The 67,500-nt window shown below is 39.1% G+C and overlaps 2 protein-coding genes across 5 annotated transcripts in view; both read right to left on the minus strand.

The window, feature by feature from the left end:
- Positions 1 to 19,056, minus strand: part of slc25a21 (solute carrier family 25 member 21) — a 70,174-nt gene extending 51,118 nt beyond the window's left edge. For 3 of the 4 annotated variants that reach the window (XM_060879957.1, XM_060879959.1, XM_060879958.1), the window contains exon 1: positions 18,841 to 19,047. In XM_060879957.1, the coding sequence (XP_060735940.1) occupies positions 18,841 to 18,904 (64 nt within the window). In that variant the 5' untranslated portion in view covers positions 18,905 to 19,047. Of the gene's footprint in view, positions 1 to 18,840 lie in introns of all 4 variants that reach the window. The other variant, XM_060879960.1, reaches the window with a different exon arrangement.
- A 6,197-nt stretch (positions 19,057 to 25,253) lies between these two features.
- plekhh1 (pleckstrin homology domain containing, family H (with MyTH4 domain) member 1) lies at positions 25,254 to 54,919 on the minus strand. Its single transcript, XM_060879961.1, has 30 exons — positions 54,704 to 54,919; positions 48,277 to 48,444; positions 44,283 to 44,345; positions 44,016 to 44,165; positions 43,813 to 43,896; positions 43,525 to 43,606; positions 43,255 to 43,425; positions 42,281 to 43,035; positions 42,097 to 42,175; positions 40,039 to 40,130; positions 39,773 to 39,920; positions 39,199 to 39,335; positions 38,874 to 38,984; positions 37,339 to 37,425; positions 36,751 to 36,909; positions 34,213 to 34,293; positions 33,952 to 34,131; positions 33,463 to 33,574; positions 33,085 to 33,197; positions 31,180 to 31,356; positions 30,843 to 30,940; positions 30,556 to 30,733; positions 29,998 to 30,153; positions 29,433 to 29,530; positions 29,194 to 29,335; positions 28,970 to 29,109; positions 28,309 to 28,438; positions 28,119 to 28,202; positions 27,471 to 27,617; positions 25,254 to 26,921 (listed from the first exon to the last, which is right to left on the minus strand). Exons 2-30 carry the CDS (start codon positions 48,427 to 48,429, stop codon positions 26,745 to 26,747), a joined length of 4,284 nt encoding a protein of 1,427 aa, XP_060735944.1. The 5' UTR covers positions 48,430 to 48,444; positions 54,704 to 54,919; the 3' UTR covers positions 25,254 to 26,744.
- Positions 54,920 to 67,500: the final 12,581 nt, after the last annotated feature.

Genomic DNA, 67,500 nt, shown 5'->3' on the forward strand with positions numbered 1-67,500 from the left:
CTGTGTAATTCTTTATTTTTTACTGCAGGCTGGGGTGAACAAAGTGCATGTTCTGTTATTCTTCCATCCTCCTCTCCCTACATAAACTGTGCAGATTTAGAGCAGCGTTTCATCACTTCCACAGGGACCTGCATTAGGACCGCTTCAGGTCTACAGACACTTCTGACTCACAAGCACTGAGGATAGACTGCTCCACCTTAATCAACTCCATCACATCAGGTCCCAGTGCACAGTTGCTTTCAATTGAGTAATTTTTTTTTTAACAAGAAAAACAAGAAGTCATTATTGGATAAATGGACATTTTAAGATGTGTTTTATATGTGCTTGGAAAAGCTGGAACCAACAAATAATAAGGATAAAATATGCAGTACAAAAATACATGTTGTCTGATTTACATAAGTCATCGGGAACATTAAAATAAAACTACTATATGATAGTATATTGTAGTATACTACCATTGTAGTATACTATTGTATTATATATAGGATGATAAATATATATACATTTTTTTATATAATCATCTGATTATACAAATATTACAACAGTGTTCCTGTGTGCCTGTTCTTCTGAATGGCATCCAATATCTGAGTTAGCGTATTGAACAAAAAAGTAAAAACTAAAAATGAAACCTATAACATATTATGCCTGTATACATATAGTGATACAAGATATAAGCACCAGCGAATGGCAGCTTTTATGAATTACAGAAACTTGTGTTGAATGCACAGTGAGCATGCTGAGTGATCTACGATTTTACTTATTTTGTGGTCTTGCAAATGACAAGGCATTTCCAAGTAGTGTGTCATGACTATGTCAAAAAACAATGATTAATCACAATTAATAGCCAGAATCGCAAGACAAATAAAGACAGTCTCAATAATAAGTTTGGTCATAAATATGTAACAGTAGTAAGCACTTTCATTGGCCGTGGCACTGGCATGATTTAAATTATATTTGCAAGTTTTAAAAAGGCAGCCCAAAGTTAGGCAGCCATTCCCAATAAATTTCAGTGAAAAATAAAGGATGGAGTCACTTTTGAAGTAGCCGTGTAGCAATCGTGGTCTGTGCGCCTCGCTCACCAGGGGGGTCCATCAGCAGTATGTTTTATCAGTATCTCCCATTTGCTCTGTAACAACTTACAATGAGTTTCATATGTCTCAAAGAGCACTTGCATGTAAGTACAAAGACACAGACAGAAACAACTACAGTCTCCGATTACTTTCTCATTTCACTTCTAATCAGTTTTATCCTGGACTTCCAGGATAAGAAAAATCCAATCGCATGACTTGTGATCTTTAGTTAGTTCAGAGTTGGCTATTATAATTGACTTCTATTTTACTGACATGTTGATCCATTTTCACGTTGGTTAACAGATTCCTACAGTGTTTACCCACAATGCTATTGGACAAACTCCTGGTAGAGAGTGAGTGGGATTGATACCTTGATGTTTCTCTAACAAATGTGAGTGTAATGCAGCATTAATTTAGTCTGTATGACTGTCCAGCTGTCTCATCTTCTTATTTATATGCTCTGCTTAAACAGATACTACCATCAGTGGCATCAATTTGGTGCTTGGTATATCATAGACTGCCAACGAGTAAAGCCAGGTCACTGACAATACTGCATCATAACTGTATTGAAATCTGGGATGAATGCCATTACTGAACCCTTTTCGGGCGCTAACAACAAAACCTGACTGTTATCCTGTATGATGACAATGCAGCATCAATCAACATATGAGCACCAAAATCCCAAACCAATATTTCTATATAAACACATTTAACGTGTTTCAGGGTGGAACTTTCCTTTAAACTGTACTGTAGACATGGACAGCAGCATGACCAATGCATATGTGGGTCAAATGTATAAAAAGCAGGAGCCAAAAGGTATAATTAGGGAATGTCTAAAACAAGGATTCCCCTTTAAAAAATAAACACTGTAGGCCAGTGGGAATGCAAATGTGTTAGCACTGAGTGAGGCACAGATTAGCCGTACTGCTCTAGTGCATGTGGATGATGACTCACTCATTGCTGCTCACATTGGCACAGAAGGGGCTCCATATCTGGCTCTCCATGTGCTCTGCTCTCACTCTTAAAACAAGGCCGGTCCAAAGAGCAAACATCAGCTGGGAGACCACCAGGGTAACTCGCTCGCCATGTATTTGTTTAAACTTTCACGGCTTGGCTCAGCTAATCCGGGGCCATCTCTCACCCTTTGCTTTTTGCCTAGTTTGCACCCACAGGCAACAGGCAGCGGAAGTGTCTTCCTCCAGCTGACCCTGGTGGTGATGCTGCCCTCTGGCCTTCAGTCATGGCAGGGGTCTTGACCCTTCCAACTCTTCCCACCAGGCCTGACTGGCTCTGGGCCATTTGCACAGGCCTCATCCAGAGAGGACGTAAGTCATCTGCATTTGCCCCTACTAACAGAACGAGGCTCCAGTACTGCAGGCCGAGACGGTTGGGAAAAGAATGAGCCGGAGAGATGGATGAGCTCTCAGGGTGGCCGATGCATCTGGAGGCCGAATGCTGAGGCACTGATGAGCGTGGTCCAAAGAAGCTATAGGCAGTCTGTTGTTTTATCTTCCCCTGCGACTCCCCCGCTGGCCATTAATGTCGGGTCATAAACGGACGGCGCTCAAAACATATTTGGTTCGTGATGTCATGAGCATGTTTTATAGTGCTTGCAGTCAAAACACAACCCAGCATCCACATGTGTGAGGTAAGATTCCCCCTCTCTCACTTCCCTCACACCTATGCTCACTCTCTCCTTCTTTCCTGCCGCTCACAAGCCAGAGAGCTGCTGCTGGGAAGAATAAGCATGAGATGAGGCAGGCTGTCTGTGCTCAGGATGGAAAACTGGAACATGCTTTATGATCTGTGCTCTCTATCTTCCAGTAAAATTCACACCAGAGCTTTTTCCAGTATAGAAGCATCACCAGCTGCCCAGCCAATGATAACAGGCTGACGTGCGTGGAGGAGCAATCCAAACACATCAGGAGAAGCTCTCCATGGTGGAAATGCCTGCAGGCCACTTTTTCTACATCATCTCTCTTTCCACAGCCTTCTGAAGCCCAAACACACAAGCACACACACATACAGGGATCCCCATTTAGCCTCACTGCTAATGACTTGCAGCACTAATTGAACCATGCAAGATTCCATCTCCTCCCTTTCAGGACACAGGATGAAAGCACCTCATTATTTGGTGAGTTCCTCCTGTGGATGAAGGTTTGGATGATTAGACAGTTGTCAATGGGGAAGCAACAGGCAAGAAGAGGAAGTTAAAACTTCAACCGACTGTTTTGAAAAGGGTACTTCTTAAAAAAAGAAATCTATAATAAATACAAACAAATTCTGCCTTTGGTAGTTATTAAACATAAAAGACAATGATGATAAAAAAAATGAAATAAACAAAATCAAAAAGATGAGTCTATGCCTGACACTGAACTGGTCCAGTAAACAGATGTAGTATCTGATGCAAGAAGGACAAGCAATTCAGGGATAACATGCAATATTTTAAGCCTGAATAAAGAAAACAGAAACAACAACAGAACTACACAAGCTATATGGAATTCAGGACATCCTCGCAACCTGAGACAATAGGGCCATCTGCAATGTTCCCATGCCACAGTAAATCACAGCACTGCAAGCGATGATAGGACCCAGAGTCGCCCACAACGATGCGGAGTGGAAAAATGCACATGTGTATTCTCTCTTCGCCTTGAAATTCAAGGTAACGAGTGATTTGCACAGCTAAATCAAAAGCAAGTGTACGTGAAGCGAATTTTGACTTTGTGAGAACAACATAAAGGCCCTTGAACATGCTTCACATTAAAGATATGAAAGCGCACTTTAATCCGTTTGCCTTTCCTCTCACAAAAGCAGGTCTCACAGAGACAGATTCTGTTAGTCATAAAAACATGCGTTTGACTAATGTACCAAATGTGTACCACATTATTGTCATTATTGTTATGATTTATTTTAGTCTGTGTGGGACAGGGTTGTATATACACGCTGATTCTGCTAAAGAGGAATAAACTGCACTGGCTTTCCATCCACTGCTTTAGGTATGCTTATCTTCGATTTGAGGCTTATCATTCTTGCTGATCTCTCTCTCTCTCTCACACACACACACACACACACACACACACACACACACACACACACACACACACACAGAGAGGACCACAGCAGTGCTGATGTGTGGGAGGTAGTGTATCGCATGGCCCTGTACAGCGACGTCTATGTCAAAGTAAAACTGATTCTGACAGAGCGATGGTAGTGGAGAGGTGGGCCCTCCACATCCTCCCTTCCCCTCCCTGCCTCCGTTGCTTTAGGAGATCCTATCATTCCTCCCGCAGACTAGATTTCTTGGGTGACTTCAAAGCTTGTTCACTAAGTGTTTAGAAGAATGCGATGGAAACAGGAAAATAATGTTCTGATTTCTGTAAACTTTATAACATCTGCTTTTGCTTAGTGTTGGTGCAGCACAGAGCGGCGCCTCGACTCTGCTCTTTTTTCCCCCCACGGTTTAAAAATCACCTCACACAATGAATCCAGAATGGCAAAGTGAAAAACAGCAATATACTCTCCTCAGTGTACAATCACGAAAAAAAAAAAGAAAACAGATGGTTTATTGGTGAGGGACAATTAAGCTAACATATACTCCAACTAACTCTAAGAATATGATACATGTGAGCCGGCTAACTGGTCAGTCAAACTGTTCACTTTGTCAAACATAATTTAACTAAATATATAAAGAATAGAGTGTCTGTGGTTACTGTCTTTGTGAAGAGAGAGCCCAAGCCGAAACAACGTTATCATAAATGCGCCGTATGACAGACAAAAGTACCTCTGGTGTGCACAAAATTCCCTGTGCAATTTGTTGGGTCTGTCTCTTTATGCTTAAAAGGTACCATGACAAGTCTTCTCCACACACACACACACACACACACACACACACACAAATCTGTGCCCAAGGGCTTCTTCTCCTTTCCCTAACTCAATCATACTCAGGTTTCACTCTCGCCCATCCAAGCACAACTCACTTCCTCCTCCAAACTACCCCCAGCTTTAAACCGCAACCTTCTCAGAGCAACTCCCTCCACAATGCACAACACCCTCAGAGATGTCTAAATATAACAGCTGCATACATCTAACCCTTTGAGTGTAATAGATAAAGAAGTATTTCTCTGGTGACAAAGAAGACACCACCTATAGTTAGAGAGAATCCAGAATCAGGAAATTGAAGAGCTTTGAGAAACCGTGGAGTGAATTTTACTTTCCATCACACTGCTAAACTAAGTGAAAAGAAACAACATTACTCAATTGCAGATGAGGCTGTTCTGCACGAGACTGGGCAACCAGTCAGAGAGCTGGGCAATCAACAGAAATTTAGAACAATGTCAGTGAACCCAGCTGACGCCAAATACCAGCTGAAGCAACCTCCCTCTGCTCTGATCTGCTCTCTGTCATCGCCTATTCATCTTCTCAGAGCTGTCACAGTGCATTGCATTGTTTGCACATGCCATTGTTATATGCGATGGGTACGTATTTAAGGCTAATAACTAACAGCTGGCTTGTTTCGACTCAAACACGCAGGGCACGTCATAAACAGTGTTGTGCTGCATCTTTCTGTGAGTGAGCAGGTCAGGGTCAAGTGTGTGGGCTGGTTGGGTTCAGTGCAATGTGCTAGGCTCTGTATTTTTGAACACTGCACAGAGATGCTAGGAGCATGTGTTGGGTCAAAGTAATGCCGGATCCTCAAGTGCTCCGTGATCTTACAGTAAGGGGAGAGCCTTTGTGAATGGAGGTCATTAAGCTGGACAGAAGGAGTGCGTGTGCATGGTGTGGATGATTGGGGTAAGGGTCCAGGTCTGGCGGCCTACAGGCTACAGGTCGAGGCATTTGACAAAGTCATTTCCTCACTTTCCTGCAGCAGGAAAAACAGCAGACCAGAGAAAATAAACGAGGGGGAAATGAGCGAAAACAAATTAAGGTGAGCGACACTGATAGAATGGACGCCACCAGCTACATGTCGAGAAATGAAAGAAGAAATGTGGAACGAAATATATGAAAATTTGTTCAAATCGGCTCACCTTTAACTTGCAGAAAGGCATGTAAGTGAAGCAAGAGTACAACTAAGAGATGTGCTGTGACAACTGAAAGGACCTAGTGTATGGCTACAGACACACATGGCCCTGATTTCCAGTTAATCAGTTGTATGTGTAGCAGTAAACATGACATTTAGGTAACACCTCTCCCCTCCTGCTTGTAGTTTGCTCTGATCATGAGAATGTGGGTTTTAATAATTTTCTAATTCTCCAAAACTGCGTGCTTACCCGGTAAACATTCAGCGGCTGTTTGTCTCAAAAGAGCTCCCAAAAAAGAAAAAGGATTCACACGTCAATCCAGATCTGCCTCCAAACATCGCTCTATCTACTTCCTTAGAGTCTCACTTCCTGTTCCTGTTGCCTACTATAATGATAAACGAACTCGAGCGCCGTTCAATTACACCAAGAGTGCAAAGAAACAGGAACAATGGGAGCCGGCCAGCACAGTGTGGCATGGGCCTTCTGCATTCTTAGTGACAATTTAGCCTAATTAGCATCAACTTCTGCTCCATCCATCATACTCCTCAAGAAACATAAACAAACTGTCAGCTCTAGCGTAACAAACCGATCACCCAGCTACTTAACACAAATTATTCTTACATGAAATGCCGCTTCTCAGGCAAGCTTCCCCCTCTAGGCCATTTGGGAGAACGGATGGCTATTAAAATTGAAGACATATGTTCCAGTCAAGTTCAACTCCCCAGTCTGCTGTGGCTGAAGCGGTGACAGTTTAGGCAGGCTGAGAGACAGTCAGCGTGGAGCAGACTAGTTGCAGCAGAAGGGGAAGTAACAAACACACACGGCTGTGGTAATAATGTAACGACAGGTGAGACAAGCCGATCAGATGATGCTGGCTTTCGTATCTTGAAGGCTGGGCTGCGAACATTGATTTGAAACTGGACTGCAAGCTTCATAACTCTCAGGCTTGAGCAAAAAAAAAAATGCCATGTTGTTTCATAATGAGACTTTTTTTTTTTCAGACTTATTAGAAATTTGGAATATATTTTTTTCATCAAGATATTTACCTGATCATTAGTATGTTGTGGGGGTTGAGGTCTGTAACTGTTTTTAACTGAGAATTATTTTATTTGCCTTGTCTCAAATTTTTCCCCTGATTTTTGAGAAACAATAATACTTTACTCATGCCGCTCCAGTTAAAATGTTAATATTTTCAATTATCCAAGTGTTTTGTTAAGTGAATATTATAATTCCCACAATTTCATGTTTATTCCATCACTAATCCATGGGTAAAATTTTCAAATGGACCCAGAAGAATGATTATTTGCTTGTTTGTTATTTAGATATAGTGCTCATGCTACACTATTATTGATTAGATCATTTAAATGACAGGGAAAATAACACAGACACAGACAATATATATCAGGTTTTCCTCAGAATCCTTTAGTCTAAATTTGACATACAGTTTAGACGTTTTCTGAAATGAAATGAAAAATGAAAAAAATAAAAAATGTTGAAACACGCCTGCTTGATATAAATTCAAGTTTTATTTTGTGGTTTCGTTCAATTTTAATTCAACATTTTCTTTGTTCTTAATCTTAGAAGTCATTCTGCTCTATTAGGGACCTCGTGGTTAGAAAAGTGGCAGCAAGCCATTTAATGTCTTATACGCATCGTCGCCGGTGTTGAAGCTTTAACGCTTCAGTGTGTACAATGTGTAAGCAGTTGAAAAGTTACTGTATAAGCTGTATAATCAAATTCGTTTATATTAGATTTATATTGGTTAATTCAGAGCATTTTTTAAAAAGTAAATTTTTTGTTAATAATTATTTTTTTAAAATCATATTTTTAAAGAAAAAAAGACTTTTTTTGTAAAAAGAAAACAAACACACACATACAGTACACATCTTTTCTTAACCCACATCAAAACTGTTTATGGTGGGGAAAAAAAAAATCCTGATCATCATTGCAACACAAAGCAAGCTCCATGTCATGTCACGAGTGCTTGAATACCTACAGTATGCGTAAAAATCAGCAAACATTGCAAATGTCCCACCTCATTGAGCACTCTTCAATTTTCCCTTTCTTTTTTATGTTATGTAGCATTTGAAATACTTGACTAATTGACTAGGAAGTTTGGCAGGAAGCATTTGTTGTTTTAGAGGGCTGATGGTAAACCTCACTCATCTCAGCCAAAAACAGACTATGCAAACATTGCAAGACGTTAGAAATGTTCGGAAACCTACATTTTAAAAAAGTTGCAGTGGAGCCACACAAAATGACAAATGATACTTTTTTTTTTCTCTCCCACCCAAAGTGATTTCTTCTACATTAAAAACACTAAACATCATGTGGATGAAATATAGGGCCTCAAAACAAATCCAGGTTGCTCTGCTAACAACCGTATTGAGGAAATGTGAGCTTTCTTGCCAAGGTGAGAGTGGAGAATTATTCTAATCAAGGTAATTCTCTCACAAGAGCAGCATGATGTCATTTGCTGTTTGCTCATTAGCTATTCCTGCTTTATAGCCAGCACTCATTTTCATTCAGTTGTGAAGGTAAATATAAGCCTTGTTCATTTTTATTTATTTTTTTTTTTTTTTGACTTAGAGAAATTACACGCAGATTAGTATGATGTGAAATAACGAGGAAAGGGAAAATAATCTGTTCTTCTAGCATGACTAATAAATGGATTGACTCTGTCGTTTAGGCAGCTCATGCTTCAGACGGAATGACGCTTGATTTACCCACACGCAAAATGCTCATTTCACTCTCACTTCTCCTCTCACAGCTCCATTTCTCATGCCGGCTTTCTTCACTTTTCAAAGCCTCGTCTTTCAGCTGAGCTCCCATGATGATTGATAGCACTTATGAGATATTTAGCTTTCGAGAGCTTCTGGCTTATGCAGTTTAGACCTGCTCTGGCGTTGATGCTTCAGCCGTCCACATGTCATCGCTGTGACCTGAGTGAAAACTTGCTTCTCCATCACACCACTATTTAACTCATCTCCTCTGACAGCCTTTATCTCATCCTCCATTTCCTCTCTCCGTCACCCTCATCGTCTCTATCACTTGCGTTCTCACTTACTCACTGTAAAGCTGTGGGAACTGTGGCTTCGTCCTCTTATCTGATCACAAACTGAAGATCTATTAAAAGCCATAATAAAATCAGTCCATGTTCAGTGGAAGCTGCACAGCAGACATTCAGACATGCGCCTCTGACAGCTTTAAACATGTGAAATATGTAGCATGTAAACCTGCAGATCCACTCCGTTCCCTTACGTATTATTCATTATAAATCAACCCCAAAAAAAATGCTACTGCACACATTCAACTGAGAAAGACAGACACTGAGGATAGTACGAACTAACAGAATGATTTTCTACCAATCTTGGAAAAGTTTGATGATGATGATGATGATTGGTGTACAGGACAGAAAAGACTCTTGTGCAGGGCAGTACGTGAATTTGAGGGTCAGGTGCTGATCATCTGGTGGCGTTCTCAGAGACAAAAGACAACAAATCCTAGTTCAATTCGCCACAAACTGTTTCCTGCAAGCAACCTGGCCACTGCGCACCAGCACCAGGATGTTTGGCTTAGAAAAGACTTGGCTGCTCCTGCAGCCTTATTTTTGGCTGCTCTTCTCTCTATTTAGCTATTAAAGGCATTTAGGATTAATCATTTTACGGCACAATTTTTTCTTCATCTTCTTCTGCTTCAAATTATTATTATTATTATTATTATTATAATTATTATTATTATTATTATTAATAATAATAATAATAATAATAATAATAATAATAATAATAATAATAATAATAATAATCAGTTGTTATACAGCTATTACAATTATCTGCTTATATAAAAATATTACTTATTTCTAATGAGAGTGGGTGGGCTAAGAAAAGAAAATCCAAACAAAACATTTCCTCAAGCAATCAAAACACAAACAGACCCAAGAAAACTGCAGCGACCTGCATATAATCACAGTAAGACATTTCCTCTACAGCAAGCCTCGCCATCTACCCAAGGCCATTTATAAACATGAAGGGGGACAAACAAGGAAAGCACGGGCAGTGTCAGACTGCATTGGTCTGGATATGAGCTGATAAATTGGTGGCTGCTGAAAATTGCCCCTTGGGCACCATCCGTTCAGCCGAGTACAGCGGAGAAGGCCATTTTCAAAAGCACCCCAGAGCTCCAGCACGCATGAAAGAGGCTTCCACCAGGTGATGGGCTCGCACAGAGGAACAAGTGGTTACAGACAAAGAGATATGTCTTTGATCTCATCTTTTCTGCTTTAACCCAGATGTTCAATGCACACACACACACACACACACACACACACGTATGTGCACACACATATGCACACACTTTTATCTTTGGATTTGAAGAAATAATTATTAATGCAACTAATTTTTCCTATGTCTATATCTATATCCAATCCTGTAATAACTGTAAATAACCAAAAAGGAAGCATTTGGCGGATTAAAACAAACAAACAAACAAACAAATAAATAAATTTCTCTAATGGATCTGCCAAAATGATCCCAAATAAACCCTAAGTACCAGATGACACCCTCAACCATGCACAAATACCATGCAACCAAATCCAGGAACCAACCTGAACTACAGTTAATCTAACTCTTTCCCTCCCTTTGGCCATGTAGTAAATGTGAATCGAGTCCTATATAAATTTATACAGTTGAGTCAGTGAAACATTGAAAAGAAACAGTGGTTTGTTTTTTCCATTTGTAGACATTTGTCTCAATCTCCATTCCTCTGGTTCTGCTCTGTAGAGAGCATTTTCTGCCAGAGAGCATTTATCGAGAAAGCATCTGTCATATCTCATCGCAGGCCTGCACCACGGAGCGCAGTCTGTGTCAGCGAACTGATAACTTAACCTTTCCCTGATCTGCACTTCAAAACAGAAACAGAGTCCCAAGACTCTCGCCATGTGTGGTCTTGCTCTGCGCTCCACTACTCTCCCCAAGTGAACGCTTCGTTCTGCAAAATCCACTGAAGGATTGAGACACCTGCCATTTTTCTCCTTTGTCTGTCAGAAATATTTCTCTCTTTTTTTTGTAAGAGAGCAGTCTTGCAGCTAATCGTCAGTGTGCTATATCACAGTGTAGTCAAGACACCCCACTGCCACGTCTGCTGTTTTTTCCTGGCATTTCTGTGAAACTAATCGCTAGTCCAATCACACAGCTCGGAAATCAAATCTCTAAAACAACGGAGTCAAAACGACATTTTCCACAGCTATGTCCAATCTGGGGACTGCCTATGTTTTGTACTTCTTTTAATACTATCTTTCTAAAAGTCTTTCAATTAAATGATGAAATCGATAAGCTGTGTTCACAGAAAAAGAAATTCGGCACGCAAACATTCAGTCTCTCGGAATTGATTAACCAAGGACAAATTACAACAGCAAGGAACCATTAGGATTTTCAGTGCTTTATCATCATAAAATGATCATACAAATGCAATTAACTTAATAGTTTCCTGATAGATTGTAGCATCTCTATTCTCTCGTATTATTTTGAGTGGGCCTATCATTTACTGCTAGATAAATATTCACCACAGGAAGTTTTTCTAATTTTTTCCGCTCTGGGGCAATCACTGCAAACCTCCCCATCTCCACTCCACCATCCTCCACCACCCCCCTCACTTTTAATGTCATCCCCATGTGAAAGATTTGTAAAGTTTGTAAAGGAAGAGCAGAGTGAAACAGTACCACAGCTCTTTACTGCCCCCTAGACACAAAGTACAGCTACGGGGGGGGGACATCAGACTACAGAAAAATGTCACAAGGTTGAAATCAAAATGCAGGAATAAATCAAAATTTTAAAATGTCTAAAAGTTTATGATCTAAACAGAATCTCTAAATCTGATTGTGTGTCCTCTCCTAAGAAGTGAATTTCTACCTAGGAAGTTCCTATTTTATATTCAATAAATAATCAAAATAGGAACAAAAAATATAAAATAATACAAAACAATTATCATTAGAAACTTTTTTCTTTTTTATTTAAAGAACTCCAATCCAAATATATCCATAACATTGTTCAGATCTACAATAGTCCCTAAATCCTAATCAGTGTACAAGCTCCAAATGATCCTAATGGTTAAAAATTGCTTTGTAGTGTTGATCATGCATGAAATCGATTGAAACTGTTTCCTGCAGTACCACTTCAACCCATTGTTTTCATGCTGAAGTCATTCTACAGATTTTTATCTCACAGAGCTCTCACTTTCTCTTTCTCTCTCTCCTGGAAGTATAATGTGTCAGACAGCCAATGCAGATTTGTGAACAAGACGGCATGAAAGCCGGTCTATTATTCCCCTCCTGTAGTGTGTTAGGATCCACCCAGTGCCAATGGTTAGCATGAGCAAATAGGAATCCTAGACTTAAAGACTGTGCACTTTTCCATGACCCAATGTAATTTTTATAGCTTTATTCCACTGTATAATTTCCCATATTTCAAACATAATAAAGGGAATCGCTACGTTTCCTCCTCCGTCCTTCTCTCACTTGATCCCGATTTTGACATTTGTGTCTGCCTCGCTTTTTTTGGATGACTCCTTACTTTCGAAAGGATAATAAAAATGTAAACAAATTTAGACCCAATCTGTCTTCTCAGCGTTCACTGTGAATGTACCACATTTAAGGAAGCTGAATTTTGCTAAATTCAGATCAGAAACGTGGGAAAATAATGGTTCCTAAAGGATAAAATCAAATACGCTCTCAGCACTAGCACTTGTGCCCTATGTCTAGTCAGAGCAACATGAGCGTAAAGTGCTGCTTTTCTCTGCTAAGAAAAAGAAGGACGATCGTCCCTGAGTTTGTACACACGTTTGTGTGTCCTCAGAAACACACTTACACACACACTTGTAAATCAACGGTTCTTTCTTCACAAGCCCTTCTTTGACAGTACTTATTATGTTTATTTATAATGTGAACGTTTCTTCTAAAAAGTCAACAGGTTTGTAATTTTCTACAGTCTTGATTCTCAAATTAGATTCCGTTAACCTTCCCTCGGTCCTGTGCATGATGTTTATATTAGAGCAATGCTTCTTCTCTCCCTCATTAAGAGCTGCTCCATTCTGGTTTCTCAAAAGAAAATAGAAGCCTACGAAAATGGCAATGCGGTATTATAAGGGCAGATTCACCCACAGCTTCTGGACAGTGTATGGAGGAATATAAAACAGCAGTAAATCTGTCTCACTCGGAGGCAAAGGCGATTTTCAATTTATGTCAAAGGGCACCATAGCGAAGGCTACTGCGATTAATATATATATATATATATATATATATATATATACACATACATACATACACACACACATCACAGTGCAAATGCCTAAATCTGGTTATATCCAACGTACTACTCGTAAAATCATTTTATTTTCAGACCTGGCTCTAGGATGGAAAATCAACTTCATGTGGTCCATTTTACATCTGTATAGTCTTGTGATAATTCTGTACAATCAAAAGGTTCTCCAGCCAAAAGGTCCTTCTGCGCTTAATTATGACATTTGGAAACAGCCAACAGGACACCCAAGCCTTACAAAAAGTGAACGCTTGCACGCAAACACACAGACTCACGCACGCGCGAGCACACACACACACACACACACACACACACACACACGCTGCAAGCAATACAGTTTCATTTTCTTACAGGGTTATTCAGATGATGGCCCTTGACTACTTAGACGAAGCGCTCAATTAGGCATAGCTTGTTCAGCTGATCTTCTAGCCAGTTATGTTATTGCTGCCATGTGCTGCATTACTGCATGTATACCTAAGCTTGGGGCTACCATGGAATAGCATCCTGTTTGAAATGACTTTTTTTTTAATTGCAATGATCCATGATTCCTTGAAGCTGATTTTGTGAGACCTGTGTAATTTTTTGTCATTTTATCTTTGGGGAAGAACAGGATGGGATTTGTGTTCTGGGAATGGTATAAAATTTCAGGAACAACAGTAGTATAAAATATAAATAAATATTAAACAAACAAATAAATAAATAAATAAATACTAGAAGATAAAAAACCATAAAAGCCATTCAGTATGATTGGGTAGTTAGTGATAAAACAATGAATGTTTCTGATGCAAGCTTTCATCCTATTATTTCCTTCGAAATCACAAATAGAGTCATTTTAATAATTGCTGCCTTTAGACGAGAGTGCATAATGGTTCACAGATAGCCTCCCATGTTGAACAATCATAATTAAGCTGCTGATTCTGCTATTACAATAACACTGCAATTATTTTTATCGCTTACAGCAATATAACATGCTTTATATGTGTGTGTGAATTCGTACGCAAATTACAGCAAGAAACGTCTCCCACATGCCGTCCCTCTCAGTCCCCAGTACAGCAAGTGCTATAAATCAAGTCATTAAGATAACGCCAGTAGTTGCTGCTCAACTCATACATAACACAAGCAGAGGAAAAAACTCCATCAGCTCAGAACAGAGGCCCATCTCTGACCCGGAGCTGATTTCCCCAAAAGCAGCACACACTCGAAGTAGTTAAACAGTAGTTCCACCTAATCGGCCACCAAAGAGCAGGGTCCTAGAAGTCTTACAGGGTACTCTGGGATTTATCATCAATCCTTTGTGCAGAATATGAAAGGGAAATCTACCAGAAAACACAACAGTCACTTCACGTAGTGCTTACAATGAATCAAACGGGGCATATCTGATCAGATCCATTCCCTCCTTCTGCGATAGTACCTATAGAAAATCTGTGTATGTGTGTGTTTTCTTTTAGAGGCTGAGCGCTTACTTCATGTTTTCCCATTGTAATTCATGCCTGGCTGCAGTCAACTGATTTCTTGTGACATTATGATCCTGCACATTTCCTCATGCATAATTAGTGTTAGTGCTCAATAAATCTCCTCTGTTTGTTTTTGTAATGTTTGCTGTGGTTTACTGGAGAACTTACTCAAACTCAGAATATGGGCTTTTAATTCACAAGAGAAGAAAAAAAATAATTCCAAATAATTCCATTGCAAATATTTCCAATTCCGATAATAGACAAATTCATGCAAAATATAAAAACAGATTTTTCCATCACCCGTATTTAAATCTTCAGTAGACATTTTATAAGAAAGGATCATTTTTAGTAAAAAACATAACGCAATAATTTAAGCAGCTTATCTTTTACAGTACATAAACCAGAAGCTTAAAGTAAAACTAAAGTAAGCCAAAGTACATTCATACAGGACAATCCCAAACTGACACAGAAGGGGTAGATTTAGAGCAGATACAGTGAAGTAACGTTCCAAAATCAACATTACATCAAACATGAGATCATCTAAACATCTGTCTACAGCATGTCCACAGGGACCTCAATCAAAGCCCTGCCGAAATATGTACAAGTGTTTCTGGAAATAAATATTAGGCCTAATTGAACTCTGATTATGGCAGCCAATTGTGCCTCTGAGAGGAAACGCTCATTTGTATCAGATATCTAAAGTCAGTGAATAACCTTGCCCAAGTTTCTATTTCACTTTGCATCTATTTATTTGATCTTCCTTCTGTTGTTACTTTTCTTCTTCCTTAATCTGAATATACTGATTTATTTGATCCTTGTTCCCTAAAGCTCATTACACAGTTTAAGACCATTAAAATTAGTAAGCTCTGAGTGCATTTTAAGTGAGGGCCTGACAGTTGGCTTGCACAGAAGTGGACTGAGTTCAATCATACTTAAGCTGTCTGTCTTTTTCCGACACACTCCATTTGCAGTCGGCGGATACGTTTACAAAGAAGCTAATCATAACTTAAACATTTCTGTACAAATCTTACCAAATTACACAGAGCAACATGGAAGTAGAGAGGAAATGACTACCAAAACACTTAAGGTAAAATCTGACAGGTTTTTTTTCCTGACAATTTGGCAATAACTGAGATAAATGACTCAATAGAAATAAATGATTCATTTTTATTAAGACCAAAAAAAAAAAAAGGAAATTGCAAAAGAAAATAATTAATAAGATTTGCATAGTACATAAAATGGATTAGCACTTTTTAAACTATATGAATTATTACACTGGTGATGCAGATTTTTTTTTTTTAAACCTATTAATGTGTGAATAAAAATTCATTAATAAATTAAGTAAAAATGGATAAATGTCATGGTTTGTATTATTAGTATAAAATGTGGAATATAAAATAAAAATACTGTACACATAATAAAACATATTAATAATATTGGTTTTATGTTTAAGCCAAGAAGAAATCTAAGAGATGATGAAGAGAGATGCGGATTAACGTTAAATACTAAAATAGCATTAGCCTGAAAAAGCACTGAAAAAGTTATTTCAATATTACTTCCATCTACATGTTTTACATGGTCTATGCATTTATTGCCCAAATGAAAGTGAAGCTTTCAGGCTGAAAAAAAAATAAAATTAGGTAAAAAGATAAAAAGATACAATGCTTCCCCCTGGTGGTGTATGATTGAAACTTACAAACATAATAAATATTATTAAAGTAAGAACAGAAATGTTGGTGAATCTATTTTAAGTTCCCATCCTTTAAATAACACAAATATTGAATCGGTCATTTAAACAAATGAATTAAATGTGAGCAAATGGATACATCTATGTAAATGTCCAATTGAGACAACATTATCCAACCAGTAACCCCAAGAGCGCGCACACACACACACACACACACACACACACACACACACACACACACACACACACACACACACCTAAACCCTGTGTTGAGAGACACAGCTTAAAACTGCTGTCTCCTCAGTCCTATAAATGGAAAGCTGGACACAGAAGAACACACAGAGGTTACTCTACACGATGAGAACTGACCGCACCAGGCAGCCTATTAAACCCTGCCAACTGACCGCAGAAACAGAGTCCAGACCCAGATGACCAGTAAATATGACTACAGTTGCAGAGTTCACAGAGGACACCAGGACACCAAGGTAGGAACAGCCTTTCTTACTTACATGATGCTGTAGCAATAATAAATCTATTTCCTTTGTGCGCATTTCTACTCTTTACAAAACATGTGATCATAGGCAGCATTACAAAAATCTACATAGATATCATTCAGTGTTACTGTTAGGAGAAGTCATACCAATCCATTTAATCTCGGTTTAATGATAAAGTCATGAGATTCATCAATCAAGATGTATTTGGAAACAAAGTTAGATAAATCTATTAAAGTTACTCTGCCAGACTGTCTATTGAGAAAAGCTCAAGAATGAATACATCAGTATAATGTATTGCATATATAATTAAAAATAATCGCTATTAAATATTAATCAATTTTAAAACTGAACAAACCATGAGTTTAAGTATGCAGTCATGGGCAACCCAGGGGTATTCATTTTAAGATATCTGCCCATAAAAGCCCATCAGGATATAGGATTACTATCAAGGAGACCACCATCAAATTCCCCGTGTGTATGAGGTGTTATGTATACACTTAAAAGCTTGTTGAGATAGGAATGATGTGTAAGTAGTACTGTGCTGAGCAAATGAATTGAGTGATGTTATCACTGAATTAAAATATTCTCTGAGTACAATACATAGCAAATACCTGGAGCATTACAATTAATGTGCAATTTACATGAGTTTTTCAGTAAAGAAGCTACCAAAACATTATGGATGTAACTGAATATTAAGACATTATTCAGGTTGAATAGATAATGTGTCTTGAAACCAGAACTAGGTTGAAACTGGAGGTGTGCATCAGTACTTAAGTCCAAAAGGAAGTTAAAAAAAAAAAATCACATGAGCAACATATTTTAACTTTTTCAAGTAGGCATGACAGAGCTATCAGATATAAAACTCCAATCATTGCCACACTTATTATATAAAGGTGAGGTGGTCTGTTTCTCTATACAGTATTTGGGGGAAGAAAATATCACTGGCAGGTACAAACAAAAACACGTGCGTGAATGGGATTAAAAACAGTCCATAACACATCATTAGCGGAGGCCAATTATAAACTTAAGTGATGAAGTTGTGGATCTGTCAGAGCTGGAATTCACAGCCCCTGCTGGCAATCTAACCCTGTGTAGACATGCCATGGGGCTTTTTTAGTTCATTTTAATTTAAAAGAAATTAAACTTAAAATGAAACACTTTAGTTTTTAACTCAGATATATATAGAAACAGATATTCAAAGCACTAAACAGACACAAATTCAGATAGTGGTTTTTCACCACTACAAAGTCCAGGAACAGCTAGTAAACTGGTAAGTGCTGTTAGAATGAAACATTTACAGCAATGTGGTAATCCTAAATAATTCTTTTTTTTAGTTTTGGCAAGTTACCAGCTGGCACTGGTGATGAACCAGTTCAACCAGCTTTTCTTTTTTTTCACATCAGGATTCCAAACCAAAAAAAAGTAGCCCACTAGAATTGTGTAGGATGGAATAACATGCTTGGAGTTGATCTAAAGTTAAAAACACGTATCCTATGCTACACTCCTTCCCAGTGGGTTTCCCTAAGGAACAGACTAAAAGCGGAACTAGTAGTACTGGGCGCGTGTTCTCCAAAGATTTCTCCAACACCTTCCGGTTAGGGAATATGATCCATTTAAAAGTTGTAGACGCTTCATTCTTTAATTTAGCCCTTTATATACACACAGATTATAAGTGCAATGATTGAGCTATCGTTGCGAACAGACGAATACTCGTTATGAACAATATAAATGTGTGTGTTTACGGTACAGTAACGGTAAAGTGCTAGCTATGTTAGCCTGGCTAAAGTACAGGTAGAGAACCTACCTGCTGATCCGCCTGCAATGATCTGATGAGACGCCTCATGTACAAAACTCCTATTCACAGTCATCGCTTGTCTGTGGTTAATAAAAAGTGGGATTCAGAAATTGTTACTGTTTATAATCCCAGCAAATATGTCTATTAGGACGTAGCCCTATCTAGGAGACTCGTCCCAGCTGGTGGAACTTGAACCTGAATATAAAGTGATTGAATATTAACTGGTTACACAATAAACAGGAGGTGCTTTTACTGTGTACGACCCGCTCTGATATGCTATTCAAATGAATGAACACACAGCCGATTGGGCTGAAGCTGTAGACCTCAAGTCCAGATTGGGTCTCGTCTCATTTAGCTGCACTAGAGCTGGACTTTTAGTGCCCTTTGGGATCAGGGTCTAGATATAACAAACCATTACGTCATTACCGGTAGCCAAAGAGTTAAGATATTAAGTTTCATTAAGCGAGGGGTAAATAAGTGCTGTAAATAGACTGTATTCTATTTATTTTCTGTATCCTAACGCTTTTACTATAACCTACAGTTAATAAAAACGTATTTATAAACACCGTATTTGTGAAATAAGCCTACAGTTCGCAGCCCTAGTGTTACAGCAGCAAGACAAAAGAACAAGAGACCGTATAGAAAGTTGAACTTGACAACTGCAAAACTGAATACAAAACAATATATTCTCAGACTATAGCTATGTGCAAAATCACAAAAGTGGTTATAACAATGTGCAAAAATGAGCAACATTCTTAAAGCTAATCCTCAAAGAAGTACAGAAAATTCACCATGACATCTCAAATGGACAAGATACACGTGGGGTCGTACAGACTGGTGACTGCAGAGAGGATGTGTTCAAGTGTCCTCTCTGTATTGAGGCAGGAGTAACCTGCTGCCACCCTGCAACGAAACTGCAACTGGAAACATATGGCACAAAAAAAAAACATTAAAAAAGATAGCATGTTACAACCAAGAGGATCCAAAAGCTACTACTTAAGTACAGTTGGCTGCATATTCACAGATTCGAGTTTCCCAAGTCAATAACTCCTGAACTAAAGGGTGTTACTACACAAATATAAAAAAAAATCAATAACTTCACTGTAATACACTGCACTGTCACCAAACTCAGATCACACATCACTGATGTCCTGATAGTTATACTACAACACCTTTTTGAAGTTATTGAATATAATTTCCATAATAGTCAAGTTATTGATTTTTTTTCATTATGAAAAATCATAAAAATTAAACAAAAAGACATTTCACCCAAATAAGTGTTGTAGCTCATTTTTGCAATTGCTAAACCAAAGGTAAGTGGGGTTCAGTGCCTTGCTCAAGGGCATCTCAGTCGTGGCCGGCCCGAGACTCAAACCCACAACCTTAAGGTTAGGAGTCAGACTCTCTAACCATTAGGCCACGACTTCCCCTGATTGATTTTATTGATGTAGTACTAAATTTTTCCCTTCTTATTGATTCAACCCACTTAAACTACTCATACTATTATACAGCAATTCATCTTAAAGTATAACAAATAAAAAACTACAGTAGTATCAAAAGTGAAAAAATAAATATAGACTTTTGATAATAGTCTGGGAATTTCAGGGATTTTATATTTTATTCAAGAAAGTTTATTTGCATTTCTTTTATATATTTTAGTTAAATATAAACTTAAAGCTCACCTCAGTAATATTATAAAATATCATCAAATGTAAATGTCAGTCATTGAACATTTTAACTCTTATACAGCTGATAAACACGCACACGCACACGCACACGCGCACACACACACACACACACACACACACACACAGGAAGGAAAATAAGTAACTGTTGAAGTTTATGCAAAATATACAGTACCTTAGTAACCTAGTGAGTCTAATATTACAAAGCTATTTATAATAATGAAGAAAATTGGAAGATTCAATGAAAATTAATAATTGGATTTTTTTTGTTGTTCTCAACATTTATTCATTCTTTTTATGAAGATATTTTGTGACCCATCTATGTCAAATATAAATCTAAAATTAGGTGTAGTGAATAGAGCTTCTAAAGCTACTGCATTTATTTTAACTGTAATCACTATTTTCAAATCTCCTGTACATAAACACAGTATATACATCCTGTAAATTGTATACTTACTATAGTTGAAAGTAGGGCCTCCTCCAAGTCTGGATCTTTATTGTGGATTTTAGAAGTGTCTTGTTTGTCTTGTTTCAGACTAACAGCACAGCTCCCATGCAGAACTAGTGGTGTTTCTCTGTAATAACCACTTGTGGGCTGACAAAATATGTTATTAATAAAACTTCTCCATCAATAGACCTTGGCTTCAGGCTTGGATGGCCAGAAAGAGAAGAGTAAACATCTGCTCATGGCAGATATAAGCCAAATACATGAGTTTTAAGCAAGAATGCAAAAGTGTAATAAAAAACACAGGTTGAACTGAGTACAGCCACCTGGCACACAGACAAACTGATAATGACTGATGCCATTGCCTGCTTCTGATTTACTGAACATGAGTCGCCGTGAATATGAGACCACCCTGATGAATGTTAAGAATAATGCATCGTGACATTCTGGGTATCTAAATTCAATGCAGGCTAGAATTAATAGTGCCAATTAAATTAAATAAGCCAAAGCAGATCTAGAACATGTAAATAATTACTCAGATGCAGGATTCGAAGTGCACTGATGGTGTGACTTGATAAAAGGACACACATAGTGACACACAGTGACAGATGCAGGAGCACTAGGTTAGAGGCACAACTGGACCCAGTGTTTGAGTAACCATGGCACATCATGACTATTCTTTTGTTGATTCAAATTTAGGCTTTCGGTCTCAGTTGTGCTAATAAATACACTGTTAGCTTAGTAGCAGATACCTGAAAGTTTTGCAATAAACTTCACTGGTATTTGTAGCAAGCAATGATTCTCATGTTCCAACATGATAACACTACATTTCTGGCTGAAGTAAAGCAGATCAAAAGCATGATGCTGCCACCACCATGCTGCACCGTTCGGATAGTGTTTTTTTAGTGATTTTTTTTTTGCCTTTATGCATTTTGGAATAATGAAATTACTATAACTTTCAGAACTGGTCTCATCAGACCATAACATATTTTGCCATATGGTTTAGGGGTCATTTAGTTGAGCTTGGATGTTTTTTGTAAGAAGGGCCTTCTGTCCAACAGTCCTACCGCATAACCCAGAATTCTGAAGAATGAGAGATATTGTTGTCACATGCAGAGTAATCTGTACTTGTCAAATGTTCTCTTCTTGTAGGTCTCTTGGCAGCGTCACTGGTAAGTTTCTGTCAAATTTTGGAAGCATGCTCTGTTCTTGATGTCACTGTGCTACTCAATTTTCTCTATTTGTTCCCTCTGCTGAACAATATCCTTCAAATGAGATAGCATACATGCTTTGTAAGCTCTGTGTGTACCATGGCTTCAGGAGTCAGATGAAATCAAGACGTGAAGAAAATCCCACAGAAACAGCAGTTCTTTAGTTGGGGTAAATATGAATAATTTCACTTATATAAACTGTAAGATAATTACTATTGAACATGAGATTGAATGTGATAGATTTGTTCTGAACACAGCCATATCCTCAGTTTTCACAACCAGATTTCCATTATTTCTTCCCTAAATATTTTTTACTTAATTGTATATGTTGTAATTTCCCACTGAGAGGTTTTGCCCTGATTTACCTGATGTATTTATTTTTTACCTCACAAAATCCAACAAGCCTGGTGATAAGGCAGCAACAAACTGTTAAATGATAAACAGAATCCATTTATTTCCATGTCTTGGTTCCCCTTTTCCATTAGTAACCAATTACCTACTTGCAGCCCATGTCTATCCATGTCTCAAAAAAAAATACAGGCGAAACAAAAACAAACAGGTTCTACCAGATTATACGTCATACCAAACTATTTTTGCTCTATATAGCATGTTCTTTTTCCTAATAAAGAATGGATGTATATAGAGGCAGGTATACAAACAAGCACAATGCTGTCTTTCTTCATGAGAGCTCTCTCTCTCGGTTTAATTTTCAAATGAAAAATTTATAGCACACCATTGGCAGGAAAACACCATTAGCAATTTGACTTAGCTACATACAGAGGAATTCCACTAGGTTCATAAACTGGCGTGTTGGCTAGGACTCAGATTGATATTCTTTCATTTGATTCTTCATTTACTTATTTATTTCCTTATTTATTAATACACACATTAAAAAAGACCTAATTTAATTGGTAAGGTCATAAAATGATCATAATGGGGAAGTCGTGGCCTAATGGTTAGAGAGTCTGACTCGTAAGAGTCTTACTTCTCTCGTTTCTTTCAAAAATTCTTGAACGCATTGTCTTTAATCAACTGTCTGTCTATCTCTCACAGAACAACCTCCAAGACCCCAACCAGTCTGGCTTTAAAGCAGCTCATTCCACAGAGACAGCCCTTTTAGATGTCTCTGAGAAACTACATGCTGCTAGATCAGCCAATCTCTCATCCGTCCTTATCCTCCTTGACCTTTCAGCAGCGTTTGATACGGTCAACCATAAGACTCTCTTAGCCACCCTCAGAAGTCTTGGGATTTGCGGATCAGCTTGGGAATGGTTCGCTTCCTACCTGGAAGGACACTCATATCAGGTAACATGGAGGGGAGTGACATCTGCTCCACGCAGACACTCCACTGGCGTCCCACAAGGCTCAGTACTTGGTCCTCTTCTTTTCTCCCTGTATACTCACTCTCTTGGTGAAGTTATTTCCTCACATGGGTTCTCTTACCACTGCTATGCTGATGATACACAACTTATCTTCTCTTTCCCACCCGCAGATGCCACAGCTTCTGACCGGATCTCTGCATGTCTGGCAGAAATTTCATCATGGATGACTGCTCATCAGTTAAAGCTTAATCCTAGCAAAACTGAGCTGCTCTTCATCCCAGGTGACTCATCCCCAGGTCATGATCTTGCTATATCCTTGCACAACGATCTGATCTCCCCTTCAGCCACAGCTCGCAACCTTGGGGTAACCATGGACAATCAACTGTCCTTTTCCTCTCATGTTGCTAATGTGACTCGCTCATGTCGGTTTCTTCTCTACAACATTAGAAGGATTCGGCCATTTCTGTCCACATCATTCTGTCCACACCTGCTCAGGTACTTGTTCAGTCTCTTGTCATTTCTAGACTGGATTACTGCAATGCACTGCTGGCAGGTCTACCTATGAACGCAATCCGTCCTCTGCAAATGATCCAAAATGCAGCTGCCCGGCTTGTTTTCAACCTGCCAAAGTTCTCGCATACCACCCCGCTGCTGCGATCCCTCCACTGGCTTCCGGTAGCTGCACGCATCAGATTCAAAACACTGATGCTGGCCTACAAAGCCAAAAATGGACCAGCTCCCTCTTACCTCAAAGCCCTCATCACTCCTCGCACTGCACCCCGCACCCTCCGATCTACCAGCACTGCTCGACTGGTTCCACCATCTCTCAGGGTAAGAGGTAAGTTTACTACAAGACTCTTCTCTGTACTGGCACCAAGGTGGTGGAATGAACTTCCCCTAGAGGTCTGGACAGCTGAGTCACTGGATATTTTCAAGCGGCGGTTGAAGACCTACTTATTCAGGAAACACTTCAACTAGCACTTCTTTCCTTATCTTTCGCATTTTAAAAAAACAAAAAAAACCAAAAAAAAAAAACACACCTTTGACACTGTTTCATTGTAACTTTGAACAAATGTTTTAAACTCACGGTATCTTAAGTATGTAACTTAGTGAGCCAGCATTAATGTATTCAATGTTAGAGATTTGCGCACTTATGTACGTCGCTCTGGATAAGGGCGTCTGCCAAATGCTGTAAATGTAAATGTAAATGTAACCCTAAGGTTGTGGGTTCGGGTCTCAAGCCGGCCACGACTGAGGTGCCCCTGAGCAAGGCACCAAACCCCTCAACTGCTCCCTGGGCGCCGCAGCGTAAATGGCTGCCCACTGTTCCGGGTGTGTGTTCATGGTGTGTGTGTGTTCACTGCTGTGTGTGTGCACTTTGGATGGGTTAAACGCAGAGAACAAATTCTGAGTATGGGTCACCATACTTAGCCGTATGTCACGTCACTTTCCGTATGTCACGTCACTAAAATAAGAACTCTGATAGGAGGGTTGCATTGATTGGATTTCTACGTTATATAATCATTTTTATCTACATGTAGAGCAAAAATATATAAATTAATGTTTTAGAGCGATGGTTCAGAGGTTCTCGTTTCTTCAATAGAAAGCAGAAACGTACAAATGTTAATATTGACCAATGCATTGATGTACACTTCGAAAGGATGAAATCATGATCTTGCAAATAGTGCACTGGTATTGTAGCGTTATATGTTCTAAAATAACAAAAAATAAGTAAATAAATAAAAAACATGCAATGAGATAAGAACACAAAGTACCTTTTATTTTCAAAAGGTTCCATCTATGCATTGAAGATTTGTCAAGTTAACAGTTCAACTACTGTTCATGCACACAGTTCAAAGAATATTATCGTTTGGATTCATACCTAAAATAACAACTCAATGACCTGCAAAATGATTTATTAAAGCAAGCTATTTTTTGTACCAAAATTAGCAATATTATGAGAAAAGAAATAAATAGAAAAACTTTGAAACAGTGGTTTGATCCATAGAACAATTCAAGTCACTAAATTTTAGCTCATTTGCAGATTAATATCTATATTAGCACACAGGGGAAGATCAACATCCTGTTCTAAAGCTAGTGCCTATGAGGGGAGCAGTGTGTCCTATTAGATGTCTAACTTTGAAACACTTGTTAGTTTTGTGTTTGATGTCAACAGTTTACTGCTGCAGGTTTTGAACTGGTATAATCATGTTCGATTTGTAGCTCTGTCATGTGAAACAGATGTTCCTGAGTAGCATGTCCAATATATTCCAGTATAGGCTTGCGATGTAACAGACATGATGGACTGTGCTTAAGTACTTAATCTATAATAAAACAGCTAACAACCAGCAATGTAGTGTGCAGGGCTTTTGTCTGTTCCATTTCAGTTCCAAATAGAAGAGGGCTTTAAAACTAATATACATGTTAATGTTATTTCAACAACAACATAAAAAAGACTTACCCGTACTGGTATTTATTATGCTAATTAACTGAATATTCTTTTATACCCTGAAATGGTATTGAAATGTCTGATGTCATCTAGCAATAAAGGCTTTTCTGTCACTGGTTATATTATAAATATTCTCTGCAATGTTTTAACTGTTCCAAGAAGCATGATATGACTTATACAGGCTACACTTTCCCAACAGTGTAGTCATTAAAAAGAGGATGTGTACCTGAAAAACGTAATTACAAGTGGCAGGTGAACCAGCAATAGGAATAAAAACAAATACTAATCTAACACAGACATAGGCAAAGAAAATGAAGATGCAAGCTAGTTAAATAGTAGGTCAACCGAATAAAGTAAATGTGACAGAACTCTGACTGGAAAGTCTTTGAAAAGCACGAACAATTTACATGTCGTGGTCTGTGTCTTTGTTCATTAACGGTTTGATTTCTTCCAAATCCAACGGTGGATAAATGCCATTCCCAATGTAACTTCATCAGAGAGTAGAAGAGCGATATGGAAGAGAAAATGCAAAGGATAAGAGCATCAGTGTGACCCTGAAATCCCTTTATCTGAGTGGCTCACAATATGTAGAACTCCAAGGAACATGTAGCTTATTATTATTCTATATAAGGCCACGCTTCATTATGATTCTAATTGACATAGTATTCTGTTGTATTTTCTACTCTCTATCTCCTGCAGTCTGAGGCTAATGTGTTCGGCCCATGATAACCTGGATGACTCCACCTTCAGCTTTCTCTCCTGTGTACATGTATGAAGTATTTGCTCAGGAACGATTAGTGCTCATAGAAGTGTGGGACCTTTGGTTGTGTATGTCATTGAGGGGAAATGTCTGCTGTCTATGTCACGCAACTTCCTGTTTCGAGATCCCAGTGTGGATGACTGTGCCTGGTTCCCAGCTGCTGAGAAGCCTGATGTCCAGTTGATGTAGCTGGCCATCAGTAAAGTCAACTCCAGGATCTGCTCAAGCAGATGAGAGAGAGAACTTAGTTAGAAGGTATTTTCCCCACTACATGATTTGATTTCAAGCATTTAATATGGCCCTTTGGATCGCGGTAAAGCACAAAAAAGCTATAATACACATGTGAGATTGCCATGCTGGAGCTGACTGGCATTTCATGTATTGCATAATACTTTACTGCAGCTGACCTCCATCTGCACTAGCAGGTAGGAGTGTTGTCTGAATGTGTGGAAATCTACTTTTAACATCCTGATACGGCAAAGATGGGAAGGTGTTAAAAAGAGTGTATCTTACTTAAGTGATTTTCAACGTCCACCTTAGTTCACATAAAATTTTAGTCTCTATAAAATTGTATTTCCATGCAATAAAATATTGATGGAACAGTAACCAGCATCCGGCATATCTGGTATCCTGAGATTTAATTGATGGAGGGGGAAGTCGTGGCCTAATGGTTAGAGAGTCTGACTCCTAACCCTAAGGTTGTGGGTTCGAGTCTTGGGCTGGCCACGACTGAGCTGCCCTTGAGCAAGGCACCAAACCCCACTTACCTTTGGTTTAGCCATTGCAAAAATGAGCTTGTCCACAGTTTTCTTGCCCAGAGCCTGGTCTTTAATCTGGCTGACCACCACCATGAAGTCCTCTTTGCACCCACCAAAGGTGATCACAGATTGATATGGATATGTGACCAGCAGGTGCTACATAAAAATTAACATATTAGATCAATCTCATGCTGAGATAATCAAGAGGACCTAGCAAACAAGCAGGAATACAGAGAGATTAAACTGTTTTTTTTTTGGTTTTTTTTTTTACATTTTAACAAGGATTGTGAGCAGATGGGGTTAAACTGAAAAGGGAAGATGACGAGAGACGACAAATTACAGAGCTCAGCCGACGGGAGGTCACGGGGAAGCCAGTAAGTGGCCATTTGGGTCAGAGATTTTGGAAGCACTGCAGCTGAAAATATTTCCAAACCAACATGTCTGCTTAGGTCAAGAATAAGTGCTTACCCTTAAATACCCAACTCAAGTCAAGTCAAGTCAAGTATTTACTAATTGATCCAGACATTTTCAGTAAATCAAGTCAAGAAAATGACAAATTTTGCCCTGAAAAGTTTTTGGCCAGCCTTAAGTAAAGGGCAGTAATGATCTGAGATGTCAAGTGGTAAAAGCAATGCATATCAATAAACACACACTTACCATGCTGTAATCTAATACGCTTAACCCGTCCTCACTGACAGCAAGCCACACTTGTGTCTGCTCTAGTGTGGAAGGAGGCTGTGGCTAAAAGTTGAAAAAAGAAAGGTACATTAAAACGGTTAAATAAGCAATAAAAACATCTTTTTTTAATTTAATACTGAACATTCTGAGCTTGTAGATTTACCCTTACTTTTGCACTAAATAGCTTGGCTCCAAACAGAGGCCATTTGCGAGCCACAGTCAAATAGATCCTCACACATTCAGCAGCAGTGCATCCCTGCAGGACAGACCACTTAGTGGCCAGCCGCTCGGCCAGCTCCCTGTAGAAGAAACGGCTGCTCATTCCAGGTCATATAGGTTCATGAATTTAGTCTGTATCCTCTAAGACAAACATGACTCTGGGAAAATCAGGGGTCTATATATAGTATATATTTAATTAATTAATTAATTAATTAATTAATTAATTAATTAATTAATTAATTAATTAATTAATTAATTAAAATAATGGAAAGCACACCCTGTCACTGTGTTATTATATTTTTATGATGCTTATTATATAATATGTATTTGTATTGTATATTGTATAATTTGTATATTCATTTTTAATGTATAATACATTATTTATAATTATGTAAAACATAATGGTGTGGAAGGAGGCAGTGGCTAAAATATTTTAAAGAAATATAATCATCTGAACTTCATCTGCTTCTCTGTATATCTTGCACTGTGAAATTTCATGTTGTGTTAAACTGAATTTCACTGCCTTTGTACTTGTCGTCTGTGTACTGACAGTAAAGTTGATCATAACTGCAGACACACAGCAGTAAAGTCTGATGTGGTTGTGATATAACCTGAGTTGCTCTATGTTGCGGTCCTGCTTGTAGTGTCTGGGGTAGAAGCGATCCAGAACTTGCAGCATAATCTGCTGAATCTTAGGCTGTGGAGAGCCACCAGGAGACGCTGGTGCTCTGTCCACGTCTCCATGTTCCACCTGCATCACATACATGCAACTACAAACTCATTTTCTTATATTTAAAAATGAACATACATCCCAACGCTTTCTATTCCAACACACCTGGGCCATGAGGGCAGCGACCTCCAGTGCCAGCTCTTTACTGACTGGAAAGTGACCTTGGTGAACTTCTTCATTCACTTGATACGCCAACAGGAGGCGCTCCCTCTCCGTCTCTCCTTTCGCCTGTGCTCGGAAACAAAGCCTAGAAGATGCAGAATGCCAGGCTAATGTAACCTCTACGTTGCGTAAAATAATGCTGATTGTTAATTGAAAAGAAGAAATGGGTATTAATGTCACACCTGCTTTTGTATGTTAAGCGCACAATGCGTGTCCCCTCACACTTTCCTGGCTGCAGTTCTTTCAGGGCCTGTTCCCACTTTGAGATTACATCGCAAATCTGATACATGCAAATAGGTTTATTGGTCACTTGCTAATGGGATATACAGATTTAAACATCAACTGAGAATAGAGAATTTGTTTGGTGTTGGCTCAGTCTAAGTATTTAGCAGCCATAAGAATACATTTCCTGGCCAGTTGTAATAAATGGCATTCTACTTTAACATCATGTTGCAATTTAGAGATCAGAACTTATATGATCTTATTTTATTTTTTTTTAATTTACAATTTTTAATTATTATTTTTTATTTACAATATTTATTTGAAAATACCTATTAATTATTATCCATTACCTGCATTGGCCAAAGTGTCAGCCTCAACAATATACGTAATTTTTATAAATGTATTTATATATTTTGTATTTAAATGTATTTAAAAATATTTTTATATATATAGTATTGGTTTTTACAGAGGTGTACAGCATGTGTGCAATATTACAACAATAAGCTGTTCTCTGGTGGGTATTACCTTGGTAGCAGGCTGGAGGCAGTGCTCGAGATCTTTTCCTGAGGGGTCATCTGTGAAGAGGGCGAAACCTGAAAGCTGGGGCTTCCTCATGCCTGCTCTCTGGTTAAGCGTGTTCACAAACTCCTCTACTGTGGTGGACCCATCAAATCCCACCACCTAGAGCATCCATTTTATTCAATTTTGTAAATGTTGCTTTTTGCTAGTAATATCATTATTTGCTTGATGGGTGCCAGTAGAGAGAAATTAAAATAGAAACATGTGGCCAAAAGTATGCGGACACCTAACCATCACAGTCCTCTCTTCAACAGTGTTCTAATTCATTCAAAGTGTTTAGTTGGAATGAGGTCATGGATCCGTACTATCCTTGAAACCGAAAAACCATAAAACGGTAGACAAAACGGTAGACAAAAGACGAAATTATCCAAGCGAATCCTGACAGCTGACATTCATTTATACAAAAATATTCTAGATAATTATGTGCCTCAAACTTTGTGACAACAAAAACAAATATTGTCAGGTGTCCACATAAGTTTGGCCTTATAGTGTATGTGTGTGTACCTGGTAGGTGTTGTTCATAAAGTGGACAGGTATGCTGAAGGGTAGCGAGTGATGGTAAGGGTTTCTCAGCAGAATAGACACGATCTCCATGCGAGAAGGCTTTGCTTCCCGTTCTCCATTCTGCAAAACTCTCTCCACTGACCGCTGACAGTACACAGCATACTTTCCTACCTCACTCCTTTACACAAATACACACACACAAATAGCTGAAACAAAAATAGCTTCTCATTTATTTACTGACTCAGAGTGTAAATATGAGTATTATTGTATTTTAAAAAGATAATAACTTTGGATCAGCGTTTCTCTGCAGGTACTGTCGCAGATACCACAGGAAGTGATGCTGGGGCAGGAAAAGTGCAACACACACAGACAATAGCTGCCAACACTGTCAGAGAGAGAGAGAGAGAGAGAGAGAGAGAGAGAGAGAGAGAGAGAGAGAGAGAGAGAGAGAGAGAGAGAGAGAGAGAGAGAGAGAGAGAGAGAGAGAGAGAGAGAGAGAGAGAGAGAGAGAGAGAGAGAGAGAGAGAGAGAGATGGGAGGGTGAGATCTAAAATTAGACTATGGCTCACTTTAGTCTCAGCCTTTGCTGAATATATATGCGTGTGTTGTGTGTACGTGACAGACCTGTGTGAGAGAATAGTTGTTTGGCATTCGGCGGTTGGTCTGTTTAATCAGCTGACAGTACATCTCATTCTGTAACTCAGGGTGTGTTAGACACACCTGTAATGCACTCTGTGCCAGAGAAGTGTGATAGTCTATGGACGGCGCCTCCACTAGCACGTTGATGAACAACTGACATGACTAGAGAGGAAAATGACAGAGAACATACCATTATAGTGTTTTTTATTATTATTTATTTTATTAAAAGGTATACTCAATGATTCAAGCACTCCTTGCAAATTCATGTACATTAAATGGTCTGAATGCTGAATGGGCAGCTGCAGCTCATGCTGGTTATTGACTCTGGGTTGTTTATTGGAAGATCGGGGTTCAAGCCCCAGCACCGCCAAGCTGCCACTGTGGGGCCCTTGAGCAAAGCCCTTAAGCCCTCAATGCTCTAGGGATACTGCATGGCTGACCAAGCAGCACCCCTCATGGCTGACCCTGCTCTCTGACCCCAACTTCCAAAAAGCTGGAATATGTGAAAAAAGATTTCACTGTGCTGTATATGTGACAAAATAAAGGCTTCATCTTCATGAAAAAAAAAACCCAAAAAAACAAAACAGAATTCAGCAAATTGCCAGTTCAATTCAGTTCAGTTTTTTTTATGTATATTACTTTTAACAATTGACATTATCAAAAGGCATCTTTACAGAAATATATATACATTCCAAATATAAATTTTAAATAAATCAATTCAGCTCTAATGAGCAAAAAGTGACAGTGGTGAGGAAAAACTCCCTGAGATGATGGCCAGATGAGGAAGAAATCTTGAGAGGAAGCCATCCTTATCTGGGTATCACTGAACAGTGCGATTGTAAGTCATATCCCTTTTATAACTGTTCACTATACAGTATGATCAAAAAAGAGCAAGAGAAAACCAGGAAATTCATTCTACTTGTCTAAATTCTATTTCCTAAATGTTCAGTCTTAAATTATAAATCTAAAATAAAAATGCAGAGTTCAAGGCTGTGTACCTTTTGAGTACCCTGGTCTATTTAATAGGATAGCTTTAGTTTCATGCGTTTGCACTACCACTAGATGGCAAGCTGAAAACACACTGACAGTGCAAGCGCATGATCAGACTAATTTCCCATTGATGATCCATTTGTGTGCCCAGAGAAAATACATTAAATTACTTACTGCAAGAATATACCGGTCAACTGAGCCATCCATTACATAGAGAGAGGCTTTAGGATCAAATGTCTAACTAAAAAGGCTTGACTTGCTGTATAGGAACGCGTGTGCAGTGAGCATTGGAAGCGTAGCGAAATGAATAAAAACCATGTTAATTGTGAATGAAATGCAGTAGAAGGAGGTTGGGAAAAAGTAGCAGTGAGAAGGACTCTTTAAGACAAAATCATGGCTTCTCTTTGAACCCAAGCTGAACGATTTTCCCCTGCTGTACAACACTGGGCTCTATACAGTAAGTTGAAGGGGTGGCTGAGGCTTGCCTCAATCAGAGCCTAATCCAGCCCATTATCTTCATACAGCGCACTAATGAGTGGCGGCCCGGCTGCTCTCACTTTGATCTGACTGTGGGAGAGACAGAGAGTCTCTTAGATGCTATGAGAACACACTGAGCTGCACCATAAGTCCTCCTTGTATAAGGTCAATAAAGGAGTGAAAAGGGCAGAGATGAAAAATAAGAAAAAAGAGAGAGGAGTGGAAGAAAAAAGGTCGGTCTGAACCAAATTAGAGAGTAAAGGAAGGGAGAATAAGAGGACACAGGAAAATGAGGCAGAAAGAGAAGGAACAGAAAAAGAACGGAAAGAAAGCAGAGGAGAGCCAGGGCAGGACACAAGGTCAATGAAAAAAAAAAAACAGAATGTGTGTCTAAGGGAGGAAAAAGAGCAGAGCAGTGCAAACCTTAAAGAGTTTGAGAGCCTCTGTCTGAAGTGCTTCAGAGGGCAATGTTGTCAAAGGGGAACGCAAACCCTCCTTACTGAAGCACAGCACCTCATGTTTCCACAGAGGAGAGTCTACACACACACACACACACACACACAGTGAGAAAAAGCACATTAGCAGATTCAGTTACAAATTTAATTACCGTTACAGGAGACTTCAAAACGGCCATTAACACTGTCTTGTGTCTGGAGGAAACTTCTAGAAAGGTCAACTTTGATTTAAAACATTACACTTTAAATCTATCCATCTGATTGCATTATACACCAGACAGATGTCTGTGCCTTCTTCAGTAGCAAATTGTTTGTATAGTGCTTTTAACAATTCACATTGTCTCACCTGGATCTCCATCCACATCCAAAAGCTTTCCAATCAGCTGCTCATACTCTGTGGCCACTTTCAGGCTGGCACAGTTTCCTGCTGCCACAGTCAGATGGTACAGCCAAGTATCCTATTAGAAAGCAAAAATAAAATAAAAGATTTTCAGGTGGGACTTGCCTTGCGTAACATAACATAAACTGATATTAGGTCATTTCTCCTTACACATGTATGCATAGACACAGACCAAAAATATGGATAAGCAATTAGTAATTGGCAAAAGTAATTTAACCATGTTCATGGGAAACTTAAATCTAATATTTTTTTATTCTAAGAACAGTCTATCTAATCTAAAAATTATGTTAAATATAAGACAAAAATAAAACCCAGCATAGACATCAAGGTCACATTCATTTTTTGAAAATCAATAAACCATCTGTAACAAGTTTATAACTAGGTAAAGAATACTTTATTGATAAATGATGATATTTCTTTAGTTTTATGACTTACCTTTTCTTGCTTGGTGCCAATGAGCAGGTATGTAGGGCTTTGCTCTTTGGGATGGACAACTAAAGTGCAGTGAGAAGAGAGGAAGCCCCGTCCTCCCGCTTCATAGTCCTCATCTGAGTCACATGACCTATCCACCTCCTCGACTCGTGCCTCTCGCACATGGAGCTGACCTAATGGGAACTGACACACACACAGATCAGCATAGCCGGGACAGATAACAGCAGAAGAAAATGAATAGAATTTATTTCATTGTACAGTCACCTTGTCGTCCTGGTTACGGTAGTAGTAGAAAATCTTTCCTATTAGGGTGCACCACACGAGCTTTGAATGACCATGCTTGACCTAAAGATTAAATGAAAAAGATGAGCAAAGCTGCCGAAACACATGAGACAAACAGATCCGTAAATGTACAGTACAGGAGTACACTGGTTATTACACAAAGGTGTCAAAAACCAGAGAAGCAACAGCAGTGATTTCTGCAGTAACAGTTAAAAACTAAAACAAAATGTTAAAAGTTTTCACACAGGAAGTACCTATACAGTTGAGGCCAAAATTATTAGCCCCCCAGGAATTTTGGAACATTTTCCTAAAGATCTTTCCAATGTTTGCAGCATTGATAAAACTTGATATAATCAAACATTCGCCAGTGCTATTTAGTAGCTTTTGGTACATTTTGGAATATAAAATACATTTTTAGGCTTGCTTTATAATCAAATATAGTGAAAATGGGGTGGTCAAAAATATTAGCCCCTTGTGAATATTTGCTTTCAAAACACACCCAATTAATCAATCAGCTTTCAAAACACACCTAATTAATCAATCAGCTTTCAAACCACACCTGTGCAGTCAATTGGCTTCCTAACAACACCTGGGCATTCAATCAGCATTAAAGGACTCCAAGGAACAGGGCACTTGAACACATTATTGGGAGAGACTACTTTTACTCACCATGCCAAAGACAAAGGAAATCAGTCTTGAGCTCAGAAAGAAGATAGTGGAGGCTCATGATAAGGGGGAAGGCTATACTGCCATTTCCAAGCTTTTCACAGTGTCTAGAACCGCCGTACGTTGCATCATTGCCAAGTACAAGGAGACAAATTCTGTAAGAAACAAACCTGGGCGTGGTCGTAAGCGCAAGATTTCAAGAACCCTGGAGAGGAAAATAGTCAGAGATATCAGCAAGATGCCCCAGACATCTGCCAAGATGATTGTTGCTGACCTGGCCTCTTCTGGAGTTGATGTTTCAAGGAACACAGTTGTGAGGGCTCTTCATCGTGGTGGGCTTCAGGGCCATCGTCCCAGAAGAACCCCTTTACTCAAACAGCGGCACATCACAGCTAGACTGAGGTTTGCCCGTGAACATTTGAAAGGTAAAGATGAGTTTTGGGAGTCTGTGCTTTGGTCTGATGAGACTAAACTGGAACTGTTTGGGCACATGGATGTTGCTTATGTTTGGCGAAGAAAGGGTGAGGCCTTCAACCCTAAGAACACAGTTCCCACAGTTAAACATGGTGGTGGGAGCATCATGCTGTGGGGCTGTTTTGCAGCTTCAGGCACAGGGAGCCTTGTTCGGGTGCATGGCATCATGAAAAAAGAAAATTATGTTGACATTTTGAGGGATAATATGCAGAAATCTGCTCGTAGTCTAGCCTTAGGTCGTCGCTGGGTCTTCCAACAAGACAATGACCCAAAGCATACATCGAAATTGGACCAACAGTTCCTGAAGGATACCAAAACAAAGGTCCTGGAGTGGCCCGCACAGAGCCCAGACCTCAATCCTATTGAGAATCTGTGGCGAGTGCTCAAAGTGAATGTCCATGCTCGGAAACCACGTAATTTGGACCAGCTGGAGCAATTTGCAATGGAAGAATGGGCTAAAATCCCTCAGGAAACCTGTGCCAACCTAGTAAAGAACTACTCTAAGAGGTTGTTGTCAGTTGTGGCTCAGAAAGGGTTCACTATTGACTATTAATGACCGGGGGCTAATAATTTTGGACGTTTCATTTTTGCCCTTTCTTGTTTCAACTCACTATTTCAATTAAATATCCTAATCAAACTTAGTGGAGATTTTGTCTTTGTTATTTTGGAAACAAACACACTATAAAACACTTGTTGTTAATGGTCATTTCCATGGAGAAATCAAGAGTTTTGTCTAATTTCATAAGGGGGCTAATAATTTTGGCCTCAACTGTACATTACAGACTGAGCTGTCATTCAGATAGATACACACACACACACACACACACGCACCTTACATTATCCACAGTAGTATTCAAATAAATTTGCTTTGTTAAAAAAAAAAACAATACATTTAAAAAGTGGCAGTTGGGGTAGGTGGGAATTATAAGGACCACCTAAATGTCCCCACAAAATCAGAACCATCAGATATTTCTATTCTTGTAGGGACATTTGGCTCACATCAAAATCTAGAGACTGGAAATAATTCCAGGCATGTTGACCTCAGTTCTGTCTCAACATGTGTTAGCCACCCAGCAATCGAGCCCAGAGCCTCTTAACCTTACCTCCACACACACGCACACACCACACACACAAATCACAGCCACTGGCATACTGACAAATCCTATTTAAAAACAGCCATGTACATTAGGAGGTAGTCTTACTGACTGAATGCTTTCAAACAGCTGTTTCAGGTGAAGAAAAATAAGGCTTTTAAGTGTTTGATGGTGCAGATCCTGAGAGCCCTGTTATTGAGTCCTGGCACTGCAGACCTTTCCGGAAGCTCTAGAGTTCATCTGAACAATCACAGGCTGCAATGAGAATGCGGTCATAGTGTCTCACCTTAGTCAGCCAGCCACGCACTGTCGGCTTGGCTTGTGTCTCTGTGGAGAATGGTCCACTGGCCTGGACTTTAAGAATGTTCTGGAGAACTCGGATCCATTCCTCCAGGATGTTGGGAGAGTCTGCAGTTAGGCAGAATGTCTTCTTCTCTGTAATTAACTAAAAAAAATGAACTGTTTTTGATTTTCAGATTTTAAAAAAATTAGAAAAGGAAGTTTCCCAAATACTGGACAATAAAATTCTTACAGTATAGTGACATAAGCGAATTGCACTCTTTGGTTAAAAAAACAAACCTGCAACTTTGGCAATCCAATGACGTAAACACAAAAAGGTTCATTCATTTCAAGTTCGTTCATTCATTCAACATTCATTTCTGCGACAGCACTTTTCAAAGAGAGATTAAGACATCAAGCAGACTGAGTTTCCCATTACAGCCTGCTGTAGGTAACCTCAGTTGACAGATTTGATTAAAGTGCTCGAGGCATATTGCAGACTGTACGTGTGTGTCTGAATGTGTGTGTGCGTGTGCATGTGTACAGGTGTCTCACCTGGAAAGTCTGCGTGTGTGTGTGTGTGCACGTGTCTTACCTGGAAAGTCTGCGCTCCTTCTCCGCGGGCTATCCGACATGAAGAGTTGAGTTCAATCTGGCCTCGAGGCTTCCGGATCACGTCACTCTGAGTGCCGAACAACCAAAATAAACATTACTACTGCAGTATACTCACACAACCCCTTAAACTAAATCTCACTATATAGCTAAATACACTGATACACAAACAGCTAACATGTATATGACTATTATTCCAAAATATTTTATATATTCCACCTTGACATTCAATAAATTAAGCAAGGTTACACATTAATGTGGCAGCATTTTATTTATGTGTAGTAGTTGTTGTTCTGGGCTACAATTTGTGTGTGTTTAAACTCTAGTAAACTATGTTGATGAATGTGTAGTGTAACAGCAACATGACAAAGACCATAAGCAGAAATCCCAAATGTAAACAGCAGATTTGGAGGTAACAAAGATAAAACATATTAGCAGACCATGATATTTAAAATATATTGCTCAAAAAAACTACATATCTTGACATACACAAATATCCATAATTATGTGCATATTCACAGAGTTAATATAACTCTCAAGTACTTTTTTATCTACTAAAGTATATTAGAGATTAAATCCATTAATGAGCCTCACAGTTTCAGACTTTCTGACTTGAATCTGACTTGATTTTGCATATATGGGGCCAAAGTGTGTTATAACACACACACGAGAACCGGTTCTTATTCAGAACCGGTTCTGTTTTTTAACAGGAACCGGAACCTCCCGAAATTTTTACGTTTCAAAAAAATTTCACGCAACCAAATTAACGCAGCTTACCACAGAAATCAGTCACTCGTGCTGCTGTGCTGAGGTACGCTTTGTGTTAAACATGTCTAAAAAAAGTCTAAATTGTGGATTAATTTCCAAAACTACGTATTGTGCATTATTTTTCACATTTCTTTTATTATGGAATCGGAATCAGAACCGGGAATCGTAAGGCAGAACTGGAACCGGAACCGGGAAATTTCTTTTGATACCCAACCCTAGTTATAAGTACTGCAAAAAAAAAAAAAAAACTACTACTGAAATTGGTTTTAATAGATTGTGATAATAGTAATAATACTGTATCATAAAGAATAAAACGTAAGCATTCATACAAGCATCTATACATCTTTTACATGTTATTCTTTTTATGCATTCGTTACATCTGTCCATCATTTTGTTTGTTACTTCTGTTCAATGTTGCATCTTAGACAGCTATAATACAATCCGTGTTTTCACTCCCGGCAATTCCTTACACACATCCCTGCTGGTAACTGTCTGCAGAGCTGTGTGTAGATTCAGGGCTTAGGTTTCTCTTTTCAAAGACTGTCTTTTTATGAACTGTCTCAATCCCCTCCCCTCAACATTGCTTATTTAATTATTTATTCCTTAAGCTTTAGAAGCCTGTCTGAAAGGAATCGATAAACAGCCTTTGCTATTTCAGTCTCTCCCAGCATGTCATCATCCTCTCATCATCCAGCATACAAATTTCTCAGAAGCTGACGCAGTGCTAATTAGTCTCACGCATGTACTCACTGGTGATTTATAATACAGGATCTCTCCATTCCTCAGGATGAACCAGCGCCTTTTCCATGCTTTCACCTGGCTTCCCATCTTCAGGAGGTAGCCAGATTTCTCGAGAGTCTCCTACAGAAAGACATACATCAATGTCTCAGACAATGTTGGCTTATACGTGAGCTCTTTACACCGCTCGATATAAATGTGACTACATTTATGGATTCAGTAAATGTGATAAAAAAAAAAAAAAAAAAGAAAAGCAAATCAAGGCTAGAAAGCCTTGTGCAAAGAAACATGGAAGAGTGAGGAGACTGAGTGAGGGAATTATTGGGGAGATACATACAGGTCCAACACTCTCACAGGAGTAGGATGAAGTACGCTGTACTTTCTGCTCAGGCTCAGAGTAGTCACTGTCCAGTGAGTAGGCATCTGGAGGGATGGCGTAATCACTCTCCGAGCTGATAGAGGACATGGACACCCCTACAAGGCAAAAGAGAGACTATGAACTAGAGAAGATTTACCACAGGAATGTCTAAACAACCTAGCATGTTCAAATTGAATACACATCAATTATTTAAAAATTACATTTATAGTTAGTCGTTTGCCAGTTACTCAAATTCAGAGTGATTTATAAACATGTGAATGCGCTATAAGAAAAGATGCTTATAAAATCAATGAGACTTAAGGATCAGAGAATATAAGTGCACCCTGAAGAATTTAAGGCTTAAGTATGTGTATAAAGATGAACAGAATACTGGACACTGGAGCCGGGATACTGAAATTTATTGGTGCGTCCCCAAAATTTAGTGGTGAAAATATTTAGTGTTCATTTATTTCTACCTATTTAATTCAATTCAAAAGCCTCAGAAGAGGAAAATAAATCAAGTAAATATAGAATGGCAGTCATGTTTCTTCACCTCTTTTCACAGCACGGGGGCTACCTGGGGTGCTGCCCTTCTTCTCTGGTCCCACTGTTGAGGTTCGCAGGCTGGCCAATGAGCTGCTGTCATCCTCTGAACCGGAGTCTTCATCAGGAAGAGGAGCACTGCTGATCTGTGTGGCTTTCTGAAAGCGGAGTAAAACTCTCAAGCTTAAATGTTACTAGTGAACATCTTCAGAATTTTCAGTGACAAAGTAGAATAACGGTAGCATCAGTAACGAAAATGTTTAAAAAATTTCTCACCCCTTTCAGTGTGGAGTACACGGGTATGCTGATATTCTTGTAGATGAGGTTTGTGAAAGGACCAGCTGCAGGGTACTGAGGAAAGGTGGACACTGCAGAATAACAAAAAAATAAATAAATCACTAGCCAAAGGTTTGCCAGAAAGTAATTACGTCTGCTACAGGTGTCATAGCCAGAGGGAGTGTTTCTATAGAATCACGTGGCAAACTACACGTTAAATCACGTGGCAAACATTTCTGTGCATTCTGCGAACATCCGATTTACAAGGCACCAAGAACTCAAATAAATTATCTCAGAACGTATCCAGTTCAAAGGATTAAAAGATATGTCATTTTCTGGGGGAAAATTTCTCATCTTAGAATAGTTAGTAGCTCCAGGGGGTAGTCCTAGATTAAGTTTGGGTTACTGTGTGTGGAGCTTCTCTCCATGTTGTATTTGTGTTTGTATGGGCTTTCTCCAGGTACTCCAGTTTCCTCCCAAAAATTATGCATGTAGGTTGACTGGCTATGTAAACTGATCATACACATGAACATGAATGTGTACATGCATGGTGGCCTGTGGTGGATCCATTCTGTGTGTGTGTGTGTTCTTGCTTCATACCCAGTGTTCCCAGCATATTCTCCACATTGAACACAACTGGTTATCAAAAGCAGTTACTAAAAATGAGTATTGTATTTAAAATTAGGTTACTGAGACACAAATTTATGCAAATTCCATTCAGTGTATTCTATGTGCAGCAACTCTCTGAATAATGATTAAGACTGTAGTTACATCTGAGGTCTGAATACCACAGCATGCAATTTCAGTATTCAGTATATGAGCCAAACATATAAAACCCTTTGACTGAAAATCAAATTAAAATCATATTTTTTATTTGAAATCCAAAATGATTAATTATTAACTTAATTAAACAAATCAAGTCTAACTTTCACATGCTCTACATTAAAACCTAATATTAATACTTTTTTAAATCCTAGTAGCTCTAGAATTCTCAGCTCTAAGGGGCTTTTTACACCTGGTCACTTTATGCGTTTTCTGTGATCATATAGCTATGCGATCGTAAAAAGACCAGGCCAAAATGCCGTCCGAAACGTTTTCGAGACGGATATAAATCCGATCGTTCAAACCACTTCAGGAGGTGGTCTGGGACGCATTTCAGATGAAACCGGACAGGTGTAAATGAATGAGGTTGTTCAAGCCACATACGTCAGCGCTAAACTCCTCCCAAACGGAAGTACGTTACTCGCAAGTGATCTTTCACCCAGGTGTCTCGTTGGGTCTTAAAATGCACTGCTGCCGCCAGCAAAAATGCAGCAAACAGTAAATGCTGTTTTTTTGTAGCATAACCGTCGTAACAAGTTTTTTCGTCTTCTTTTTGATTGACTTCTGAAAACCGCATACACCAAAGCGTGTTCCATTTCAATTACCCCGGAAATGAGGTAAAATATATTTGCATTTTGGGCGAGAGTAGAAAGATCGGATTGATATCTGATTCGCCAAGACGCATTTATGTGGCCTAATGTAAATGAAACAGTTTTAACAAATCAGATAGCTATCGGATCAGAGAAAACACATGAAGTGACCAGGTGTAAAAAGGCCCTTAGATACCTCCTGAGTGCACAGGATACCCAAAACACTATCTCCTAGAGCTGCTCTGGGAATCTGTAAGCTAAGTCAAGAAAAAGGAGAAGGGGAGGCACAGTGCTAATTACACACTGTCTTTGTCCTTTCATCAGGGTTAATGAGAAAGAAGCCATTCCATTCTCAGCCTCTGTTCTGACACCATGAAAAGCCTTTAAAAGCTTCAGTGGTAGTCTCAGCTGTCCAGGTGTGTGTCCTCCCCCAGGTGAGAGGAAGTGACATGAAACAAAACCTGGCCTCTCACTGACAGCTCAAGAGAAGCAAAATCATATCAGTCTGTTGATGGTACATCTTGTGAGTGAGATGTGGTGACTGGATGGTGATGGAGTGAACTGGTTGGTAATTGTTTGGTGATTGATTGATTGCTGTTTGTAATATTTCTGGTGCTAAAACAGAAATGCCGACCAGTACACCTACCTCTCCCCATATTTCTGGCACCAGGGCTGGCTTCAGAGACTCTCATACCAGACTTTGCAACTGCATAGATATGACTCTCCTACAGAAAACATGAATGCATAGAAGGGCAGTCAGTAACAACCAAGTACTGAAAAAAAGTCTTGAATAAGTTTGCTTTAGACACGTATTCCTGAATCCATCATACCCAGGAACGAAAACGGTGCAAAGGCGGAGTAGGTGGTTTCAGAGCTTCCGGATCGAGTAGCTCAAGCTCCTCTGCCAAGCCCACAAATGAGACACCATCATGTGGTGCTACATCCTCTGTGAAGCCTTCTACCACCCCTTCCATGCTTCCCTCATCAATGTCTGTCTCCTCCACCCCGATTGTCGAGGCAGAACCCAGAGGCAGACTACAGCGGTATGGGGAACTGGACGATCCAATGTCTATAGTGACGTTAACGTGATGGAGTCGTTCCAGGCCTGGCTGGGGCTGACTGTGGTGTTTCTTGAGGAGCTGGATGCTGTCACGAGGTGTCAGAGGGGTTCGGACCTTGGGTAGGGTCATGCTGGTGCCAGAAGGAAGAGCTAAGGGAGCAGGGTTTATTTGAGATAGACAACCCCCCACTGGAGGTGGACTCTTAGGAGTGGGAGTAGGAGTGTCAAAGCTACGAGGGCCAGAAGTCTCATAAGCAGAGGAGGAAGAGGAAGATGAGGATGAAGAGGAGCGAAGGCGCTGTAAGCGGAACTTGCTGTTGAGCTCGTCAGAGGAGTGGTCTCTTTCTGAAGCTCCTGCTCCCCCTCTCTCCCATGCGATAATGTCAGAATGCTCCATCCCTTCCCTCCTGTCCGGTACCTTCGTTCCGGTTGCATTGACTCCTCTATCTGTGCTGAATTTGTGTCGACTCATGGATTCAGATGCATTCTGAGAGTCTTGTGCCTCAGATGCCTTCCTCTTGCCATCTGTAATGGACACAAAAAAATTCACTCCAACTCTCCTCTAGACTAGGTTGACCATTATGATAAAAAAAAATAATTTGATGAACAAAATAAACTTTATTTATTCCCAAGGGACCAACCAGATTAACAATTCAATCATCACAAGAGAAAAAGACAGAAAAAACATCACCACACAACTCCATGTGTCATGCAATAAGCTGTGTTGGGGATATAAAGACGTGCCTCTAATAGTGTTGGACCCAGGCTTGCATGAGCCTGTTATTCTCCCGCACTCATCATGTGTTGGGGATGTGCCAAAGTAGCTGGGATTGTGCAGGGGGCTGGTGGATGCCAGCTGGGCATCCACCACTAGAGGCTTGGGAGAGCATGGGGATATGGGCCTCTCCAGTACAGCTGTGGTAAACAAGTTACAAATTGAAAATTCAGTGTAAATAAAAAATGTAAAAATGGGTGAAACAGGAGGAGAATGATTCAAAAAAGAAGTAGGATTACTTTGGAGTTTGTCCTGCAGCAGGAGGATCTGTTCTGACTGCTTCAGGTTAGTCATCTTCAGTTGCTGGTTCTCCATCTCCATCTGAAAAAGAAAGAGATTAATGGAAAAAGTTACAGAAATTGTAGCATAGTAAATGCTCAGGTTTTCAAAAGGGGTTCTGCTTGTAAGCGTCAATTGTAAAAACGCTGTACAATTAAATTCAAATGTTCGTGTGACGAACATAAAGATAAACATAAACCTAAACTCAAGAACATAAACTGAAGAAACTTTCCTATCTCATAACTCACCTCTCGTAACTTAAATGTAACCCAGTCTTTGATTTTGGCTGCTTTCTCCTCTATAATCTTGGCTTCTTGAGCCCGAACCAAATTCTGGAGATAAAAAGAAACAGTTACAGTATGGGCATGTGAAAAGGTCAGACCATCCCAGTCTTTGAGTTTAATAAACAAACATGGCTATGGGTTTCCCTCAGATCAGCATCATTACCTACCTGTTTTTCCAACTGTGCTTCAAGTTTCTTTACCATCATATCTTTCTCCTGAATCTGATTGGTCAGCTCTTGATATCGCCTGTACAAGGAGCTTTCTGATTCACTGGGATGCATATTCACTGATTTAAGCTTCTCTTCCATTATTTGTACCTTGAAATCATAATAAACCAGAACAAACATGACATTTAAACCGTGGTCCTGAAACACTAATAAAAAAGCAATCAGATACAGCAATCAGCAGTGGTTAAAATGAACAAGTAGTCATACTTGTTTCTCTGCATTCTCAGCCCGCTGGTCAGCCTCCGTCACTCTTTGCTCCAGTTCTTGCATCTACGGCAAGAAATGCAGAGAATAGCGAGTTTGTTTAAATCGTTTATGCATGTAAATGGAATCTTCAACTCTTCAGCAGAAGGATGTAACCCAATTGGGTTTATCTGGCTGAATGCTAAATAATAGAGGAACAGAGAGCTTAACAGAGGAAGAAATTTACCAGCACCTGAGACCAAATTCTACATTTAGCCTGTGTTTTATCACAGTAAGGCTGGGTATGTGCCTACCACAATCTGCTCCAGTCCTCTGCCAGACCACCATGACCAGCTGACAGGAGTGAGGTGGTTAGGGCATGTCTGACTGCAACTAAGTTTCTGTAAACCTACCTCCCACCTGCTACTCATAACAGTTGTGCACATTCTTGAATGCATATAGAGCACAGATTTTCAACTGGTGATGGTTTAAGAAGTGAATCTCCCCACAGAGAAACTGAATTTGCTAGTCTAAAGCAGGGCAGGGTTTAAAGGGAAATGAATAACTGGCCCAATATCACCAAAATCTACATTCTGATAGGTTTTTGAAAGCTTTTTAGATTCGAAAAGGAAAAGAAATAATCCGAAAAGACAGGAGTCTGGAAGAGACTAGAAAACAGACGTTTGATCGTAAATGTAATGTGCTGAGATCAGCTATGTCGTACATCTAAAAAGGAAAGCACAGTCCAAGGAATGCTAAAGTAAATGCATGGAACCATCGTGTCTTTAGGTAAAGCTTATGGGCAGAGGCTCAGAGAGGGAAAAAAACTCGACAACATTCCATTTTTTTCTAGCTATGCATCTGACACATCCCTCGTACACACTACTGTTACTAACAAACCTGTGCACACGAATCCCATTAAATGAATCTTACACCATATGTTTGAATGTCAGACAGGCTTCAGTATTGTGACCCGACAATGGATGAAAAAGGAAAAAGTGGAGGGTTCGGTCGGCGAGTCAGAGAGGTGAGAGGGCACAGAGACAAGCATGAGCATGTCGGATATTTACCAGCTGTCTCATTGCACATGCTGTTGCTCTTTGGAACAGGAGGTCAGGTGTCTCCTTTTGGTTTGATTTGAACCTTAGTGCTAAGACTGCAAACAGCAGCCACACTGTTACACACAGATAAATCACTGCTTAGGGAAATATATGAAGGATGTGAGAATAAGTGTGGTGCCAGGAGTATTAGTGAATGTCACTGTCCTCTGTTAAAGATCTCACAGTACTCACCGATGTGAAACAGCTCCACAATCATTAACCACCTCACATGCTGACATGATTTCAATGAACTCTAGCTCAATTATTAAGAGACAAAAAAAATTCACCTGAAGGCTACAGATATAAAGATTGTGTGAGTGAGAGAGGAAGAGAAAGAATATAGTTATTTCACACTAATCCTCCTGTCTGATACCTGGTTCTGAAGCCACAGAGATTACCCCACCGCCAGATTCTTTGCTCCCTCACTTTGTTCTCACATTACACACATGGAAAAATACTGGAATACTGCCTTTGATTGCATTTACACTGACCTGTGCATTATTGTGGCTAAATTATGCCAAGCCTCCTCCAAGCCAAGGGAAGTGTATTGGCTTTTTATAGTTATCATACACGCTGTCGTTTGTTCTTCGCAAGTATGTCCTTAGAATGTCAAATTTATAATGTACTCCTATCGTTGTGGAGATGTTTGTTAAAATATACACATACACTCACTGTCAAAACTTTTGCCAGCATTTTATAAATAGTACAGCCACGAAGTTCCCCGACTTCTCTGTTTAGTACTGAGAATCTTTTTCTTTTCAGCACATAAGCATGTGCTGCAACTTGAGCAGATATTAAAAAAAATGAATAAAAAGTGTCTCACTCTACAAAACCCCAATCAAACCCTCATCGCATGCTACATTGTGCTATTCCCCAGCTCCACTGTGGGTCAGCGTGTGAAACAGTAACAAGGCCTGGAGTGTCAGAAGTAATCTTCCGGCAATAACATGAGCTGCGAGCTGTCAACACCCTTCTCTCCACTCCCTCTCTCCTTTTACAAAACAACCAGACACAGAGAAAAGAGGGATATTTAATCCTGTCCTTAAGTGGAGAGAGAGAGAGAGAGAGAGAGAGAGAGAGAGAGAGAGAGAGAGAGAGAGAGAGAGAGAGAGAGAGAGAGAGAGAGAAAGGGGGGTGGATGGAAGGGTAGATGTCATGAGGAGAGACGAGACCTGATGGAAGACACCAGTCTGTGAACTTTGTTTGGACAGCAAACATCCTGTGTATAAAGAGAGGCAAAAGATAGTCAGAGAGAAAGAAGGACACACAGTTCAACCATAGAACCGTATTTTTTCAACATTAACACTCACGTCAATATTTACAGAAAGGGGGAGAAATCCTTGTTATTTGGCAGCTTATAAACTTGTACTTGATCCACTATTATTACATTGTCAGAAATCTTGAAGCTCAGACTTGAATGTTTAGTGCACTAAGGTTCACAATTTAAAGTGGCAATAACTTTGTAATTGTAACTTTGAAATTGTAATTCTGGCTGCTCTCGTGTAAGGAAATGCCCAGAGTTTGAAGAATAATCTCACCTAGCAGTCGACGGCTACACCTACAGCTCACTTTCTCCCTTTTTCCTAGCACACCGGATTTCCTTTAAGAAAATCAGCTTTTTAACTCGTATAAACAAATGAATTATTTTATGGCCATAAGTCTGAAATAAAATTATGTAGGAGGTGTGAACCTTTTTTTTTTTTTTTTTTTTAACTTTTTTGAGATGACAGAATGTACAGAATTTTAGTGTTGTTTCCTGCATCTAGATCAAATCTATTAAAAAAAAAACCTGAATTTTCAGGGACAATATGATTAATTAATTGGTGTCATATTTATAAAAATAAAATTGCACTTCTATGACATTCCATTGTACTTTGTATGTTTTTGCAGCTCACAATATAAATTGCAGTTTAAGGATCGAAGCAATTAACTGTCTGAATAGTTTGTGTTTATTTATGTTTAAGGTCTGAACATTTCCTTTATTCACCTCTCACTACATGCGCATAGCTCTACTCTGAATACGGCCTTTAATGAGAGAGCTTGGCCCACTTTCAACACGAGACAAACAAAAGCACAGCCCATAAGATTGATGTCTTCACTACATTGTTTCTTTGTGTGAGCACGACTATTATTACACACATGTTCATGGTTTACAGACTAGTCTTGCTTATCTATACCGTTCTCAAGACCAGATGTGTCTAACACTGTTCAGAGAGTGGCCCCTTCACTTAAAAGCAGACATAAGCCCTTCTGCCATTTCGGAAGATAATAGAAAGTCAAATGGATGCTTGTGTTTGATCAACGTGTGTCTATTTTTGCTGTTGGGTCACAGATCTCCAATAAGAGAATATATTCTATTCAGATGTAATCGTCGTGAATTGGTGCCGGATGGAAATTTACGGCACTCTGCGCTACCTTACGATAAAAACTTAAACTCAAACTTGCTCAAACACACGCTCTTCAAAATCAAATAACACACGTTCAGATTAGGCAGTTGTGTCTCCTCACTCATTTTTGCAAGTCTCTCTGCCAAGTCTAACAATTAACTGCTTCTTGCAACAGCAAGGTCAGCGGAGCATGAATGAATGCAGGGGAGAGAGAGGGGAAAAAGAGGAGAAAGCATTGATTTACCCACTGCCCCAGGAGGAGGAGGAGGAGAAGGAGGAGGAAGAGCATGGTAAAAGCAGGAGAACGCATCAGTTAAGGTTAAGCATTAAATCAAGGCTTTAGTCTAACATAAGGATAAAAGACAAGCTGGATCTTTGTCAGATGTCACATACTTACATCTGGATGGAAATATCATTATATATACCATGTACCATGCATTAAGGACGTCCATGTTTGAAACTGTAGCAGTGCTTGAGCCAAAGAATAAACTGAATCACTTTAAGTGCTACTTAAGTGCAGTCACCCAATACCTTTTCAGCCAGAAGCTGTCGGATTTTCCCTGCCTGCAGTCGGAAGCGGAGTAGCTGCATTTCCAGGGCGATGCATCTCTTCTGCCAGTCCATGCTAGCACTGGGAGCAGCTATTGCTGCAGCTGCTGCACTTCCCTCCATCACCTCTGCCATTAAAACCGTCCTAACCTGCCAGAGAGAGAGAGAGAGAGAGAGAGAGAGAGAGAGAGAGAGAGAAGCCAAATGGTAAACTGGTAGAACAAAGCAATGAACTTCAGAATGTACCGCCTTTCTCTAGTTTTACTCAGGTTTTAATAATTTGTTACTACAGATCATATAAGCCACTCAACAGACACTATTACAATCTAACTTGAATAGAAACACACTTGCTAGTTTATGCAATTCTCATCAATCAATCAATCAATCCTCATACATCAAGTTAACACAGGTCAAGAGCTTCAGTCAATGTTCACATCAAACATCAGAATGAGGAAAATGTGATCTCTGGGACTCTGGAACGTGGCATGGGTGTTGATGCCAAGCGGCTGGTTTGAGTTTTTAAGAGACTGCTGAGCTCCTTTGATTTTCATACACAACAGTCTAGATTTTACAGAGAATGGTGTAGAAAACAAAACATCCTCCAAGTGGCAGAGAAGCGTGTCAGATCTCACATCACATCAAACCTTGAGGAAGAAGAACATGCTGAGTTTTACATTGAGTTTCTGTCAGTCAAGAACAGGAATCTGAGGTTGCAGTGGGCACAGGCTCATCCAAACTGACTGCCGGAAAAACAGATTGATGTTTGATGTGAAATATAACTAACCCTATATTTTATTCAGTTCTCTGATGCCACGTGATTTGCTGATTGGATAATTGGATGAATGAGCAAGTGTACAGGTGTTCATATTACATTGGCTGGTGAGTGTAAAAAAAAAGTTAGAGAAAAAAAGTAGTGCCAAAACAGGCAAAGGATCTAAGAGTTGGTTATAGTGATGCTTTTTACCATAAGTACTGACAGTAAGTAGCTCACCATTAAAGTAGACACATTTAATCCAAATACAGAAAGCCTGTAACCATGGTGACATACTGTACAATTAAAATCTAGCACCACCAACTTTGGTGCGCCTGCTTTAATTTTCCCTGTTTTGGGCTGAAACGGTTTTAATGGTGATTTTCTGTCATTTGTCATAAAATGTTTCTAAAGCACTGTGATTATATCTTTGGCCATATTACCTAAGCCAGTGCTCTGTTGTGCTCTGATGTTACTCAGACTGACATTTCCTAGAAGGTAAGTGCACCGCTGACATCACAGCTCTGGCAGTAATCCCTACCGGCTTCATTTCTTACTTTCTTTTACTTTCTTTTACTTTACTTTCTTTTCCCTCCATCAAAAAGTGAACTCTTCTCAAGTTACTTTGGTAACAGAGAAACAGCAAACTTAAATGACACATTTAAATGAAGGCTTCCTTTTTTCGGAGTGTCTTTTTTTCTCTCTCTGTACAGTACAAACCTCTGCGGAGTCCTGGCTGGGCCCGGTGTCGACTCTGTGGTTGTGTGTGGGTGCTGAGCAGCTAGGCACTTTTGTAGACAGCTTATCCACCCGGCCAATCCCTTCCCCTGAAGCAGGCACCCAAATGTCCCTGCCTATGAAATCCCTTCTTAATTACAGGCCCCTGCAGAAACAGGATCTAGGCCTACACAATGGTGTCTTTCTGCATGACAGTCCCATTACAGATATGTGGGAGGGGCCTCTCTCTCTCTCTCTCTCTCTCTCTCACTCTCTCAATGTCGGCGACTTTCAATGGAGGGAAAACTGAGCTTGAAAATGGTGCTTACCTGTATGGAACTACCTGTAAGTAGTGTAAGTGCCAAATTTTAAAAGCCGGGCACTTTAACAAACAGTCTGTCTAAGGCTTCTGGGGAGCAGTCAATCAAAGCAGCAGGCCATTAACTCATTACAGAAGCAAAATCTGTCCAGCAGTAACAATAGTCTCCTTCACCTAAAATGATTAAAGATAACAATACTCATACTTGACAGGGAAAACTATGAAAATGAAGAAAGAAAAAAAAGACTAACAACCATAAATGTCTGCAGTGAAATTCATGTCTCTATAAGAAATGCTTTTCTCTAGTTACAAAGCAGTAATGTTTATGGTTTCATTACAGTTCCTCCTACCAGACAATAAAGGATGGCTGTTGTAGAGAAGATGGATATAGAGCGGCAGGCCCAGACAGAGCACGACACCAGAGTGCTCCGAGTGCACACCGCCACAACAGTGCCATGTGGCGCTCTGCAATTAGCAGCCTCCTAACTATAGCCCTGTTGGCAAATTACAGAAGGCCTCTGTCGGGAGGATCCGTTCAACGACCAAAACTCTCCATTCAGTTCATACAGCCTGCCGCATGCCAAAACCTGAGGTTTGTGAATCTTGAGTTATAAGGAAAAAATTAAGATGAGGTAAAAGCTTCAAAATATGACAGCAGGGTGAAAATAATCTATTTGCTTATTCAGCTATGTTTCTCTAATGCTTTAAAGACTTTAAAGTTTTAACATTGGAATGGGAGAAGACTACCTAAATGGTAGATTCAGAGCTTCAAAATTGTATTGCAGAGCACTCCCAGCTTTCATATGAATGTGGGATAAAGTGTGGTTTTGAAAGGTAGACCCTACATATCATCCAACCAATTTCAATGAAAAAGAGCATTTCCTCATTGTATCCCCAGGTTGGTATTTCCAAATATTTTTCCAGCATGGCCTTTTTTTTTTGCAACCATAGGCAGAAAGACACTACTGGGGCAGACGCTAAGCTGCAAAACAGAGTTTCCATCAAAACAGCCAGAGATACATTGAGAGTTGCACAATGGGGGCCACACGGCCTCCAACACAGCCACGAGCACAGCTGTCAAAGACTGTGACTCATCCTCTCTCTCTCTCTCTCTCTCTCTCTCTCTCTCTCTCTCTCTCTCTCTCTCTCTCTCTCTCTCTCTCTCTCTCACCTCTTCAACTTAACGCATGGAACGTCTTTTATAAACAAAAAACGAAATCGAGATCTGGACATTCACTCAAGCATGCTCGTCTGACACACGGTCCTCAAACATAAGGATTCAAACAAGGCTTATAATCATGTGAAATAAACCAAAACTGCTGATATATAATTAGGAATTCATTTCGATCCTTTGATCAAAGACATGTAGAATACTGTAGTCTGATCTTCAATATAAAATTTCAATTTCAAATAGAAAGGCTAAAGGTTTGGGTCAGTATTAGCATCAGATATAGTGTCACATTAGCATTTGTTTTAAACACTGTTTCCAATTTTTTCAGCACCTCTTTAAAAAAATAATAAATCTAGAAATATGAGATTTCAGCACACTGATGTCACTAAGCTCTAAAATTCCAAGTGTCCAATGCTTTGGACGAAGCACATTCAAAAACTCAAAAGCTTTTACCCCTGAAATTTTGTGCTCAAGTAGGATACCTCGCCTAGCATTAGTGATGAACAGAATCTTGGGTATGTATATCTTCACAAATAAATAAATGACAGAATAAGACAACGCAAACAAAGTGGTGTGTCTGGGTCAAAAAAAAGAAACACTTCACTTATTAAACTAAAAACTCTCCTATTAATCCATGTTATTATTCATACAGAAACACACACACATCTTTGATGCAAACACAGAGCTGCACAAAAGCACCAATATTCATGCAGCTGTGGTGATGTAAGTGGTGAAGTGGTTAGGTGATATCATCCTATCAGACATCAGAAATCCCCTCAGGCTTTTTTTTGATTATCCATGACAAGATCCAAGCAATTCCTCAAGAATGCAACCTTTTGTCCAAATGACTAAAATCAGCAGGAAATAAGTATGTGGATCTGGGTCAGCCTGTGGTGTGTGTATTTTCTACCACATACACAAACAACAGTATAACATATAACATCATTTATCCTGTGATGTCTCCATTCTGTATGTTTCCAAGAGAGCATGAAACAAATTAAGTCTGACTTCTTGTTTTTGTCTTTCTAGTCATAAGATAAGTTTCCATTCGGTGCCTGTGCAACAGCTTATGGTCACTGCAGACGTTAGCATTGGAGAGCTGTCTAACTGTAAAGCACATGGAACCTTGTAACAGTTCCTGAAAACAAAGAGCATAGTCTCTAATTCTCACTGTTTGGTCAACTATATGAACAGAGCCTATAAGAACAGGAACGCCCTCTTTATCTCTCTCTCTCTCTCTCTCTCTCTCTCTCTCTCTCTCTGATTAAGGGGCAATGGTGGATCAAGTGGTAAAGGCTCTGGGTTGTTGATCACTGGTTTGGGGTTCAAGCCCCAGCATTGCCAGGCTGGCACTGTTGGGACCTTGAGCTAGGCTCCTACAGTAGCTCTCATTGCTTCAGGGTTCTGTATCAGGGCTGACCATGTGCTCTGACCCAAACATCCAATGATGGGATATGTGAAGAAAGAATTTTACTGTGCTGTATACATACATACATACATACATGAGATATGTGTATTGAACTTCATGGTGGTTCTCTCGTCTGCCTTTGCTCTGGCCTCAAAGAAGCACCATGCAGACTAATAACAGACTACTGTAAACTGGCCAGCCTCATTATCAGTCCATGTAGTAAATATAGAGTTAGGGCTGGTTTATACTTCTGTGTTAAAGCATATTTGCATCACGATGCAAAGAACAGGGTTAACGGTTAAGTGTGGTGCAAAGAAGTGCACTGATTGACTTATCTGCAGTCTTCACAAGTGCACCAGTAGAAATGTATCGGTTTGCATGTTGTGACTCTTCTTCTATGGGTTTTATAACAGGTTTCAGAGTATTAATGCCCTAAATATCACTAGTCGCAGTAATAATTCTGTCCTAATAATACAATATCAATTATGTTCCATGTCTTACATGTTGGAAACACTGAGTATGTAACCCCAAATACTTTTTAAAACTGTAGTCTGCTAAAAAAAAAAAAAAATCATTAACATAGAATCATGCACATTTTCTATTTTCTTTGAGCGGACGCTCAATAAAACATCTTTGCGCGAGTCTGCTCATGGCACAATAACAGGCTTGCATAAATGCATTCACAAAAACATACAATGGGGCTAAGGTCTAAACCTTATAGTTATTAACCACACACACACACACTCCTTAGTTTCCAGCTAGTTACATGGACCGCAAATCAGTCTTTAAATAATAAACTGTCTGTACAATAAACTCGTGAAAGGTCAGGGAACCTCATTTTGGGTTGTCTGTTAAAAAACACTATCTGCATGTACGTAAGGCTGAATATGGGGGTGATCCTCCCATACAGTCTCAGAGGGCCAGAGTTCACACATTTTGGTCTTTCCCCACATAAATATTTACATTTGAATTTTCATAATCATTTCTAACCCTAGTTATCCCTAACCCTAGAGATCCAAACACATCAAACTAAAGCGATCCCACTAAACACCCTAATCTTTACATTTTAAACATTTTTACTTATAGATTTAGGGGTGTTTTTATTTGAGATTTATATAGTTGAGCTTTATATAACCATGGTAGTCTACACGCTGATATCATTTAGTTAGATTACTACAGTACACTGTAGCACATTCACATCATTTCCAAAAGTCATCTACATGATGTTGAGCCAAAAGCACTGTACAATGTATGTACGTCTTACGCATTTATGGTACGGTGCAGAATTTTCACTTACTGTCAGCTTTGTTTATTATCATGCAATATAATTCTAGTGGCTTGACTACATTTCAGTGAACACAACTTGAATCAGGTTTTAGACAGAATGTTTCAGAAGCTTTTTGACACTGATTTAAAGATGACAATGTTCATTGAAGACCTTTCTGATCAGTAGCCTGAAGCATTATTATCCAGTGCATGGGATATGAACATAAGCCATGCATAAATATCTTATAACCTTTTAATAACCTCACTACTAAACAAATGCCCATAATAAAACCAAGCCTATCACTGCTGTATAGTAGCAGCATCCTCAGTGCTGAGTTTACACCTACACTGTGTAGCTGCACTTTTACAAACACTCTAAGTGTTTATATAACACTCAGGGGTTCGCTGTAAAACACCAATAAAACGTCACCGGGGTCTCGCGCTGATGTGAAACTTTGTCCAAAAATGGTCACGCGTACAGGTGTGTAGTCACTCTCTCCCTCACACACACACACGCACGCACGCGCGCGCGCGCACACACACACACACACACACACGCGCGCGCGCTCACACACACACACACACTGTATCCATCCTAAAGCCGCTACTTAAAAGTTCACTACAATACAGAGCGATTATCTCGTACATAACGAATGCAAAATCTATTGCACATGAGCACAAATGTACTTGTTAACTAAACATAACAAACACTCATGAATCCAGAGACCTTTTTCTTAACTTATATTCATGTGTAACGAGACAGCTGGTTCTGCTTACCTTTCTCTAGACCGCCAAGCTTCCACGTTTGAACGCAACAGCCGGAGCATCACACGGATTCTCTGCAGTCATTTAAACGCATGTGTTAATCTGACCCATAGGTTGTAGGCTTCCTGGCTCTGTAGACCAGGTTCACGCGCATCGCCTCCACAGCAGCTAGAATAGATTTAGCGCGTGCCCTCATTTGCTCAGTTCATTTTCCTTTAAAGAGCTAAGCGCGAGCTCAAATGACACCGTAGCCACGCCCCCTGGGTTACTTTAGGCCCCCCCCCCCCCCCCTCACAGGAAATTGCGTCAGATTTAGTCAGAATAAATTGTCATTTTTTTTTTACACACCAGTTGTCTTTAAAAACAATCTAATTACGTTCAGTTATAATCTGTAACATTCCATGTCTAATTGCTGCATCTATTTATTTCAGTTCCTGCTGTTTAAATCTTTTCACTCCTAACAATTCATAAATTTGATCATTTGAATTTTTCTTTGGAATTGATTTAACAGTGTAATAGCAGTGCAGGGTTTTCAGAATATACCATAACAATCACACTTTAAAGTTTGGTAGATGAATTAAGCAATATCGATTCACTAGCAGAAACAGATCCAGAAGAACATCTAACGCTCCATAACTATTTGTACATTTAAGTAAAAAAGTTACTCTGGTATAACTGTCATGCCTTCTTCATTTTCATCGTCAGAGGAGAAGCTTTCGTGTTTTATGTCAAAAGTATTCCTGAAAAGGTATAATTTAGTATCTCTGCTGATGTCACTAACACTCCTGTTATGACTGTTTCGAGACAGGAAATGGAATTTTCTGTGCTGGATACAGCTAAGAGGACTGATGCACACAGTGAAACATCCCAGTGCATTAAATTAAATAGAAGTATTTTTGGAAATCTGCTCAACCAATCAAATTACCAGAACTAACTGTTGTGTAATAATCAATTAGACATCCAAACAGAGTTAACTATTTAAAAATCACACTTTTGAACTCAGTGATACTTTACAAGCTTTTTGTGTTTAGTCAACCCTGTTGGAAGGTGGTAAATGGTAGATTTATATAAGTTCTGCTTACCTGGTAATAAAAAGTATTATGTGTTTCTTTGTGCTTTGGATTTTCGTCCCATGACTGTGTGGGTTTCCTCCAGGTTCTTCAGTTTCTTTGTACTGAAAAAATGCTTGTAGACTATCTATGCTGATTTGCCCATAGGTGTGTGTGTGTGTGTGTGTGTGTGTGTGTGTGTGTGTGTGTGTGTGTGTGTGTGTGTGTGTGTGTGTGTGTGCGCACATGGTGTGTGTCTGAGCGTGTGTGTGCGTGCATGTCATGCTGCAATGGACCAGTGGCTCCAGAGTCACCATAACCATGACAAGAAAAAAGTAAATATTAGAGATAAATGAATGAATGAATGTCAGTGTTTAGAATGTAAAGTCCACAGAAGTTTCATTTGTGTGACTGATTTGTAAAAATGAATGGTATTATTTCATTATTCTAAAAGTATAATTGATTTATTATTAATTTTCAATTTAGCATTAATAACAATTGTTTATGTCTTTTTCCCAGAACCAGCAAATTTCTTATGACCATGGAATGAAGATGATGCCGTTGGATATTCCTAGATGATAGTGAGGATGATTTAGACCAGAAGAGGCTATATAGAAATGCACCAATAAAGCAGCATGAAAGGAAGAACCAGTTTATTTGACATACAGCACACAGGAGACAGGTACAATGCACTCTGATATTTCAATAAGAGGGACAGATTGATTTTGATCAAATGTTAGAACAATTTAGACTGATTTGAAAGTCAAAATTTAATTCAGTACTCTAAAATGCAGTTTGTACCTCTTCGTCAATAGTGACAAAACATTTGTAACAGTGATAATAAAATAACTAACATGCAAACCAACTCCAGAATGCTCTCTGAACTAACAATAACAAATATAATATTTAATTTTTAGTTATTGAACATAATAAAACACAATATTGCAATATATTTTTAACCTAAGAGAATAATATGTGCAGTAGAGAGGTACCAATTTAAAAATCACACTTTTCAGACCATGGCTAGTTTATTGGTTTTACATTCTTAGCCAACCCAGTTAAATTATGGTGTAAAGGTTCATTACTATAAGTTACCATTACCAGAATGGTATAAGTGTAATTATCAAGTTTTGTGAGGGCACTTTTCATTCCTGTTAACTGCTATTAAATTTAATTACCTTACAAAAGTGAATTCCCTGATTATTAGGTTAAAGATTATTGTTTCCAAAAATTAGCAGAATGTGATTAACTGTGATCCTTTGCTGTCATAGAAAGGATGTACTGTACGTACTACGTTTATTCCAGTAGATCAAATGCATCATATTTATTTCTTGTATTCTGATTTTGTCCCATTCAGTGATATCAGCTTTTTTACTTTCAGAATCACTGGAAGTATCACAGTGTATTTCTTTCTTAATGAGTAATTCGAGCTTCTCAGAGGAATTGCTTGAGTACATAAAACAATTCACAAACATTTGAATCATGCAAACTCTACAGTGGTTTGGATCATTTATCAAGGAAATTAGAGCTTCTCTTTGTGTTAAGTAGATGGATGTTTGTCCTGGTTTGTAAAGGCTTGTCTCATAACTTATAAAGTGTGGAGTGGTGAAGTCATTGTAAGCCGCACCCTTCTGTATACAGTACAGGGGAAGCTGGCTGTCATCTCGCTCAATGCCTCCCAAAAACAAAACTACAGTCAAGAGCACAGATTAAACCTGTAATTCCATTAAATATATATTTTTTTTCTTGTTTTTTCAAAATGTGCAAACAGTGTAGGTTTGATGAATCCATGTGCAATAAAAAAATTGTGCATTATTTGAGTCACTGCACTGGTGTGATATTGTTGTTTTTTTCCCCCACCGTTAGTGGGGTGCTGCATCAGTGCTCCCTAAGAAGGAGTAAGAAAGAGAAAGAGAGAGCTCCACTGCTCTCAGTCAAAACAACTCCTGACAGCCTTGCACAGTTGGTGTGTAATGCCTGCTCCACTGCTCCACAGCCAGAAAGCAAGGGAAGATTAGTCTGCAATATGTGTAGTGCACAACTCTACGGGTGGGTGTAAGTTAGCTTTCTGATAGGCCTCCTGCACAGATCCAATCTGCTCGCAGAGGCATGGTGCAGGTCAAGGTTCGGCGAGTGCCTCAGAAAAACATAGCCACATGTTGAGGTCACAGCAGTGGATTAGCAGAGACTCTACTCACGCGCTAATGCCTCGCTTAAACTTTTGAGAGTTTGTTAAAGTTGTAGCAAATACTGTAAGTCCTCCTTCTGTGTTTCCCTGCCCTTTTTTTTCTCAAAATTTTATTACCATTTGGTTAGCTTCTCTGGATCTTCGGATGCAAGGCTTGTTGGAAATCTTTTTTTTTTTTTAAATTTTTCTTCATCAAAAGGGTAAATGCAAAACAACAAGCAAAAAAGTGGTGTGTAACAGCAACAACAAACAATGGCATGTAAGGCTATGTATGGACTGAAATAATTTTAATTTCATTTTAATGTTTAGATATTTTTTCCTTGTTACCTCAGTCACTCTTTGAGGTCTCATAAGTAGGTACAAAAGGTGAAGGTCATCCTTCAGTTTTAATGATGCCATTGCCTTTGAAATAGTAATAGATTTTTACTGTGAAATGTGTGATTTCAGAAACAGTCATAGTGCTTAAATAAATCCGCTTACACACATAATTGCCCAAAATTGTGCAAAGATAAAATTAACCGTTATTGCCATTAATCTTACATACACACAGTCCTTTTTTCATAATATGCCCTGAATTTTCACTCATAGTCCTGGGAATTCAGGATATGATGGCTAATGTCAGTGATGGCTAATGCACATTAATAGGTGCAATATTCTGGTGCTTCAGCCAATCATAATCAGTGTTCAGTGTGACATTTTTAATTTCAAATTGTTTTGTGGTTGGATGATGTATTTGCACTAAAGTTGGATAATACAAAGCAGCAAGATTCTGGCTAAATGTCCACAGCAACATTAAATCTCTCAGCTAAAAGCAAGACCTTGGACAAATGCAGGATATAATACACGATGCTAACTCATAGTATTCTGCTTTTTGCTCACACCTAAGCTGAAATACTTCCAGGATTTAACCCTGTTATGTTAACTCTGTCCTGGTAAATTGCTGGAATTCTTGAAAATGTATTTAAGCAATTTAAAAGTCGAGATAGAGCCAGTGCTATTTTAAAGTTTTTTTTATCCATTTTAAAGTTTAAAAAACCTAAAGCGTACAGATAAAAATAGCGTTAGTGACTAACACAGTGATCTTTAAATCACAGGCTGAGAGACTGGCGGTTGCTTATCACCTTCACACAAGCCCCTAATTTCTGCTGCTCACACTGTACTTTACCACCGTCTGGTATTGTCTCTTTTGCTCTTAACATATGGAGGCAGTTGAGAGCTAAACAACACCTGTGTATGTCTAAGTGGGTGAGCAGATGATTAACTCTTCTATTCGGCTATTGTCATAAACATCTTTCTCTGCTGTATGTCTCACTGCTGGCTGTACTTGACACAGTTGAATAATTGCTAGTCATAATTCTTATGATCATTGTTCTTCAAAATCAAAGTAGATCTGAATGAAATGTATGTTTGGGCTCAGGGAGCGTGTGGTGGGATATCTGGCTTGGACGCCTTCATTCCAAAATCCACAAGAGATGTATACTGTCATTATCAAAATCTCAAGAGCTTAAGGACACACACACACACACACACACACACACACACACACACACACACACACACACACACACACACACATATTCTCAAGCACTCAATGGCTCCCCCTGTGTGAAGAGTTATTTAACATCTGTAAGTATAACCTGCCACGTTCATAGACACACACACAAACACACCTCCATCTACACTCTACACAACCCCAATACCTACACACAGACATGTACAAACACACACAAACTCAGTCATCCACTCACCCCTCATTTCACATGTCATCACCAAAGGAGGACAGTTCCACATCTGAGGAACGGTGGTTGAGTAAACCAAACAATCCTTTTGTTTTTTATATGAGGAAAAAGACTGAGGAAGTTGAGGGAAAATGCTAAAACACTAAAACATCCCATCATTATTCATCATACTGCTTTGTTCAGACCAAACACATCACTGAGGACAGAAGGTGTTTAACAGAGAACACAAGTTTTTGAGCTCCAGTATATCTGTGAGAGAGCAAGTCAGAGAGAAGAGAGAAACCAGAGCAGGGAGAAGGTTAGTAGACCAATAAACCCAACAACATCACCTATTCAATTTGTTCATTTATTGGCTTTATCTGAAATGTGCATTTTAAATGGAAAAAAGACTAAACATAAATCATTTATAACAAGTCGCAATTCATTACCAAACATTTTTTTCCAATGTATGGCTTTACCACACACTTCATTACACAGGTATCTATATAATAGTGTTACAACCTTAAACAGAAATTTTTTTAGGGTTATACATTGATATGTTTTAGCTAATGATTTAGCACATTGTGTGGTAGCTGATTTTATGACACTGTGCTTCGTGCTCAATGTTGCCACCTAGTGGAATAACAGAGAGTAGCACATTTTTAATATCTAGGTATAATATATCCATTAAGATATTATATTAATATCAAGACAAAACAAAGGAAATTTAGACAACAGATCCTTAATTAATTTGGACAACCCCCTCTCTATCTATCTACATCTATATATCTCTATATGCACATATATAAATATATCTAGTGTACGTGTGTATATGTGTACGTGTTCTTTGACTGCTCCTTGTTTGGGGTCGCTACATCAGATCACAAGAATCACATATTTTGAGTTGACGCATGTTTTAGGCCGGATGCCCATCCTGATGCAACCCTTCCATTTTATCCAGGCTTGGGACCTGAACTGAGAGTTAACCCCTCAGTGGCTAGGTTGCTGGAGCCAGTGGAATATTTAGTTAAAATGTTTATATCTGTGTGTTGATGTAATATGTTTTTATGTTTTTCCTTAATGATGTGGTGAGGTCAGCTTCCTATTATGTCTATGTCGTTTATTCAGGCAGGAGACAGGGGAGGGGGTGTGTCCTGTTATGGAGGGAGGTGACAGTTTTAAGACCATGTTCAGCAGTTGTTTGGGAGCCTCTTTCTTGTATTCGTTCTCTATGTTCTTATGATTGTTAATCACACATCTACTGTGATTCCTCCATGGAATTACAGGGACACATCATACACAGTATGTTACCATGTAATCCAGCTATTTATGGCAAGAGATCACCACAGGACTACCACTGGTCCAATATAATTGGTGGAGGATCATATTCACAGAAAAACTGACATAAAATTAGTGTATTACTGATTGAGGTACCGAAGGTTTGCTTGGATTTAGAAAAATTCTCAACACAGTATGTACATGTACAAAAACGTAGCCATTCTACTCATATATGTATGCGGATACAGGTACAGTATATAGATAAAGGCAGGAACTCTGGGCCCCTGAAAGAATATTACTTTGGTCCTCCACATAATATTTTATTTTGTGGATTTTAGTATATTAAATACAATCAGACATTCAGATATTGGAATATTTGTGGTTTGGTTTCTCCAACAATGAGACCTAGAATTGTCACCATTTTTCACTGTACTAGCAGAAGCCATGTTTGGACAGCTGAATTGATGCGAGAGTTTATGTTAAGGCTCATACAGATCATCAGTGCCGTCTAAACTCAACCCTCTCCCTTTGTCACTCTTCAAGTGGTTCAGATTTGCTGCAGCACTCCCTGAACCCAGTGCCATTTCTGCTAATGTACCCAACCCAGAAGAACAATCTACAGCCAAAGTAGAAAAGTCTCTCCATTTGACAGTCCATGCTTTCTGAAGAGAATTACACAGGAACGAAAGCTTAAATCTCATAATTTGAAGCTTTTTGTACCTCTTACAAGTATTCCAGTGGCCCAAAGGTTATATGCACACAGTGAAAGGAAAAGAGGGAAAAAAGAGAGTAGAAGGGAGGAATGATGCAAACACAGTGATGGCTTTAGCAGACCCAGACAGATGGAATAAGCACTTGAGGAAAAGAGAGGAAAAACAGTTCACTTTATAGAGTGCTGTACTGAAAACAAGTCTGCTCTGAGAAGGTGTATGTGTTTGTGTGTGCATGTCAATGTAAAGAAAAGTGAGAGAGGATGAAAGACAGAGAAATACCAATATAGACTTAATAAATGGCAGAATGTTGTGTTTTTATTCATATGAGGACCCCACAACAGCACTGGCAATGACACAGACTGAGAACTGACACATGCCCAAGTGTCTGTGCCTCCACTCTTGTGTACCTACTGATTTTAACAGTGACACTGTGGAGAAAGTTCTAGATATAGAAATAGATATACAGTGGTGTGAAAAAGTGTTTTTTTATTTGTTTGCACATTTGACACACTTTAATGTTTCAGAAGTAGACCAAAAGATCCTCAAAAGCTAAACATCATGCCGAGATCCAAAGAAATTCAGGAACAAATAAGAAAGAAATTAATTGAGATCTATCAGTCTGGAAAAGGTTATAAAGCCATTTCTAAAGCTTTGGGACTCCAGCGAACCACAGTGAGAGCCATTATCTACAAATGGCGGAAACATGGAACAGTAGTGAACCTTCCCAGGAGTGGCCAGCCGACCAAAGTTGTCACAAGAACAACATCCAAAGAACTGCAGGCCTCACTTGCCTCAGCTAAGGTCAGTGTTCATGACTCCACCATAAGAAAGAGACTGGGCAAAAATGTCCTGCATGGCAGAGTTCCAAGACGAAAATTGCTGCTGAGCAAAAAGAACATAAAGGCTCGTCTCAGATTTGCCAGAAAACATCTTGATGATCCCCAAAACTTTTGGGAAAATATATGTGGCGTAAAAGTAAAGTAGCATTTTAGAAAAAGAACATACCAACAGTAAAATATGGTGGCGGTAGTGTGATGGTCTGGGGCTGTTTTGCTGCTTCAGGACCTTGAAGACTTGCTGTGATAAATGGAACCATGAATTCTGCTGTCTACCAAAAAATCCAGAAGGACAATGTGCAGCCATCTGTTTGTGACCTCAAGCTGAAGCAAACTCCAAAATGCACCAGCAAGTCCACCTCTGAATGGCTGAAGAAAAACTAAATGAAGACTTTGGAGTTTCCAAGTCAAAGTCCTGACCTGAATCCTATTGAGATGCTGTGGCATGACCTTAAAAAGGCGGTTCATGCTTGAAAACCCTCCAATGTGGCTGAATTAAGTAGGATTGGATTTAGTTTTTTTTTTACATTATGTAGGTTTGGATTTTGTTTTCCCTTAATAATAAAAACCTTCATTTAAAAACTGCATGTTGTGTTTACTTGTGTTATCTTTGACTAATATTTAAATTTGTTTGATGATTTGAAACATTAAAGTTTGACAAACGTGCAAAAAATAAATCAGGAAGGGGCAAACACTTTTTCACGCCACTGTAGATGTAGCATAAGAAGCCTTGTCTTGCTTGCTTCCTCTCTCTCTCTCTCTCTCTCTCTCTCTCTCTCTCTCTCTCTCTCTCTCTCTCTCTCTCTCTCTCTCTCTCTCTCCGTGTGCCTCTGCTCTGCTGTTCTGATTAATGCCTGGCCTGCAGATGTCATCCCTTGTGGGGGTGAAGGCACAAAGAACTGCAAAACCACTGAGGAAAACACTAAAAACTTTGCTCTGATTTAGAGCACAAGTGTGTGTGTCTAGTGAAAGACAGAGGATAACTCATGTATAAAAGGTTTGGGTTATACACATAGTGCCCTTAGTTTAAATTTTTTTTTTTTTTCTTTTCCTTTTTTTTTCCATCATACCAAAATCACCTGGTAATCAATCTTCCTAAGAGCATTTGGATCACTAAATCTCTGGAAAAACTACAACAATCCACCTCCAACTTTTACATCTTGTGGTGTCTAATAGTTGGTTACGAAACATGACATGACTTCTGTAATCTGTTATATCCATTACCTGAATTCTGTGATGTTCTGAGAAAAGTGATGTTTTAAATGCCTTTTTTTTTCCAAGTATGACAACAGTAGAGCATTTTATACTCATTGGAGGTGCTCATAATTTTGTCTAATAGGTTTTTAAGTTCTTGACTCCCGATACAATTAAACAATGAGACATGAGAAATTTAAATATGCGCCTTATTCTTATACACGCAAGGTCTTAGTACAGGTGAGAGTTTGTGTAACACATTGAAAGAAATTTCGGTTGACCTGCAGACTGTCTGCTGTATGTATTCAGTGATTCACACTGTAGGTAGCTTCACCACAATAAGCAACCTAGGTGGATGAAGGAGCCTAAGTGGATTGTACATGCCAAGAGAACATGGTCATGTGCCATGTCATCCAGTTTAGATTTCTTTTTATCTCCCAGAAACCTGAATCACCAATCACTGTATCCTAAACTTCCTCAAATATCATCTCAATGACTGACACTGTGCAAGTTTAAAGCAACAATGCATAATGCACTATTTTTGAAGTTTCTAAGAGCTAGCATGACTCAGAACTAAATGATTCTTGGCTGATGGGGCAGGGCGTTTTGTGCAGCAGTAAATGCCAAACTTGGTCCTTGGAGCAACTGTCTCCACATCTGTCACACAGCTGTTATCCCAGAGAAAGAAAGAAAAGAGAGAGAGAGAGAGAGAGAGCAGACAGATAAATGTTGAAGGCATTGAAGTTTATGTGTAAAGCATAAAGAGAAGGTGAACAGCAGAAGAAGAAGAACTGGGCTATTCATTATAATAGTGTCTGGTAACAAAATATTAAAATATAGATTGCCACATGGCATTCTTAAGGCTCCTACTCTAAAATGACATTTCAGCTACTGATGTGTCTTAAAGAAGTTTTCACTGACAGGTCAGTAGTCAAACAAAATCAGTCATAACAGATTTGATCTTCTCATATTCCAAAAGCTGTTAATAAAATTTCTGCTCAGACAAACAAATCTGGCCTCTGTGGCATCCCAGAGCCTGTCAGTGGCAAAAAAAAAAAAAGAATTCAGACCAGCTATCATCTAACCTCTATTTTTTTCTTTAAACACCAATACTGGGAGGTTAATCATGTATCAAGATTTGAATGATTTCTTTGGTTTCTAGGATTGTGGTCATGTTTCTATTTACATTTATTGCATTTGGCTGACTCTGTTATCCAGAGCAACTTAAATTCATGTCACTTAGTCATCTGAGCAATTGAGGGTTATGGGCCAAGTGGTAGCTTTACATTACTGTGATTTGAAATTTCAACCTTCCAATACCAGACAATGAGCAGTGGGTAAAAAGGTAGACATTTTCCAGCTGGTGTACTGAAATGTACTGTGTGTAATGTACTGTGATCTGTGATCTGAAATGTACTTCGATCTTTGGCCTGAACACGCATATAGTATAACTCTCATGGCATCCGAGCGGTACTTTGTGTCTAGGAGTTGTCTTGTCTAATCCTGGGTCCACAGTAGCTACTGACTAGTGGTTTAATGATGTATCGTGACACAATTTGATGATGTGCATTGTGGTAATGTCCTCATGGGAATCACCAATCTGTTAATTATGTGTCTAATGCAGTTACATTGTTTGAACACCAGATGTCCCAATCTACTCAACCCAGTTACAGTCCTTTCCAAAAGTATTAGAACAGCAAGGCCAGTTCTTTGTTTTTGCTAGACACTGAAGACATTTAGGATTCTGTGTTCCTCACTTTTCCCATGACATCTCTCTCTGCTTCACAATTTAAACACATTTAAACAATTTTAGGCTGAAGAAAACGCACTCTCACACACTTTGGACACCGGTTAGGCTTGAAAGTTTTTGTAGAATGTTCTTTTAGAACCTCAGTGAATTTAAGATAGAAACTGATTATATTATGTATGGTTGACTGATCCAGGTAACAACTTACTCTGAAAATTAAAAACATTTTTTGGATGAATGAGTTTTAAGGATTCTTTGGGTTTTCCTCTTGGGGAACAATTAAAGGTTTCATGTAGACTGAACATTATCACTGTTTCATGATTTAGAAAGCAAAGAACTCTCATCTACCTAAGTATCCTTTTAAATGCTTAATCATTTTACCTGAGAAACAGTAATCCCAATGTAAATCTATCACAGTTTACTTTGAATGTACGACGTGTTGTTGTTCACTTTCTATCCGCCAGGTGGCGTTTGTGCTCCACATTTGAAAAGAACTGTTTTCACAAAATCAGCACATAGAGAGTTAACCTCTATCATGTATCGCTTCAGCACCAGCAAACAGACCCTGAAAAAGAGAAACAAAAGGGAGGAGCAGTGTGCTGGGTCAGTGGTCGTGATGTGCTCTCTGGCTGACTGAGTGGCTGAGTGAAGGCCACTTGGACTGTGCTCTACTGAGTTGTGTTGTACTGTGGTGTGTTGTTTAAGATAAACATTACAAAGCAAACTTTCTTTTATTTTCATTTTATAATATTATGATCATTTATGACTCTTACCGGAATTAAACACCAAAGAAGTCAAGGGAATGTTGTTTAGTGAGATTTTGTGCCAAATGAAATGTTAGTGCTTCCATTCAGTCAGTGTTTACCTGACAGAAACTTGTGGCATAACAGCTAGAGAATGAGGATGCATAAAGAAAAAAAAACATTCACATACCTAAAAAGTAATCATAATTAATACCAGTAAATTCTCAGGTGAATTTCCACAGGTGACTTATATAATACTTATATAATCTTCAAGGCCTCAAGTTAAAATGGAGTTCCTGTGTGAGAAGACGAATGTACGTGTGCACTTCTGAATTCTGATCACTGTGTGTGAACCAGTTTCCACTTCACTGACTGGATCGTATGCATTTGCTCTAATCAGTGCAGAAAGAGCAAGGGAATGAGGACATCTCTTTTCACCCAAGAGATGACCATAAATGTAAAAGATATCCATTTATTTTCCTTATACCTGACAAAGTTTGTTGTATTTTGACTTGTTATTGTTGTTGTTGTTCTTTAGCATAACCACGGCTGAAAAGTTTCCCTGGTATTTGACTCTGTCCTGCTCTGATGTCCCGTCTTAACACACTGCTGCATACATTGCAAACTTCAGCAAGTGTCTGTGCCTCAGCTGACATTCAGACTCACCTTTAATCTAACAAAACAACTCATGCCTTAAAAAAAGGGTTTCCCATTAAGCAATTTAAACACACTTCAAGAGTAACAACACTGCCTACACACATTGCCTTCAGAAAGTATTCTCCCCCACCAATTGTAAATATATTAGAACGGGATGTTTTCTTCTTCTCCTTTGTATACGACTTTTATACGACAGTATTTAATATTTAGTCCTCAGAATGACTGCTGAGAACTAAGAAATTGCTGTGGACTATCAAAATGAAGATGTTGAGTTGAAAAAAGATGGTGAACGTTATTAGAACATCAGCAAAGCTTTGATGCTTCTTATGAGCACTGTGACATCCATTATGATAAAGTGGAAAATATGATACAACTTAGACATGACCCAGATCAAGCCAAATTGAACACTCTGGCATGCAGAGAAACTGTCAGGCAAGTGTCCAAGAGAGCAGCTACAACATTGAAAGGGCTACAGAACTCATTGAATAAAATAGGAGAACATCACAACATCTGAATAAGAGCCATGTTAGAAAATCTGAGAGCTTTTGAAAAAAGATATTGTGGTGAGACTAAAGTTCAAAGGCCAAAGCATAATATTTGGCAGAATCTAAACACAGCCCAAAACCCAGTTAACAACATTCCTGGAATCAAGCATGGTGGTGGTTGCATCATTCTCTAGTGTTGTT

This window comes from Tachysurus vachellii, chromosome 10, assembly GCF_030014155.1.
Source record: "Tachysurus vachellii isolate PV-2020 chromosome 10, HZAU_Pvac_v1, whole genome shotgun sequence".
Lineage (NCBI taxonomy): Eukaryota > Metazoa > Chordata > Actinopteri > Siluriformes > Bagridae > Tachysurus > Tachysurus vachellii.

Bases quoted from the DNA above. Each gene is read 5' to 3' on its own strand.
- plekhh1 (XM_060879961.1), bottom strand. From the start codon at position 48,429: ATGGCAGAGGTGATGGAGGGAAGTGCAGCAGCTGCAGCAATAGCTGCT. The intron at 43,897-44,015 runs GTAGGTAATGAT...TTTTATCTCCAG, and splicing joins AAGCACAGTTGGAAAAACAG to AATTTGGTTCGGGCTCAAGA. The intron at 26,922-27,470 runs GTAAGTGGGGTT...CTGCTTGAGCAG, and splicing joins TTGCAATGGCTAAACCAAAG to ATCCTGGAGTTGACTTTACT.